The sequence below is a fragment of the Arachis ipaensis genome, chromosome B8, assembly GCF_059453495.1.
Source record: "Arachis ipaensis isolate K30076 ecotype BB chromosome B8, ASM5945349v1, whole genome shotgun sequence".
In the NCBI taxonomy this organism is placed as follows: domain Eukaryota; kingdom Viridiplantae; phylum Streptophyta; class Magnoliopsida; order Fabales; family Fabaceae; genus Arachis; species Arachis ipaensis.
Genome location: NC_142443.1, coordinates 15,576,111 through 15,637,058, shown reverse-complemented (window position 1 = coordinate 15,637,058; position 60,948 = coordinate 15,576,111). Strand labels below are relative to the sequence as shown.

At 34.9% G+C, this 60,948-nt stretch overlaps 3 protein-coding genes across 3 annotated transcripts; 1 reads left to right on the top strand and 2 right to left on the bottom strand.

The window, feature by feature from the left end:
- Positions 1 to 1,509: 1,509 nt before the first annotated feature.
- LOC148547301 (uncharacterized) lies at positions 1,510 to 12,365 on the top strand. Its single transcript, XM_088496159.1, has 2 exons — positions 1,510 to 1,580; positions 8,158 to 12,365. The coding sequence occupies exons 1-2, from the start codon at positions 1,514 to 1,516 to the stop codon at positions 9,093 to 9,095; spliced, it is 1,005 nt and encodes a 334-aa protein (XP_088352285.1). The 5' UTR covers positions 1,510 to 1,513; the 3' UTR covers positions 9,096 to 12,365.
- Positions 3,840 to 5,028, bottom strand: LOC107613353 (uncharacterized). Its single transcript, XM_088496425.1, has 4 exons — positions 4,952 to 5,028; positions 4,696 to 4,756; positions 4,455 to 4,535; positions 3,840 to 3,992 (listed from the first exon to the last, which is right to left on the bottom strand). Exons 1-4 carry the CDS (start codon positions 5,026 to 5,028, stop codon positions 3,840 to 3,842), a joined length of 372 nt encoding a protein of 123 aa, XP_088352551.1.
- A 27,623-nt stretch (positions 12,366 to 39,988) lies between the features above and the next one.
- On the bottom strand, positions 39,989 to 52,134 carry LOC107613352 (TMV resistance protein N). Its single transcript, XM_016315317.3, is given in 9 exon segments — positions 39,989 to 40,797; positions 41,207 to 41,485; positions 41,632 to 41,973; positions 41,975 to 42,749; positions 45,479 to 46,003; positions 46,131 to 46,259; positions 50,050 to 50,247; positions 50,373 to 50,642; positions 51,265 to 52,134. Coding segments are annotated over 9 exon segments (4,044 nt in total). The 5' UTR covers positions 52,008 to 52,134; the 3' UTR covers positions 39,989 to 40,014.
- Between the last annotated feature and the right edge of the window lie 8,814 nt (positions 52,135 to 60,948).

Sequence of the window (60,948 nt, the reverse complement as noted above, 5' to 3'; positions counted from 1 at the left end):
CTATAGAGCGGCGTTGACGACGATGGTGACGGACGCTCCTGCTGTTCATAAAATGACAGATAATCCAACAGGGCACACCAGAACCTCCCCTCCAGCGAGGATCTCAAATAAGTTAGCTTTCCCGATATGAATGAACCAAACAAGATACCGATTGTCAAAACGAATAGCGACCACCACCAAGCTGTTGCCGGTTCCGTCTCAGCTGATGATAAATATTTCGGGCTCATTTATTTGTTATATTGATTTTAATTATTTGAGAATTTTACACTATATATAATTCTCACTTGAAGAAGGAATATAATTAACGGGTTTTACAAATAACGCTCTCTTATTGAAACATTTGAGGATGTTCTTCAAACCCTGGGTCGAGCTATCCGACCTGGGATGATCGGTGATACGCCTAACAAGGAACCCAGCCAGCAAACTCAAAACAACAGCAGCCCAATTGAGGAACCAGAAGAGAATGTTGAAGTAGCAGATGGGCTAGCCACTGAAAAAGGCCCAACAAGTAAGAGAGAAAGAAGAGCTCCATCATGGATGAAGGATTACCATATGAACTAATAGAGGGAGAGCATGATAGTCAATCCATATAGGCAGTTAGTTAGGATCTCAGAGGAATAAAAGGTAAGGGGTAAGGAGAGAGAGAGCATAGAGAATTACCAAAGTGTGAAATGGAGTCATCCTCCCAGGACTCGAAGCTGGGGGTAGCGTCATTGTAACTACTGGTGGTTGTTGAATTTTGCTTAATTCCTCTAGTTCATTCACCTTTCATCCCGTTCATGTGCATTTTCATATTTTGCATTCATTGAGTCTAACAAATTGGTGCTTTCATTGAGAGGATTCGGAAATAGAATCAGGAACTCCACTGTCCCGCTTGGAGGATGCTTACCAACAACATCGGTCCGAGATCGCAGCGCTTCAAAGAGGACAGATCGAAACCATCGCTCAGGTCGTGGAAACCCAAAGCCGACTTGGATCTGTGGAAACGTCGGTTAAGAGCATTGAGAAGATGCTCAAGGAAAGCTTGAAGCTCAAGCAAGCGATACCGGAACATGGAGAGAGTTTCGATTCCGCAGGTTCTACGGGGAATCTCCATCTGTCACAATGGCCGAAGGGAGTTCGGGCCGAGCTACCAGTTTTTAACGGTGAGGGAGTGGAGGAATGGACCTTCCGAGCCAGGGAATATTTCGAGCTTTATGCGGTACCAGAGGCGTGGAGAGTGCGGCTCTTGTCCTTCCACCTCACCGGCCCAGCATATACATGGTATCGATGGTGCGTAAATAATGGCATCATGTATACTTGGGAGGGATTCTTGGAGGCGCTAATCACTAGATTCGGTCGCAATATTTTTCATGACCCAAAGGCAGCGTTGAAAGATCTTCAACAACATTCCACGGTCGCAGAGTACCAGTCCCAATTCGAAGATCTGTCCAACCAAGTCACGGGACTGACGGAGGATTGGCTAGTGTCACTCTTTACGGCTGGGTTGAACGATACACTCAAGTGCGAGCTCATGCTTGCGAAGCCTAAGACATATGTGGAAGCGGTCGCCCTTGCCAAATTGCATGAGCAGAAGCATAGTCACTACAAAAAAATAGGGTTAAAACGGCGGTTATTTTGGGGAATTACGGCGGTTAGAACCGCCATTATGACCAAAACTGGCGCCTCCAAGAAACGCCGTTATTCTGGGCGCCATTCTGGTTATTACGGCGGTTTTCTGAAAACCGCCGTAATAACCTGTGAATAATACGGCGGTTTTTTGGAGGTTAAAATGGCGGTTTGTAACCGCCATTATTTCCAGATAAAATGGCGGTTTTTTATTTGTTTAAAATGGCGGTTGTAACCGCCGTTTTTACCAGGATGTTGTGACATCACTTCTGTTTAAAATGGCGGTTGAAAACCGCCGTTTTTACCATTATAACCGCCATTTTTACCAGGTTATAATGGCATCTTTTATGTTAAAATGGCAATTTCTAGCCACCGTTTTTACTAGGTTATAATGGCATCTTTTGTGTTTAAAATTGCAGTTTTTAACCGCCGTTTCTTCCAGCGTACAATGGCATCGTTTTCATTTAAAATGGGGGGTAACCGCCGTTTATACCTAATTATGATGACAATTTTATGCTTTTTAAAATAAGATTAAAACTACCAATTTAAAGTGATATTTTCAAAACTCACTTAAAAATCTCGTAATAACCAGAAGGCATAATCATAAATCAAACATTATATAACTCCTAAACAAAATATTAATATAATATATAATTTTTTATATTGAAAATCAAAAGTAATAACTCCTATGCAAAACCTTGTCTTACTAAACTTACTAAAATACAAACATTGCAATAAAAAATCTACCATCCAATTCCCTAAACTATATTAATATCTAATAATGTATTTAAATCATCTAATAAGTGCTATTTTCACTAATTAAACTCATTTTCTTCTCCTTCATGTCCACAGATACTGATTCAACCCCTGCAAAAGTAAAATAAAAATAAACAAATAAATAATTACTACAAATTAATTAAATGTTATTTATTAATGTGCTGAATAAAATAAGAGATGCGATAGTAGAATTATTTTAAGTACCTGAAATGCCAGAGACAATTTTCATAGTTTTTTGCTTGGTTTTGTCATTGTGTAAATCCAACTTCAACACAGCTTTCTGTTAACACAAATCAATAAAAGATTTTATTAGGACTAATATTAACATATCATATATGAAATGAAATAATTAATAATAAACTAAATACTCATATATACTTTATTTAATGTAGGATAAACTTCTAACTAACCTTCATTGTTAATTGAGAATATTTGAGAGCTAAATAATATATATTATTTATGCGTCTTTCTCTTGTTTCTATTGTTTCTATTGATCCCAATATTTACTAATTTACTAACTAAACATGAAATATATGATTTTGTTTGGTTAGAATCTTAACACAAAAATACAGCAGGGCATGCATATATATATATTTGGTTATATCAAGACAAAATAATTTACAAAGAAAATAAAATTTTTTATTAAAGTGTGCAATAATTTTATTTTATTTAAAAAAACACTAATATCTATTTTTTAGTATCCTTTTCCATAACCCCCATCTTTTTCTTCTAGCTATGATCATCTAAAACATGATACTATTCTATTCCTTTTCCTTCATCAACCTTCACAAGTTCAAGTTCAAAAACGAGGTACATATATATATGAAGTAATTAGTGCTAAGAACCCTTCTTACCCGGAAGCTTCATGGCCAAAAATCCGAGGAAAAGCGCGCTGAGCTTCATTCTTTAATTTGGTACAGAACAGAGAAGAAAGGGGAAATAAAAAATAAAAACAATATGAGAAAATTACATGTAGATCATATAACTTTTATTAATTCATTAATTAATAATAAGAGATTATAACATATATTTATATGTACCTTAGCTTTCCAACATGCTAGATCGGTATGACATATTGAAGTGTAGAGGATCTTGATCCGAACCTCCATTTTCTGAGGAAGATGAACAATAATATTATGGCAGTTACCTAAAAAGTTTCTGTCATATGCCTACTAGTTCTCTGGAAAGTATTTTTCTTCATCACTGCAAGATTTTTCATCTCATGACTGTAAAAGAAGAAAAGACAAAGGGGTCAATGTTTATAAAATAAAATTATACAACAAAACAACCATAATTATATTACTAATTTATTTTGCCCAACTTATGATCATTGATATGACCAAAAGAAATTATTCTAAACCTTAAGGCCCCTGCTTCTATCTAGAAAAACCAAGCAAGTTAGTTAGTTAATTATCTAAATATTTTAAAACATATAGTCAAAGCAAGTTAGTTAGTTAATTATCTAAATATTTTCCTTTAATATTCACTATTCCATCTTGTGTGTACTCCTCACTCCCAACACTTCCTTTCAGCTCTTCTGCTCTCAGACTGTGGCTTGTTATCGTTGTCCAAGAAGGCCAAGGTGCTGTCTGGGATGACATCTCCAACTGTAATTGGAGCCATTTGAGGAACAGAGGATGATCACATTTTTGTTTTGTGAATTTTTAAACAGCTAAATACCCACTACAAATATAATATAATAATATAACACTATTAAATATACCGCAAACTAAAGCTATCCACTAATTCAACATCTTAATCTTATGAACATAAACAAGCACTAGACCCATGTTAACTCTAACACATGCATTTTGGTGCAACTTAACACAAGAAAGAAAAAGAATGCTAGAAAAAAATATTCAAAGTGAGATCCTGATATGGTTGAGAAATATTCAAGCATGCTGGAAAAAAATAACCTACTAAATGATAAAAACAATGCTCATCCATCAATATATAACTTCTTTTTAATCTTGAAAGGTTGATTCTGAACTAAACTACTTACATAACTAAGACATGGTGATTTACATATTATAATGCAGAAAATAATAGATCAAGTTTGAGAGTGTTACATTTTGAAGCCTTTCATACTCCTCTTGGCTAAACTTTGTAACTTGTGTCTGCTCACCCAGTGCAGCTTGTAGTCTAAAAATCTGAGTTATAAAGAACTGTTATTACCGAGACGTATGAAAAGGATTCAACAAAAATTGGTTTAACAAAAAAATATAGTGGTTTAACTCATTCTTAAATGAGGAATTGGCAAAAAGATAATGTTGTAACCCTGTAACTACATATCAGATAAAGGGCTTTCACCTCCTCAACGAGATCTGTTCTAGGCATCTTGTTCACCGTATCGGGGGAGAACGTATTGTACCTAAATAGTAAATTGAATCCCATATATACAGGACATACTTCAGCCACACAGGAAATTCTCTATATACAACTAAGAAGCTTATTCCTAGAACATACTTCAGCCACACAGGAAATCCTCTATATACAACTAAAAAATGATAAATTAAATTAAATTAAATTAAACATTATAAAAATAGTAGTGGAAAATGGAAGGTACTCGAAGTTCCATTCAGCACAGACATAAGGACCAATGCGAAGATGAGCATAGAGACCAGCTTTTTGTATTATCTTCATGAATCTCACTAGATCGTATCTTCCTTCAAAATTGCACTGAGTTGAGTAGCATGTAAAAAACACAATAGACAAAAATCAAATACCAAATAGATAAGCATGCATGTCTATTCTCTAGCTCAAAGAGGGTAGGTACAAAAAAGGAGCTTATAATCTTATTATTAAATATTAAAAATAAATAAATGATAATAACATCTATTGATGAAAAAGAAACTGAAATGAACAAGGACAGTGTTGATGTGATGACTAACCATCATTCGGATCTGATTATTGCAAGTTAATTACAATGAAAAATATTAATTAATAAATAAAAAATACTTAATGAAAATTCTGATGGTTTCCCCAAAATTGCACTTTGTATTGGCATTCCTACTCCACTTGTAAGAGAACCAGAATAGGCGCATCTGTTCCATTTTGGAGGAGATATTATTACTTTTTTTCTTTCATTCTTTTCTATACACATCAAGAAAAAAAAGGCACCATTCTAGATTATTAATTAAAATCAAGAAAGAATTAGTATTTTCATTAAATATTTTTACCATAATATCTAAATTAATAGATATCCGACCATAAAGTAATCCTATATATATAATAACCAATATTTCATCAAAATATAATTTGCACACAACCTAATTAAAGGCACACACTTGAAAATCCATTAACCTCTATAAATATTAAATCTTACTGCATTTGTCAAGTGCAGAAAAGGTATCACTAAATAAGTAAATATGTGTACTTCTCCTATAGTACTGCTTCTACTTAATTAATTAACTTGCATGTAATTGTAATTTTACAAGAAAAAATTATAATTCGGAATTAGACAATTAAATTTAGCACTAATCTGATTATTGCAAGAACACCTATACTGGAAAATTATTTCTACTTTCTGAATTCCAACTCATACTAATACTATGCAGCTACTTGACTAACTAAACTAAAATTCTGTCAATCAATTGCCAACAATTTATAAAAGGCTTATCAATTGATCCTAACTGTTTAATTTCACTTTTGGAATAGAAAACCAGAAACAATAACCAGTTAGAGTACCTGAAAATGTGATCAAAATCCTCCACTGCAATGTTGGCTATGGTCGAGTACTTGCTATCAAGAACACCGGCCAAGTTAACGAGAATGTTAACCGTCGAGTCGAATTCGAGCAATTTTCTTAACAACAACAGTATATGAACACAAAATAATATTAGAAATTCAAAGCATCTAGAATTTTGAACACAAAAATTAATATTAGAAATCAATATATGACAACAACAGTAACAACCATTAAATCTTATTCTATCTCAATAAGCAACGACTTAAAGAAAAAGACTAAATAAAGAAAATCTTCGATAATAAACAGTGAATAAATGGAGAAGACAATAAAAGGGAGTAAATAAAAATAACTGAACAAGAAAAACAGTTAATAATTGATAAAATAAAAAGATTCAATTGCAGATTTGATTAGAATATTCAATTACTTAAAGCTCCTTTATTTTTCTTCTAATTTTTAATTTATTGACCACATCGTATATCAATGGTTTCAAATTGTCTTAAGAAACTACTGTAAATTGCAATTACAAATGTCTACTTCAAACATATTAATACCGTGCTTGCCTACACTTAATTGCTTATTAAAATTAACTAAGAAAATATAAAATCTAAGCAGATCACCATTACGCATATTAAGTTTTTTTTTTTAAATAAAGTTCTATAATTTCCAGAAAAAGTTGATTTGATATTCCAAACATCATTATCGAATATGACAAATTATAATTATAGAAATATATCAAAATAAAGTTGCAGCTCACAAGATATACGCACTTGAAGTAAGCAGAATATTTATCAAATCTGATTTTAAAAAATAAATAAATCATGCATCTGTAAGCAGATTGATTATTCTTAACACTAAAACAAGAGAGACAGATTCTTCGTTTTCATTTTTTTCTCCAAATTTTTTTGGAATGTTAAAGTGAAGATAAATTACATAAAAAGTGAAGATAAATTACATAAAAAGTGCATATAATTAGATAACTAATTCAACACCTGTATGAGTATCTGATTAATTTGTTTGTTAAAAATGATTGTGATAAAATGTTTCTGCAATATTTTAAGTAGTATCACTAGAATAATAAACAGAGCAGTGTATCCCAAAGGATTCAGAATTTTCTTCTCTACAGATAAACAGAGCACAAATATAAACAATCTAGAATAATTTTAAGAAGATAACAACGCATAGAAAGTTAATCACACGAAAAATCTGAAACTTAATAAGTAATCACAAATAAAGATGTAAGCTTTGTGAAACTAAGCTATGACAGATTTTTTCTAAGATCTGAGATCGGAGAAACACCTTAATAGAAGTAAGCAATAGAAGATCTGTGAGAGAGAGAGAGAGAGAGAGAGAGAGAGAGAGAGAGAGAGGAGGGGGTAAAGTCACGAAAGAAGACCTGAGATCGTCGACTGGTTGAACAGTATCACCCCAACCGGCGTCAATCACCCCCGCACCAACGTCAATCCAATGCTTCAACGGAAGACCCGATCGTGGAGCTACAGAGAAACAAAAACCCCCAAAAATCAGCACCAAAAACAATTTTAAAACCCTAACCCAACCAAAAATGAAGAAATCGGTAATTTAATCACCAATGCGGGCATAGGTGCCTTCTGGAATTGAAATGCACTGAGGTTAGTAGCCACCAGATCCTTGCCTCTCGCCGGAATCTTCGTCTCTACAGCACTAACAGAGAAAAAAAATAAAACAGCGTTTCAGTTTCGGCTTCGGCTTCTCTAACAGGGTCATTGTTTCAGTTTAACTTGAGAGGGAGAGGTACTTGGAGAGATTGTAACCGGCGGAGAGAGGAGAAGCCCTAGAGGGAAGAACGGCGTTGTCGGAGACGAAGGAGAGATAGAAGGGAGATGAGAGCGTCGTATATGGTTTCTTTGAATGAGCTAGGATTGTGTTTTTTTTTTATATTTTATATACGTTGAAAACGGCGGTTCAAAACCGCCGTAATCACCAGAACCGCCAAAATAAACAAAGTCAATTACGGCAGCAATAAAAATTGCCATAATGTATGGATATTATGGCGGTTTTTTAAAATTGCCTTAATATCAATGCCATTTTAATCTCTTTTTTTATAGTGAGTGCGAATTCTCTTAATCTGCGGCCACACAGCCACCGCACTGCCGGAGGTACCCCCACCACTCTCAGCCCTGTTCGGCCACCATTGCTACGACCACCCTCATCATCCGCATCATTGAAGTCCCCAGTACTTGAAAAGGGACCCCCTGGCTCACAAAGCGGGAGTAATACTCCTCATCGTCGACTCACAGCTGCCGAGATTAAACAACGGCGCGAGAAGGGACTTTGTTATTATTGTGATGAAAAGTATTCGGTGGGACATAAGTGCAAATCATCCTTTCTACTACTGGTGGGAGGTGAAGAAATGGATGAGTTACTTCATGGGTGGCAGACCGAAATGACTAATCCAGAGGGAGACTCGGTCAGCTTGGGAACACCCATTCCGGAGGAAGGCGTGGTGGAGATAAGCTTCAATGCCATGGTGGGGGTGTACCACCCAGAAACTATTAGAATTGCTGGAACCTGTGAAGGGAACCCAGTAATGGTATTAGTGGATGGGGGGAGCACCCATAATTTCATGAAATCAGCGACAGCAAGGAAAGTGGGCTTACCAATCACTCAAGTACCGCAGTTGAATGTATATGTTGGTAATGGCGAGTGTATTGGCTGTGTTTCCAAATGCAATCAGGTGCCGCTGCATATGCAAGGATTTGGATTCCGGTTAGAAACCTTCATTCTTGATATCAAGGGAGCCGATATTGTTTTGGGGGCACAATGGTTAATGCAATTAGGTGATGTAACAATGAATTATTTGAATTTAACAATGGAATTCGTGGTAGGGGGACAGACTGTAAAGCTGCAAGGTGAGCGGTTGTTCCAGCCAGGGGCAATCGGAGGTAGAACTCTTAACAAGATGGTCACTGCCGATGTCATCGCTTCCTTCCTTCATTTAAGAGTGCTGGAACCGAATGAACTGGAAGCCACACCAGAACAGTAAGATCAACAAGTGCAGCAAGTATTGGAAGAGTACCAAGAGGTGTTCCAAGAACACACCGAATTACCTCCACCCAGAGAAATTGAACACCAAATTCACCTCCAACAAGGAGCAGACCCGATAAATGTACGCCCCTATCGTTACCCACACTATCAGAAGGAAGAGATTGAGAAATTGGTGGAGGAAATGCTACAGGCAGGGGTTATTAGAGAGAGTCACAGTACTTTCTCCAGCCCAGTATTACTCGTACGCAAGAAGGATGGGAGCTGGCGTTTTTGCGTGGACTACCGCGCATTGAATGCAATTACCATTAAGGATAAGTTTCCGATCCCAAATATTGATGAGATCCTTGATGAATTAGGTGGTGCCGAGTACTTTTCCAAGATTGACCTCCGTTTTGGCTACCATCAAATTAGAATGCGTGAAAGTGACATTCCGAAAACAGCCTTTCGAACACACTTGGGACATTATGAGTTCATCATTATGCCCTTTGGATTAACCAATGCCCCCTCCACATTCCAGGCTACTATGAACAAATTGTTTCGTCCTTATATTCGGAAATTTGTAGCGGTTTTCTTCGACGACATTCTCGTTTATAGCCGGTCCAAGGAAGAACACCTTGGCCACTTGCACACTGCCCTATCAGTGCTGCAACAGAACCAATTTGTTGCCAAACTTTCGAAATGTGTCTTCTGTCAAACCCAAGTAGAATATCTTGGTCATGTGGTTAGCGGTGCCGGGGTGCAAGTAGATGCTTTCAAGATAGCCGCCATAATTGAATGGCCAAAACCAACCAGCTTGAAACAACTACGGGGTTTTCTCGGTCTCACTGGGTACTATCGACGCTTTGTAGCTCAGTATGTGCATATTGCTGCCCCATTGACGGACCTGCTCAAGCAAAACAGCTTTCACTGGAATCATCTAGTTGACTTAGCCTTTGAGAGGCTTAAGGCTGCTCTTACTCACACCCCAGTACTTGCCCTCCCTGATTTTTCTCAACCCTTTATAGTGGAGACAGATGCTTCGAGTCATGGAATCGGAGCTGTTTTATCCCAAAAGGGACACCCCATTGCTTATTTCAGCAAGAAACTCAGCGGGAGGTTGTCGATGGCATCGGTGTATGTTAGAGAACTTTATGCTATCACACAAGCTGTTGCAAAGTGGAGGCATTGCCTTCTTGGTCGCCATTTTGTCATTAAAACTGATCACCAAGGCCTTCGCGAGCTTATGAATCAAGTGGTGTTAACCCCTGATCAACAATATTACCTCACTAAACTGCTGGGATATGATTTTGAGGTGGTGTATCGGTCTGGCTCCCTGAACAAAGCTGCTGATGCTTTGTCTCGGCAAGGGGAGGAAACTGCACCCCCAATTTGCTTCCAAGCTTTCTCATCAGTTCAATCAGCTTTAATTCCTACATTGCTGCGTGCCACTAGAGAAGATCCAGAGACAAAATTGCTAATTGAACAATATAAGCAAGGAGAATTGCCCTTTGATTTTCTCTTTCAAGATGGGTTGTTGGTTTATCGTGGCAAAATTTGGGTCCCAGATTTCGAAGGTATCCGCACACAACTGCTTCAGGAGTTTCATAACACCCCAATGGCTGGACACCACGGCGAGCTCAAGACGTATAAGGCTATTGGGGAGCTTTTCTTTTGGCCGGGCCTGCGTAAAAATATTCATAAGTTTATTCAGGAGTGTGATATTTGCCAATCAACCAAATATATGACTTCTAAGCAACAAGGGTTATTGCAACCGTTACCTGTGCCAAGTGGGCCGTGGATGGAACTCTCAATGGACTTCATTGTTCAACTGCCGAAGTCTGCTGGATACTCTGCAATCTTGGTGGTTGTGGATCGCTTTAGCAAAACGGCACACTTTGAACCATTGCGAGCTGGGTTCACTGCTAGTACGGTGGCAAGAATTTTCATTGGGTCAGTAGTGAAGCTTCATGGGTTCCCTTCCTCCATTGCATCCGATAGAGATCCCCTGTTCCTCAGTCATTTTTGGCGCAACCTTTTTGAATTCAGTGGCACTCACCTCCACTATAGTACGGCGTATCACCCTCAAACTGACGGCTAAACGGAAGTCACTAATCGCTCCCTTGAACAATATCTGCGTGCCTTTTCCCATTCTCAACCACAACAATGGGCAACCTTCCTACCATGGGCAGAGTTTTGTTATACCAGTTCCTACCATTCAGCGATCCAAATGACACCACACGAAGCTTTACATGGGTTTCCAATGAATCTACCACCAGGATATACACCGGGGTCCTCTCCAGTCATAGAAGTTGACTTGTTTTTACGCACCCGTGAGATTTTGAATGATGAACTCGCGTATTACCTGCACCAAGCCAGAAAGCGTATGAAGAAGCAAGCAGATCAGAATCGAAAAGATAAGGAATTTCAGGTGGGAGACTGGGTATTGCTCAAGCTCAAACCTTACCGGTAATTGTCACTGTCTCACCGGGAACACCCTAAACTTGGCCGAAGATATTTCGGGCCCTACCGTGTGAAGAGTAAAGTGGGAAAGATTGCGTATCGCTTGGAGCTGCCAGAGGGGAGTACGATCCACCCCGTCTTCCATGTATCCATGCTGAAAGAGTTCCACGGTGCACAAACTGATGACGCACCCATCCTCGCTGTGGCTCCTGCATCGTTCCAGCCAGTGCCGATGGCAATTGTGGGACAACGCTCAGTCGAGAGGGATGGGAGGCAAGTGATGCAAGTCTTGGTGGACTGGGAAGGCTTGCCAAGAGATGAGACATCATGGGTGGATTGGGATGAGTTACTGAAGTTGTTTCCGGAACTCAACCTTGAGAACAAGGTTGTTCTCACGGAGGGTGTAGTTGATACGCCTAACAAGGAACCCAGCCAGCAAACTCAAAACAACAGCAGCCCAATTGAGGAACCAGAAGAGAATGTTAAAGCAGCAGATGGGCTAGCCACTGAGAAAGGCCCAACAAGTAAGAGAGAAAGAAGAGCCCCATCATGGATAAAGGATTACCATATGAACTAATAGAGGGAGAGCATGATAGTCAATCCATATAGGCAGTTAGTTAGGATCTCAGAGGAATAAAAGGTAAGGGGTAAGGAGAGAGAGAGAGAGCATAGAGAATTACCAAAGTGTGAAATAGAGTCATTCTCCCAGGACTCGAAGCTGGGGGTAGCGTCATTGTAACTACTGGTGGTTTTTGAATTTTGCTTAATTCCTCTAGTTCATTCACCTTTCATCCCGTTCATGTGCATTTTCATATTTTGCATTCATTGAGGCATCTTATTTTCATATTCTGGCAAACGCTAATCTACATCGCACATTAATAGACCAAGGGAGCTCCGCCGACATCTTATTTAAAACTGCCTTCGACAAGTTTGGCTTGGAAGAAAGGGAGCTTAAGGCATACCCAAACAGCTTGTTCGGACTGGGAGATACCCCAGTACAACCACTGGGATACGTATCACTGCACACAACCTTCGGAAAAGGGAACCAATCCAAGACACTCAAGATAGACTACATTGTGGTCGACGTGAGTTTAGCCTACAATGCCCTAATAGGTCGGACCACACTAAATCAACTTGGCGCAATAGTCTCGACCCCGCATCTATGCATGAAATTCCCAACTACAGAAGGAATAGCTACAATAAAAGCAGATCAAAAGATGGCACGCCGCTGTTATAACGAAAGTATAAACCTCAGAGGAAGAGGAGAAGAGTTTCATACAATTGAGCTTGGCAGAGTTTAGCGACGAGAAGAACTCCGTCCGCAGCCAGAAGGCAAGATAGAGAAGGTTCAGATCGGAGACACCTCGGACAAAACAACTAATATCGGAACGATCCTAAGAGGAGACTCAAAAGAATTTCTGATACAATTCTTACGCGATAATGTCGACCTCTTCGCATGGAAAGCCGCAGACATGCCAGGCATAGACCCCAAGCTAATGTGCCACAAGTTGGCGGTCTATCCAGGATCTCGGCCGGTGCAGCAGAGACGAAGAAAACTTGGGTCAAAGCGATCCCAAGCTGTGGAAGAGCAGGTACAGGCACTACTGGAGGCAGGATTCATAAGAGAAGTCAACTATCCACTATGGCTAGCCAACGTCGTCTTGGTGAAAAAATCAAATGGGAAGTGGCGAATGTGTACCGATTACACCGATCTCAACAAAGCCTGCCCAAAAGATCCTTACCCACTCCCAAGTATCGATGCTCTGGTAGATGCTTCCTCCGGATATAGATACCTCTCGTTTATGGACGCATACTCGGGATACAACCAAATCCCCATGTATCCACCAGATCAAGAAAAGACCTCGTTTTTAACGCCGAAAGCAAATTACTGCTACATCGTGATGCCCTTCGGTAACAAGAACGCGGGAGCTACTTATCAAAGGCTGATGAATAAAGTCTTCTCAGACCACATCGGAAAAATCATGGAAGTCTATGTGGACGACATGTTGATAAAGACACAAAGAGAAGACACATTATTGTCTGACCTGGCTCAAGTGTTCGACACTATAAGAAAGCACGACATGCGACTCAATCCTGCAAAATGCACCTTTGCGGTAGAAGCAGGAAAATTCCTAGGTTTCATGCTCACACAAAGAAGAATTGAAGCAAACCCGGATAAATGCCAAGCCATACTCAACATGAAGAGCCCCACCTGTGTCAAAGAAGTGCAGCAACTCAACGGGAGATTGGCCGCCCTATCCAGATTCTTAGCAGGGGCAGCGATAAGATCTCTCCCCTTCTATGCTACTTTAAGGAAGGAAAAGCAGTTCGAATGGACGACAGAATGTGAACAAGCCTTCCAAGACTTCAAGGAGTTCTTAGGACGGCCGCCTATCTTATCTCGACCACGAGAAGGAGAACCGCTCATATTATATCTCGCAGTAGAAAGCCGGGCAATAGCCTCAGCACTAGTCAGAGAAGACGAAAGTGGGCAACAATCCGTCTACTTCATTAGCAAAGCGCTACAGGGATCCGAGCTGAACTACCAGAAAATAGAAAAGTTTGCCTATACTCTCATTCTAACATCTCGACGACTTCGCCTGTACTTCCTGGCTCACACCATTAAGGTTCGAACCAACCAGCCCATAAAAGGAATATTGCAGAAAACAGATTTAGCAGGCAGAATTTTACAATGGGCAGTCGACTTATCAGAATTCGACCTCCAATATGAAGTTTGGACGGCCATTAAATCACAGTATCTGGCCGATTTTATCGCAGAATTCACAGATGCCTTGGAAACCCCCACAGAATGGAATCTCTACGTGGACGGTACTTTAAATAAGACTAGAAGCGGTGCAGGCGTGATAATAGAAAGCAACCAAGGAACCCAAGTTGATCTCTCCCTCAAGTTCGGGTTCCTGACCTCAAACAACCAGGCAGAATATGAAGCGTTATTAGCCGGTTTGAAGCTGGCTACAGAGGTTGGAGCTCAAAAACTCAACATTTACAGCGATTCACAAGTAGTCACCTCACAGATAACAGGGAGCTATCAAGCCAAAGATCCCACTATGAAAAAGTATTTGGATAAAACCAAGGAACAGCTCGAACAACTCGGGGAATATAAGATCTGCCACATACCCCACGAACAAAACGCCCGAGATGACGCACTCTCAAAACTAGCCAGCACCAAACCAGGGGACAACAATAGAAGCCTCATCCAGGAAATGCTACAGAATCCGTGAATCTCGGAAGAGGAAAAAGTCCTAGCCATAACAAGTCAGGACCAAGGATGGATGACCCCCATAATTAACTACCTCAAAGCAGAAACACTCCCCACAGAAGAAAAGGAGGCAAAGAGATTAAAAAGGGAGGCACAGTACTACACTATCATAAACAACATCCTGTACAAAAGAGGGATCTCAATACCATTACTAAAATGTGTGCTGACCAACAACACAAAGGAAGTGCTAGAAGAAGTACACGGCGGCATTTGCGACAACCATCTCGGAGCACGAGCTCTTGCCAAAAAAGTACTCCGAGCGGGATTTTATTGGCCAACTCTACAGAAAGAAGCTACAGAATTTGTAAAGACATGTCCACCATGTCAGAAACATGCCAACTTTCACATCGCCCCACCAGAAGAGCTCATCAGCGTAACTTCGCCTTGGCCATTTGCAAAATGGGGACTTGATCTTCTCGGACCCTTCCCCTAGGGATCATGACAAGTTAAATTCCTCATAGTAGGGGTAGACTATTTCACAAAATGGATCGAGGCAGAGCCTCTAGCCAACGCCACTGCTCAAAGAAGCCGAAAATTCCTATATAGAAACATTGTCACAAGGTTCGGGGTTCCACACTCCATCACCACAGACAATGGCACTCAATTCACAGATGCAGGCTTCAGAAAATTAGTAGCTGACTTGAACATAAAGCACCAGTACACCTCCGTGGAACATCTGCAAGCCAATGGATAGGCTGAAGCTGCCAACAAAGTCATATTGGCCGGGTTAAAACGGAGATTACAAGACGCAAAGGGAGCTTGGGCAAAAGAGCTTCCACAAGTTCTATAGGCATATCGAACGACGCCACACTCCACCACAAAAGAATCCCCCTTCCGGTTAGCATACGGAATAGAGGCGATGATTCCAGTAGAGATTGAGGAAGGATCGCCTAGAGTGGTTCATTATAATAAGGGAGCAAACTCCCAACTTCAGAGGGAAGAGCTCGACCTACTACCTGAAATCCAAGAAAGAGCTCGGATCAGGGAAGAAGCACTAAAATATCGAATAGCTTCCAGATATAATCAAAGGGTAGTGCCGAGAAGTTTCGCGGAGAACGATCTCATCCTAATCCGAAATGATATTGGAACAACTCGACCAGGAGAAGAAAAGTTGGCAGCAAACTGGAAAGAACCCTACCGAGTTGTAAAAGTACTTGGGAAGGGCTACTACAGACTGTCCGAACTCGATGGACGAGAGCTTCCCAGATCATGGCACGCTTACAACCTAAGAAGGTACTACAGCTAGAAAAAGTAAAAGATCTCACTATTCGATGCACTCTTTTTCCTGAAAAGGTTTTTTAATGAGGCACCAAGTTGAGACTCAAACACTATCCGACATAAAGGGATGAAAAATTCCCACATGTATATATTTGCACTTTCCTTTGAATAAAATATATATTTTAGATATTCTACAAGTTTTCAAGACGCATTAATCTGAAGCATTCATCGTCTGATTATAAAGCAACAGATCGGCAGAAAGTGAATAACAATTTCACTGCACGATCACAATAAAGACAATCGTCCGATAAAGGTGAAAACGCGATTCACCCAAAAGACGATCTAAAGATAGCAACCACCTTCTACAAATAGGCAAAGATGAACACAGAATAATGTAAGAAGTTATCGAAAGTGATCCGAAAAAGAACCTGACGAGGTCTTATGGATTGTTAAATAATAACTTAAAGACTGGCCGACGTTAAGAAGTCGGACCAAGTCAACCCAAGTTATAAGTAAACCCTGGAAAGAGGTCTGGCCAACCCTATTAAAGAGGATTACTTTAACTTAGAAGGGCCCGACATGACAAATTCAGCCCAAAATGAAAAGTTATAAAAGTAGTCCCTGAAAGAGACCTGACAAAGGTCCAAAAAAGAAGACTACAAAAATAACTTAGAAAGAGGACGACGCAAAGAAGTAGACCTCCTACAAACAAGTTATAAAAGTAATCCCTGAAAGAGATCTAACAAAGATCCAAGAAAGAGGATTACAAAAATAACTTAGAAGAGATCGATATGACGAAGTCGGTCTCCTACAGCAAAAAGTTATAGAAGTAATCCCTGAAAGAGATCTAACAAAGGTCCAAGAAAGAGGATTACAAAAATAACTTAGAAGAGATTGACCTAACGAAGTCGGTCTCCTACAACAAAGGTCCAAGAAAGAGGATTACAAAAAATAACTTAGAAAAGATCGACCTAACGAAGTCGGTCTCCTACAAAAACAAAAGTTATAGTAGTAATCCCTGAAAGAGACCTGACAAAGGTCCAAGAAAGAGGATTACAAAAAATAACTTAGAAAAGATCGACCTAACGAAGACGGCCTCCTACAAAAACCAAGTTATAAAAGTAATCCCTGAAAGAGACCAGACAAAGGTCCAAGAAAGAGGATTACAGAAATAACTGGAAAGAGGACCAACGTAAAGAAATCGGTTATGAAATGCTAAAAATACAAGCAAGAGCGAGAAAACCGAAAAAGCAAGTTGGACCCACAACCTCAAAGGATCCAAGCTACAAATAATAAAGTACAAAGCAATCCAAAGAGATCAAGCCGCAAGATTCCAACACTTTCAGAAAATAGAAGAGATACCAAGTCAAGCGCAAAAAAGCATGATATAATCTACAAAGTTATAAAGCTTCAGAGGCCACCAAAATTTACCTAAAAATGCTAGCAAGCTACTTTTGTTTTTCAAAGTAAAAGTTGCTAGGCAAGCAACTAGAAAATGTCAACAATTAACAAAACAAAGTTTAAAGAGCCCACAAGCCGGGCCAGCTGCATAAATATCTAGAGAGAGATCAGCAAATATCAGGAGCCTTCTTGGTAGCATCAGGACAAGGAGAAGGAGGGCGAGTTTGAATAGGCACAGCATCTACAGTTCCATCCTCCCGGTTCAGAATCTGGCAATCTGGATCAGACACAACCGGAGGAGCAGAGGAGGTCGACACATTGGCAGAGGACACAGGGGGATCAACATCATCATCACCCTCGTCATCAGGGACAATCTTGCCATCCCTGACAACATTATCCAGGCTGAAGAGGGCAAGGTCGGCCTCGGGAGCAATGACCCGAACTTGCTCCTTCAGGTTCTCGTAAGCAGCAGTCACGCTGCCAATGAGATGACCTTGAAGCTCAGAATAATCTTCCCGGGCACTCTCCAGCTCCCCCCTCAGGCGCATCACCTCCCGATAAGACGTAACGTAACTATCCTTATGCATCATTGCCGTGTCCTCGGCCAGCCTCACAGAAGCTGCCAGAGACAGGGAACTCGCCTTTTCGTTCTCTAGATCCTTCTCCAACTTGGCCACCTTTAACTCGAGCTCCTCCTTCAGCCCCTTCATCCGGTCAAACTCTCGCTTTGCCTCCTCCATAAATTCTTTGGTGGCATGGAGAGGAAGATTCTGAGCAGTTCGGTACATAGCAGTCCCCATATACGCCATCTTAACGCTGTTTCAGGTCATAAATTCCAAGTGATGAAGGATGGACACATCGTCCATGGAAAGGACACTATAGGGACCGATTTGCTGATCCACAAATTCAATTGCATTAAAGTCGGGAGCATCAATGTTGAAAGGCTCAGCTGTTTTTTATTTCTTATTGGGAGGAGCGCCAGAAGGAGCGGCAGAAATTGGGTGAGGATCAGCCAGACGAACTCGGGGAGTGGGGATCACCTTCCTCGCCCCAGGAGAACTCGGCATGGACGGCCTCACACGCACTTGGGAAGATCCCTCCCCAGCCACTTTGGCCGAGATATTTTTGGCAGCAGTCGCCTTCTGTGCTCTTTTAAAAGCCTTCATGGACTCATTATTCTTCATTGCCTCTGCAAATAAAACACAACAGTAAGAAATTAAGCTGCAAGTCGAAAAGGCATTTACAAGCAATATAAATAGATAATAAAGGGAACGCAAAATACCCAGCTCAGTTTGAAGAAGAGAGGGATTGGTTAAAAATTTCTTTGTATCAAGATGGGGAGGTTGACCCCAGTGTTCTTCCAAGACAGTCACAAAAGCCCGCTCAGCCTCATCCAACATTTTCCACGTGTATCTGGACACTCTCACATCTTTTTGCCATTTTAAGGGAAAGGCGGGCTCATCATTTTCATCCAGAAAAAAGGGCCGAGCTCCTTCAACAGCTCGGACCTTGAAAAAGTAGTTTTTAAAATCACGAAATGATTCGTCAAACATGGAAAAGACCTTCTTTCCCTGGGAAGATCGAAAGGAGACCCAAGCTGCCTTCTTTTTTACCACTCCAGGCTTCGTCAAGACAAATAGATAGAAAAAGAGAGATTGCGAGGCAGGAATACCAAAACCATGACACAACAATTGAAAAATTTTTATGAAACCCCAGGAATTAGGGTGAAGTTGAGAGGGAGCAATATTACAGGACCATAACAGGTCGGTCTCAAATTCAGTAAAAGGAAGGGTGATACCCAGCTGACCAAAGAAGAAGTCATATTACATAGAAAAAAAGGGCGATCTCTAACAACCCGAGTAGAGAAACAAACTCTCTCTTCAGAAGAGGGAGGGACAAGTTCATAATTCTTCTCATCACCAGGATTACTACAGACCCTATGAAACTGCCTAAGCTGCGCGCAAAACTCGGAATCAACCAAAGAGACACACATAAGAACCATTGAGTCCACCCAATCGGCCATGCCCTCGGGAACCTGGGAAAACATCTCTACAACGTTTTTGCGAGAAGACATGAGGCCAACTAAATCCTACAATAAGAAAAGAAGATTGGATTACTAAAAAACATCTCGGACGAGGAGCAAAACAACTCGACAGACGAACAAACAGAAAAGGAAAATCCCAAGACTCAAACCAAAGTCCTGAGGCATCCTTTGGAGGCAGAGCAAGGTTTCAGGAAAAAGCTACAGCTTACGTCCCGACATTTCTCAAACAAGAAAAGAAGATCTCAAATAGCAAACATTTCGAAGAAGAAAAACACAAAGTCATCGAAGCCACTATCTTCCTACAGTCTATCAGCAAGGAGCATCACCAACATCAAACATGCCAAAGCAGAAATCGTCAAAGACATAACCTTTTCTCAGAAATCAAACAAAATCATCACTACAAAGCTTCAAATCAAAAGCACAAACAAAAACGGTGATAAACGTGCAAGCATCAAACAAAGAGGAAAGGCGAAAAGGTTCATGCAAAAGACAAAGAAACTCCCAGAACACACATTACAATAGCAATCTGGCACAACAAAAGCATAAAGATCCAAACTTTCTCCAAGCAAAATTAAAACCTTCTCAAAATCAGACAAGAAAACGACGCGAAAAAGAGAAAGGAAGAAAAACAAACCTGGAAAATGGGAGAAAAGCAGAAAGACGGAAAGCGAAATCCAGAATCACCCCTCTTCCACGAAAACAGCAACAAAGCAAGCGTCATAGGAAGGAGCTATGGACCCAAAGCCAGAAACAGAAAGCGAGAGAGTAGAGGGAGAAGTTACGAAGAAAGAGGGAAGAAGAGAAACCGTTTCCTAAGTGTAAAGTTCAAAAATAAAGAAGTTAAGGGAATCAGGGCAATTAATGCCAAATTAATTGGGGCATTAAACCCTCGCACGTTCCCCATAACAAGGCGCCAATACAAAAGCGCACGCTTTTAGAGGAAAACGTTCTACATTCAAAAAGGTTCTACAAAAGAAGAAGTCGACAAAATGCTCGAGTTCGGCTTCACCCGAGAAGGATCGAAGTCCTAAAACTAAGACTCGACCTCCAAAAGAAAGACCGAGCTCGAGCAGGGGCACTGTTCATACCCTGGGTCGAGCTATCCGACCCGAGATGATCAGCAACAAAGCAACCGACCTCTTCAGGTCAGACTATCCGACCTCTTCTCAAAAGAGCTCGGCCTAATCGACAGGAAAGTCCAAAAAAAGGGCCCAACTCAAGGAATACGACCCAGATCCAAAGGCAGTCCAAGCCTATAGAGCTAAGGGCGGTTCCATTGAAGATAAGCTGACCTCGCCAAAAGATAAGATAAGATAAGATAACGAACTTATCTTATCTATAAAGGTCACTCTACAAACACTATAAATACACTGGAGCACCCATGTATAACTCATACTCTGATTCTATATAAAACCTGTTTAATACCCGTGCTAACTTAAGCATCGGAGTCTCTTGCAGGTACCCCCACCCTTCGGTGACCAAGGATCAGCAGTGCTGTAAGTCCAACAAGTCGGACACAACAGCTCCGGCCGCCATCAGCCAGCCGGACATGCTATCTCCGACCAGTACAGAAGATCTCGTCCGAGATCGACCTCCAGTTTCAGGTAACCCTCGGAACAGATGTACATATGATAGATGCTAAGTCAGCTGTTTCCACTTAAATAAAACATGAAAGCTAGCCTTAGTGAGCATAGTTAGCAGAATCGGACCGGACCGGCCGGTTTGATCGGAAAACCGGTGAACCGGATCTAGTACCGGTTCGGTTTGATGTTTGGACCGTACAAGGTATAAAACCAAAACGAACCGATCAAACCCAGAGTGAACCGGTCAAACTCGGTAAGACCGGTCTGACCGAACCGTTTGAAAGGCAAATTATCCAAAATGTATGATATGGGGTTCGAACCCCTATCTGCTGGAAAATCAAAACCTCTCCTTGCCACTGAGCTGTGTTGATTTTCATTAATAAATATGCAAATTATAATATATATAGATATCTTTCATCAAATAGTTTACTTTTATTTATTTTATTTTAATTTTAGTTATAAACTCACTCATTCTTAAATTAATTATATTTTTATTTAACAATAATTATAAACTCACTTATTTTTTCTTTTCATAATTATATAATATATTAATATTATTTTTAATAAATACATATAGCAATTTTTTATTTTACTTATATTCAATTAATTTTAATTTTAAAGTCACTCATTTTTAAATCAATTATATTTTATTTAACTATAAATTTTATTAATATATATATATATATATATTAAAAAGATAAAAAAATTATTAACCATAATTTATTTTTTCTTTTTATGATTATATGATATCTATTAATATTATTTTTTCAATAAATACTTGTAGCATATAATAATAGGTAAATACTCACATGCAGTTATCTTCATATGAAGTTAATAATTGAAAATCGTTAGATGATATTTAGTTAAACTTGTCAAATCATCTAACTGTTTTTAAATATCAACTTCACATGAAAATTAACTGTATGTAAGTTTTTATTTATAATAATATAATAATACAATAAATATAAATTAATTAATAAAGTATTAAAATTTGAAAATAATTATTATTTTTATAAAAACAAAATAAAAGTACTTATAATAAAAAAATAATTAAATTTTATATAATTACTTAATTATACCGGGTTAACCGGTTCGACCAGTAACCTACCGGTTAAACCAGTAATCCAGTGATCCAGTAACCTCACCGGTTCGATCACCGGTTCGATTCTGACAATTATGTTAGTGAGATCTGATTAATGATGAGAGGGGCACGCGGAGTGGTTGGCTGAGTAATAAGTCAATGGATTTGGCGGGACGCGGTTACTAATTAAAAATGGTGTGGTTGGTTCCTCTCGTATTTTGACTATTTATTTTGTCTTATTTTTTATGGAGACTATTTCCACAAATACACTAAAAAGGTCTTTTATTAAAAACGTTTACATGAATGATAATACATTTTTATTAAATTAATTAATAATTTATTTTTTAATAAACCAAAATAAAATCGATTTATTATAGCAACAATAATAAATTCAATTGTCCGTACTATAATTATTAGATCCGATTTAATCCGATCGATTTATACAATTTAAACCGAATTATGCTTAAATATTTTTATAAAAAGATAAATATATCTTTGATTTTTATTTAAAAAATAAAAAAAAATCATGATCTAATAGATTATGTAAATTAGTTGGTTTGACCAAATTTAATAACAATTAGGTTTATTATTATTGTTATAAAAAAATCAATTTTATTTTAGTTTGTTAAAAAATTTAAAAAATAATCGATTTATTAATACGTCCAATAATAATACGACACATAAATCTCTTTACAAAAAGATGTTCTACGCGTCTTTATAGAACATTCTCTATTGAAAATCGTTAGATGATATTTAGTTAAACTTGTCAAATCATCTAACTGTTTTTAAATATCAACTTCACATGAAAATTAACTGTATGTAAGTTTTTATTTATAATAATATAATAATACAATAAATATAAATTAATTAATAAAGTATTAAAATTTGAAAATAATTATTATTTTTATAAAAACAAAATAAAAGTACTTATAATAAAAAAAATAATTAAATTTTATATAATTACTTAATTATACCGGGTTAACCGGTTCGACCAGTGACCTACCGGTTAAATCAGTAATCCAGTGATCCAGTAACCTCACCGGTTCGATCACCGGTTCGATTCTGACAACTATGTTAGTGAGATCTGACTAATGATGAGAGGGGCACGCGGAGTGGTTGGCTGAGTAATAAGTCAATGGATTTGGCGGGACGCGGTTACTAATTAAAAATGGTGTGGTTGGTTCCTCTCGTATTTTGACTATTTATTTTGTCTTATTTTTTATGGAGACTATTTCCACAAATACACTAAAAAGGTCTTTTATTAAAAACGTTTACATGAATGATAATACATTTTTATTAAATTAATTAATAATTTATTTTTTAATAAACCAAAATAAAATCGATTTATTATAACAATAATAATAAATTCAATTGTCCGTACTATAATTATTAGATCCGATTTAATCCGATCGATTTATACAATTTAAACCGAATTATGCTTAAACTTTTTTATAAAAAGATAAATATATCTCTGATTTTTATTTAAAAAAACAAAAAAAAAATCATGATCTAATAGATTATGTAAATTAGTTGGTTTGACCAAATTTAATAACAATTAGGTTTATTATTATTGTTATAAAAAAATCAATTTTATTTTAGTTTGTTAAAAAATTTAAAAAATAATCGATTTATTAATACGTCCAATAATAATATGACACATAAATCTCTTTACAAAAAGATGTTCTACGCGTCTTTATAGAATATTCTCTATTTTTTATTCGTCTCTTGCAGATTTAAGCGGCCTTTGAGCATTTTTAATTTTTATTTTCTATAAAAATAAAAATAAAATATAAAAATATGATTGATTGAAATTTTAAAAATATTTTTAAAAAATAGAAAAAGGTTAGAAACACAAATTTCTTGTTTTTAAAATTTTCAGTAATGACTTTAAAAACACAAATTTTTCAGTTTTGGAATTAACGTTCGAATTTCTTCGACTCTTCTTTTTATACATTGATCTTTTTTTATTTGGTCTTCTTCCTCTTCTACCATCAATTTCTCCTCCCTCTTATAGATGTGCTGATTTTTTATTTTTTTCTCCTTTCTCTTCTATCATTAATTTTTAGGTGTTTCATTTTAATTTACATAAATATCTTTTTAAAAAGATAAAGATAAAATTTTTAATATGATCAATTTTCTAAATAAAATTCTATTAATTAATTTCAATATAAAATAACATAATTTTTTAATAAGAAGATAGAGTCATCTAAGTTCGACACAAACAAAAAAAAAGTCAAATATAGTAAATAGGGCTAGAAGCAGTAAAAAAAGAACCAATAAAAATAAGATCATCAATTTAATTAGGATTAAATAAGTGTGTTTATTAAATTCTTTTGTTTAGTACTAAACACATGTATGTTAACGAGTTACAATGAATAATAAATTAACTATTAATATTTTCTAGTCTTATTTTTTAACAGTGTAAATCCATATAAATGTAATTAATTATTTTAGGATACTAATTTATTTCATGTTTGATATTGTATAAAATAAATTGTTAATATAATAAAAAAATTATATACACAAAATCATATTTTTAATAAAAATATAATTTTATATTCTAAAATATTGAAAAACAATTTTAAAAATAGACCAACTAAACATATTTTTATTATTTTCAATGTTTAAAAATGAATAATCTTTTTACAAACCAATTACAATTCTTTAGATATAAGAAGTTAAAAATAAAAATAAAAAATATTTTCACAAGTTAATCAGCCCTTTAATTTTTTAATTCTATCTTGAAAATATCACGTTATTACTCGAATATTTTATAAATATCATAAATAAATTAATGATACACATTTTAACATACTTTATTCCATTGAGTTATTGTGATGCAACAAGCAAATTTAAATACTAACGTCAATTTGCAAAATTTATTAATATAATTCAATTTAATATAATTTGAATTTATCGAACTATATAAGGTTACTTTGATATATTCAATATCTATAACATACGCATACTGCAACACGGCAATTATTTTATTGATTGCTTTGTTGTATTGACATATATCCTACTAACATCCACCTTACCTACTCACTAAATATTAAGAAATCATTCCTATTTTGTTTTTAAACAATTTATAGTATAATATAATATTAAATTAGATGCATAGCAAATATAATAGCTTAACTAAATTATCGATCTATCTTAATTAAATTAAACTTACTATCCTTAATTGATGACCAATTCAATTCGATCTTAGGCAACCAATTCATAGATTTGATGATAAACAGAAAAATTATCTAACAATTGATGAATCTAATATGAATTATAGTTTAAAGTGGATAGATCCCATATAATCAAACCAACTTTATTTTTTTATTGAATAGTGATGTATTGTTTTTAATTTTGAATAAAAAAATAAAAATATACGACATATTCAATAAAATTTCAATTTTCAATTTATAAAATAAATATATTATAATTACAAAAGAAAACTATTTTTTAAATAAGAAAAATATTAATTATATAAATGTATAATTTGAATAATATAGTTTAATTTCAATTTAATTTTTAAACTTCTAAACCAAACTTAAGCTGTTGATTTTGAAAACCTTAAAACATTCAGACACAATCTTTTCAGTCTATATATACTAATTAATGTGCTTATTTAGTAATTATCCGTATTTATTATTTAAATTATCAAATAAATATTTGTTTAGTATAAGTTTTAAATTATGAAAAGGTGTGTCACTTTCCAAGTTCCAAGAGCATAAATGAATGCTTAGAGCAATTGCCAAATTAGACTGCATATTCATACAAGCTAAGTAGAAGATGCTAATTTGCTAAGTGATCATATGATGGAAATAGCAGGAACTCAGAATTACTGCATAATGTAGTTTTCAAAAGGATTGATTGGAAATATACTATATTATTGCTCCTTTGATGGTTATGCCGAAGTAGGAGGAATAACGTATATAATAACAAGTGTCTTAAGTCTTAACGGTTGCGTGAGAATAACATGAAGGGCTGGTATCATGGTTCTGAAAACCGAATCGAACCGGCCGGTTCAACTGGAATAACCGGGAACCGGTCACCTAGCCGGTTCGGATAAGGTCATAAACTGTTTGGCAAAAAATCGGTTAAAAAACCGATCGAATCGACAGTTAACCGGTGAATTAGAAGAACCGTTCGGTTTTTTAGCGGTTTTTGGTTTGAAAGTAAAAATGTTAAACGGCGTCGTTTTGTCTCTTAATAAAAAAAAAAAAAAACAAAACCATACGGGCAGTACAGAAGGCTCCCTCTCCCTTCACTTTCACAATTCACACAACCTAAACCCTATCAGAGAACTCAGACAAGAGCAACCCCCCACCAACAGCTGCTTCTCACCCTCTTCTCCTCATCGTGGAACATCGCCGTCGCTCGCGCCGCCTACTTTACTGTCGCACGTCGCTCATCTTGTCGTCTCGCCTCTTCAGTCTCCGGCCTCTGCTCATCTTGTCGACTCACCTCTACGGTAAGCACTCCTCGGCTCCTTCTCTCCTCGTTGACGCAACCAGCGTTGATCACCCCACCCACATCCCTCTATCTCCGATTTGTTTACTTCGTCTCTGTCGCTGGCTCGCCGCCCAAATCGCCTCTCTACTCGCCTCTCCGTTCTCCGCGGCGAGTGTCGCTGCATGCTTCTTCAATGTCGTCGGCGGTAAACTCTTCGACTCTAACCTGGTCGTTCTTCCCTGATTTGAGTTTCTAATTACTAGCAGTAGCCAGCAAGTTTGCAGCTCCCCCGATCTGAGATCCAGCGTTATCACGGCGGCCAGATCTGAGATCTACCTCTCCTTCCCGTTCACCCACTACTCCATCGATCTGAGATCAGATTTGTTTATTTTTTCTTAATGCAGAGTTCAATTTTTGAATTCCTGCTGTTGTCAGTATGAGAAATTTTTTCTTTCTTGCTGTTGTGAAAATTGGAATCCCTAGGACTTAATTTGTTTGCACTTATTCTTTGGTTATCAATTGTGTCCTGAATGTATTGTTGTTAATTTTTATGACCTATGGGTATGTGATTTTGACGTGGGCTTCTCTCACTTTCTTATTTGTTACTGATTAGTCACAATTAATTAGTTTCTAATTTTTTTCAAGTACTCTCAAGTACTCTTCTTTTTTTTTGTTTTCTGAAACTCTAGAAACTTTTTTCTGCATAATTAGTTTGGTGGGTTTGGATTCTGAGTATTTGTTTTGAGAATTGTTGCTCATTATCTCAGTAAGAACTTGTTAGAAGTTAATTAAAAAAAATTTATTTTAAATTTTATTTAGAAATAATTAAATTTTTAAAGATTTTTTTGAATATTTAATTAAATCGGTTCAACCACGGTTCAACCAAGATTGAACCATTAAACAGTTAAACCGGTCACTTGACTGGTTCAATAACCGGTTCGGTTTTCAGAACCTTGGCTGGTATTGAAAGGCGTTGAGTTTAAAATAGAATATAAACACGAAAAATGTGAGTTTTTAATTTTGATATGGAGTGATTGTTGCTGTAAAGCATAGTTATGGAGATATATAGTGTTTTATCGGGCTGTGATGGCTGCGCCGAGCAAATCGGACAGACCGAGAAAAGGATTGTAATCAAACGGTCTAATTTCATTAATCAGAGGGTACATAAATCGGACCGTCCGATTTGCGTACTAGTTTCACGTGGCGCGTATACAACGGCTTCCTAGTTGGCTTCGTTGCACCCTATACCCCCATTTGAGTGTCACCTCCTCCCAGCAGCCATTACTTTCACTCTCATACTCTATCCCTCTCTGCTTGCTCTCCAACCCCACAACCATCTCCATTTTTAACTATTGTTGGACTATAAAGCAGCTGAAAAAAAAAATTGAAACATAATGCCAAGAAGACTAAAAATTAAAGAAGTGAATCAGCTAAAATTTTATATTGTTAATTATTTTGGACATCCAAATTATGTAAGTTTTTATTTTCTAATAGTTTAATTTAATAAAAATAATAGTGATAATATTAGATTTTAGTAGCAATATTATAATAGCACTAAGTAGAAATTAGACATGTATGTATGATGTTGTTACTGTTAGGTGTTAGAAATAGAGATTAAAGTAGAATTTGTTAATTTTTAAAGTCTGTGAATAATTTTGATTAATAATATGTTATGTTTTGATTTGGAATGAAATTTATGATTATTGATTAATATGTTTTATAATGAATGAGACTAACTAATTTATAAAATTTGTAGATAGGCTAATTTTTTTATATGATTCACATATGTGAGTTACACTGGGTTATGTATGGAGTTTTGGGGTGATATACACTGTTGTGTCGGCGTTATTTTTTGGAACTAAAGGGGGAAAAAATCAGACGGTCCAATTTCTTTGCAGAGAGAGAAATGAACATAAATTGGACAGTCCGATTTGTGTGAAGCAGAAGTTGGGGTGGACTGAAATCGGATCCACCAATTTCTTGGCTTGGAAATTTTTTTTAATGCGAGAGAACACTAATCGAACGGTTCAATTTGTGTTTTGTAAAAATTCTAAAATGGCAGCACGCGGTCGGACTGTCCGATTTATTTGTTTATGTATACATAAACCAAAATTTCACAGAACTCCCCACTTCTTCTTCTTCTTCTTCTTCTTTATCGTGAGTTTCAAATCTTAGCTCATGTTCTTTCTCTCCTCTCATTCTTCTCCTACATTCTTTTAGAAAAAATAATAGTGAGATTGAGAGTGTTTAATATACGTATATTGTTATGGATGATAGAGTTATCTTGAAAAATATTGTTATGGACATTTTTTATTACAAACATATGAGGGAGTTCAATTTGTATGTGAAAATTTATTAGATGTTGTTATTCCGTTCACATTGTCATTTGAGGAATTAAAAGGTGTGATTTGTGAGAAGATAGATTCTCAAATATCTAGGAGAGTATCGTGTATTTTGTATAGGTATTCTTTATCTGTGTTTGGTGGGTTCGTTCAATTTCAAACCAAATACGTGATGGATGAAGCGAGCATGCATGAAATATTTTCAATGTATATTGAAAATTGCCACCGAATGTTGTGCATCGAGCTGTATATTGAGTTCGAGCAATCTGAAGCGAACCGAAATATTGAATTGGAAGATTATAATAGTGATAGTGAGGAGGAATTTGAAAGTAACTATGAGATCGTTGGTCCAGGTGAAGACGAAGCTGACGGCACTATGAACGCAGATGTGGCGGAAGTTGCAAATGCACTAGCAAACCCACATCTGTTTCAAGAGCCTTCTTTCATGCGGTCGTTCGATTTGGAGGCTATGCATGCACCAGAGTTTTTCCATTATATGAATGCAGGTATGTAAAGAAAGATAGCCGTGTGATAGTTTGAAGTAGTAGATGAATAAGGTCAGATGAGTAATATATGTGATCTGTGGATTATAATTTGTGGTCATAGCATTTGATTACTTTATTAGTTAATAGTTCTTTATTATGAATTAGATTTACTAGTTCTTTATGTAAATAAAATAGCTAAAATATAGACTATTATAATTATATCTATTAAAGTGTATTTATCAATTGTTTAAATAATAAATAATTTATTACTTTATACATAATAAATGATTTATTACTTATAATGTATAGAGAGATTTTAATTGTTAAGATATATATTTAATGATTATTTATGAAAATATATATCCTGCGGTGTGATTGTAGCAGAGCTTCCTGCTGTGGTGGATGGTGAATTCACGATGGAAATGGATTCGAGAGAGGCAGTAATCAAGGCAATGAAATATTATATCATCCGTAGAGGTGTAGACTATCGGGTGTATGAATCGGAACCGACGACATTCTATGCTAAATGTACACAATATAGCATAGGTTGTGATTGGCTGATTATGGTTACCAAAATGTAGAAGAAGTACTGTTGGGAGATAAAGAAGTACAATGGTAGTCACACTTGTACCAAATCTACTATTTCTCAAGACCATTCGAAACTGGATTTCAAGACAGTTGCAGAAGCAATTAAGCCGTTCGTAGAGGTTGACCCATTTATAAAGGTGAAATCAGTCATTGCAGAAGTACAGTTGAAGTTTAACTACACCATCAATTATAGCAAGCATGGTTAGCAAAACAGAAGGCGCTGGAGTTAATTTTCGGAGGTTGGGAAGTATCATATGAAGATTTACCCATATGATTTGAGGCCATGTGTCACAAGGAGGCGTCAGTATTGGTTCACTTTGAAACAATGTCTGTGTACCAGGGGGATGATTTGGTTCTTGATATCTGTGTACTACATCGAGTTTTCTAGAGTTATTACCCTTGTATTAGGGCCTTCAAACACTGCAAGCCAGTAGTGCATGTGGACGGGACTCATTTGTATGGAAAATGCAAGGGTTATTTGTTGGTTGCAGTCTCACAAGATGGCAATAACAATATCGTGCCTATTGCATTTGCCATAGTGGAGGGAGAGACTTCTGATGCATGGTACTTTTTTCTAAGTAACTTGCATCAACATGTGGTGACACGTGATGGTGTAAAACTTATCTTTGATCGACACGATTCTATCAGGTCAGCTATTACTCGTAGTAATAGGGCTTGGTCTCCTCCTAGAGCTTTCCATATATTTTTTATCCGGCATATTGAGTCACTTCTTGAGGAAGTTCAAGGCACCTTACCTGCAGAAGCTTATCGTCAATATCGGTAAGTTTGAATAAAAGGAACTCTATTGTTATTGAAAATACGATTGAATAGAATGTTGTTCATAGTTGAATGTTTTTTATCATAGGATATTCGAGGACGATTTGGGAGTACCAGATGCGCTATCAACGATTACGCAAACAGGGTGAGGCTTACACCAACTGGCTTGACTGGATCCCACGTGAGCAGTATGCTTTGGCATTTGATGGTGGATACCGATGGGGTCATATGACCACCAATCTTGTGGAGTGCATCAACTCTGTCTTGAAGTGGGCGTGCAATCTCCCAGTCACTGCGCTTATTAAGGCTATATTTTACAGACTGAATGAGTTGTTCACTAGGAAAAGAGCCGAGGATGAGGTTCGAATTAATGATGGACACGTGTTCTCTGAGCTGATGACCTCCAAGTTGCATGCAAATCAACGAGCATTGGAAAACATATAGGTTATCTGCTTGGATAGAGAAAATGAACTCTTTGAAATACGTGAGATGCTTAGTGGAGTTGAGTATGTAGTTGACCTACGCCGACAACGGTGCGACTGTGGTGAATTTCAGGTTGACCGAATTTCATGTCAACATGTATTTGCTTGTTGTGCAAATCAGCGGTTGGATTGGCAAGTGTACGTTCATGACGTATACAAGATAGACCAAGTTCAAAGAGTATACAAGGCTAGGTTTAGACTATTAAAAAATCCTACAACATGGTCTACTTATCATGGACCTCGATTCGTTGGCAATTTGTTCCTCAGACGGGTAGCCAAAGATTGGCCTAAGATGACCCGCTTCTTGAATGAGATGGACACTCGTATGTTGTGTGGTCCTAGCCAATACAAGCAATGCGGTGCCGAGGGCCACAATCGTAGTAGATATCGTCGAAGTAGTAGTACAAGTGCGGGTTTAGTCGGCGAGTAATAGTTACTATTGTTGCATTTCATTTGAATTTATATTACTGTATGACATTATTGGCATTTCGATATATTGTATCCAAAAGTTCTTATTTAATTAATAATTCTTTGATGCACATGATAGTTAAAAACAACATAATTAACATAGTCGATCTGTACATTCAAACCAAAATAGGTCACAACTCCTTAATTAACATAGTCGATTCATAAAGTCAAACCAAAATAGTAACAACAACCTAATTAACACAATCGATCCGTGCAATTTAATTAACATCAAACACATTATTTTCCCATCGCCTACTTCACATTTTTGTATAATTTTTTGCACTTCTTTGCAATCCTGTTAAAAGCAGATGGGATAAACCGATTAGCACTCCGATGTGGAGGATTAACTCTAAAGTTGTAGCCTTTTCCTTTTTCACTGTGGTCGTACCTATCAAAATACAACACATGCAGAGTGCAACTAATCAAATAGAAATTCATTATCAAATAGAAATTCATTATCAAAATACAACACATGCAGAGTGCAACTAATCAAATAGAATTTCATTATTAAATAGAAATTCATCATCAATATAAAATACATGCAGAGTGCAACTAATCAAATAGAAATTCATTATCAATAAAATCCAACACATTCAATGTAATGAAGTTTATTTTATTTGCACTAGGCGCTGGATCATCATCGCGGTCTTCATCATCTTAACCGGCCAGCTCATCAACGACATCATCGTCATCCTCCTCATCCTTATCCTCATCCTCATCCTCATGGTCGCCATCACTATCCAGATGGTCTACTAGGTAGTCATCAGTCTCATCATCAACTGCCTTGTTACTCTCCTGAATTAGACTCATTGGAATACGCCTAGGGTTTTCACTCTGTATAATCCCTCTCGTGGTATCAGCACTCCTACTCGAGTTAACAGATATTCTACCTTCAGAATTAACAGAGGAAGTGCGAACCCGAGGTCTCGAATCCAATGACCTTCTAACTAGAGTAATACCACTCAGATGTGCCATAATTACCTGAATGTGAGTGGCCTGGCCTCGGAGTCATGAAACCAAGCAGCTGGCTGAATGAAGCTTGCTCCCCTGCCTCAAACTGTGGACCACTCCAATACTGTTGATGTAATGGGACTGATGGTGAAAAAGAATCCATTTAATGCGTGTGAGGAATATATGGTGTAAAATACTCAACCTCCTATTGTGGCAGTGGCAATGCCGCTGGTTGTTGCTATTGATTCTCCTGATTATGAACTGGAGGACCTTTTGGATTCTCTTGAAATACGAGGTCCAAAAATTGCAAGTGGGCACCGAATGCTCCTCGGTACCAATGCATGTAAATTTCTAAAGGATAATGTAAAGGCACCAAGTCATCAGAAAGAACGTGACTATACTGATTGGTCCACTACATCACCCAAAAAGAGTAGGTGTCGCCCCAATCTTGATTCTTAGGTCCAATTAGAACTTCGTCGTGTGATGCACCTAGATCTCGCTCTTGATTAGGAACTCTACGGATCAAGCCAAATTGCCTCCTGAATCTATCGGATGCATGCTACTCAACACATTCGAAAGATAAAAGTAGCACCGTGGCACTCCAAATAACTGAATGGTGACGGATGTCTAAAAAAATCATGTCTGGATCAATGCGTTTAGTACCATAAGCCTGCCAAACAAATTGGACACATCGAAACTATCAGATGATTACACAACAATTAATTTATTGACCAAACAAAAGCAGGCACTAGTTTTGTACAACATACATGTCTTTCTTGCAGATCATCCAACAACCTCCTGTAGTGCGCAAGCGAATGATATCGGTGAGCATAGTTTTCACGATCCCAGTTACGCCACCTGCCGTTAGACGATCTCTTAGTTAACTTATTTTGTAAAAAATAAAATACAATTTCTAGTACTTCTTTAAACGTGTACATTAATTCATTTGACCTATTTGCAATCGAAAACACCTGGGAATTGCCGAGAATCGGTACAAGAATGGTAGACGGATATAAGCCCAAGTAAGCAAAAGTATCAGTGGACCATCCATCTCCTTGCAGTCGACACGAGTTGCCCTACACAATGATTTATACAAGTGTGCGTGGCATGCCGATCCCCAACTAAACTATATGATCCCAGCAAAGTTACGGAGCAAAGGTAGAAATTTTCAGTGCACTGTTGCACCCGACTTGTCTCCAAACAGAATTGTCACAAATAACAACATTATGTGACACTTTACGTACCTCTGAATGTGAATATCATCAGCCAAGACTATGTGATCTTTCAAACCTCTAAACCACGTCAATTTTATAAAACTTCCTCTACAGTCCATCTTCCTCCGTGCAACCCCAAACTAGTGCAAGCACTCGGCCTCCAAGTTCTCAAAACTACTCATGGTCGGTCTTGTAACCGGAAGACCATTTGTCGACAGACCAAAAATTATCGCCACATCCTCCAACGTCACAGCATACTCACCAACTGGAAAATGAAATGTGTGAGTCTCAAGCCGCTATCTCTCGATTAGAGCATTAATAATTGATGACTTACATTGGATGACTCCAATCTGAAAAACATGAGAAAAACAAATCTCCCATAAATGCCCCTCAACAATTTAGTCGTACGGACCGACGGCTTTAAATGGCCACATATCGACATCCGTAAATCCTACAATATCACATTTTCTTTATAACTACCAGTATAATATAATTATATTAACGATAACATAATTATCCTTATATGTCCATTATAACTACCAATATAATTGTATTTCAAATATACATACTAAATTTGTTATACAAAAATTCTACATTCATATTTATTAGCTTATAACAAAAATTAATTAACTTTAACTAAATAACCAGAATAATTTTAGTAATGATAAATTATATAAAAAACTAATATATATTTTTTCTTCTTTTAACCTGGCCTCTATCATCATCATCATCATCATCATCATCATCATCATCATCATCATCATCATCATCATCATCATCATCATCAAATAATATATTAATTTTTATATTTTAATTTTAGTGTTTACTAATTTATTATCTAAATTACACTAAATTATGTTAAATTCAATTATTAATCATTATAAATAATTTATTAAATTAATATTTTTTTTATTTAACTTAAACTACTCTAAATTCATATATACTTCTATTTATGCTGGTACAATATAATTAAAACAAAAATATATTAATTAAAATTTTATTCCAAATAATAATAATAATAATAATAATAATATCTACGTGACTGTGGGTGAAATGAACTGCACAATCTTATGTCTTTGGCCAGTGTTATTCGTTTTTTACTCGTTCAAATATTTTATTTGTCATAATAATAATAATATTAAATAAAAATTTAAGTGTAACTAATTTTATATAAAGTTAATAATTAAAAATTATTAAATAATTTTATTTAATAATTTTTATTTATCAACTCTATATAAAATTAACTGTATTTAAATTTTCATTGTAATATTATCAATGTTTTCTGCTTTTGCTTTTAGTTTTGTTCCGTAAAGAGACACGCATGAAAAAGAGGTGTCATCTGGTGAAGACATTTAGAAGAGCGATACAGTGTAAAGGTATATAAATGTGATGGTAGAATATTGGTGAAGACATTTAGAAGAGCGATACAGTGTAAAGGTATATAAATGTGATGGTAGAATATTGGTGAAAATTCACTTATAGTTATGTGTAGTTAAGATGTAAAAAATTATTAGATAATTTAATAAATTTAATTAAATTATTATTTAATAATTTTTTATTATTAACTTTAGATAAATATTAGTTATATGTGAGTCTCTACTATATTAAAATTAATAATTATATATATTTATATATAAATAAATATATTATTTAATTTATTTTTAATATATATTTTATATTTTAATATATATTATATGTTAATAGTTGATTTTAATTATTAATGTTAGTATATTTCAATATTTCTATCATAGTTGAAATATATAATATAATTAATATAATATACAAAAATTATATTTACACGCTAAAATTAATCATTAAAATTAATTATTATATATTTGTATATAAATATATATTTAATTTATTTTTAATGTATATTTTGTATTTTAAAATATATTCTACTGCCTCTTATTCCCAGTTAATAAAACGTCTTCTATTTTGTTCCACTCCATTTCTTTTACGGATTTTCATTTATTGTTCACGTAGGAGAGACAAATATATGTAGATATTTATGAATATTAAATTTAAAAAAATTAATACAACCATAATAAAATTTAATATAATTCAATTAAATATATTAAATTAAAATATAATTTAAACACAAATTTAACATAATCAATATATAAACAAAATTTGTAACATATAAATTAAAATAAAATAAAATAATTTTCAACAAAACAAGCAAATATGACAATTCATATAACAATTGTTATGGGTAAAAAACGTAAACAAGCCAAGAACAGAATAATTTGACACAAATAAGTCAAAGCAAAATCTGATTTATCAATTAATTAAAGCACATTTAAATATAGTTCGAACCTACCTGTTTCGAACTCACTTTTCATGTAATTTGAACCATGCTGATTCAAATTACACCTTGATAACCAAAACCATATAATTCGAATTACATAGAAACATGTAATACGAATCAAGCTGATTTGAACTCCTCTCATGCACGCCATGCAACGTAATTCGAAGTGGCTTAATTCGAATTACTCCAAGTGTATTTTGAACCAGGCTGGTTCGAATTATAAAGGAGCAGAGTTGTATATATATGGTGTGGACGTGAGTTGCTCTCATTAGAGGGGTAGAATGGCTAGTGAAGAGAGTTTTGTGGTGTTGGTTCACCACAGAGGATCGATTAAGAGGAAGACACATTCCGGTGTGAAGTTCACTGATAAGGATCCTCTCTATATTATCGTGAGGCCTACGACTAGGTATGATGACCTTGTTAGCTCTGTTCTGATGAAACTTGGTCTGGATGGTGTGAAACGGGTTAAGAAGTTTTTCTATCGCATTCCGATCACGGTACTCCAAGAAACCATGAAGTATGATTGTTTCACGATCGGGAGTGATGAGGACTTGCAGGTCATGTTTCATTGTCGCCGGCAGTTTCCGGAAGTGAGGACACCAGAGCTGTTGGCAAAGTTGGTTCATGTGGTATCCAACTCGGGGGTTCGAACCGGAATACCACCACTTTAGCTACGGTAGCCAGTTCTAGCTCCAGACCTGCCGTTGCTTCTACCTCCGTCCCTGCGTACGAGCCACCCGTCCAGCCTGTCGCCTCCCCTTCCTTCGCTGCTGATCTCAATGACAGTGTAGGCGACGAGGTTGGAACAGGGGAATTTCGGCTGACCTCTTTACAGTGTGCTGCACCGGCTGGGGTTGGAGAGCAATTTTTGGATGATTCAGAGGACGATGATGTCGAGCCGGATATGATTGCTGATGACAGTGGCGATGATATTGGAGCGAGTGAGCCTGCTGGGGCGGGAGGTAGTTCTAACTCTGGCACACAGCAGTACCCTCCACATTTTTCATCCTTGGACTTGGATGCCATGAGGCAGGAGGGGGTTCCTGGGCAGCCTGCTGGGTTTGGCACTAGAGATGCGGAAGGGTCTGTAAGTCTGACAGAGTTCCAGGTTGGTCAGCAATTTCAGGATAAAGATGAGGCCCTGTTAAGTATGAAGACTTACAGCATCCGCCGAGGGGTACAGTACAAGGTAGTGGAGTTTGACTATCGCCGGTATGTGGGCAAGTGTTCTGAGTTCGGGAATGGGTGCACATGGTTGGTTCGGCTGAGTCTCCGGCAGCGCAAGGGCATTTGGGAGGTCAAACGATACAATGGACCTCATACGTGTTTGGCCACCTCCATCTCCAGCGACCACAGGAGTTTGGATTATCATGTGATATCGGCATTCATTATGCCAATGGTTAGGGCTGATGCATCCGTCAGCATCAAGGTGCTCCTAAATGCCATGGCCGCACATTTTGGGTTTAGGCCGACGTACAGGAGGGTCTGGTTGGCGAAACAGAAGTCTGTTGCCCTCATCTATGGTGACTGGGATGAGTCGTACAACGAGCTCCCTAGGTGGGTGTTAGGAGTCCAGTTGACGATGCTTGATACTGTTGCAGTCCTTAGGACGAGCCCTATTCGAATTGGTGGACAGCTGGACGAGTCCCGAGCTTATTTTCACAGACTGTTATGGATGTTTCCACCGTGTATCGAGGCATTCCGTCATTGCAAGCCGCTGGTTAGTATTGACGGCACCCATCTGTATGACAAGTATGGGGGAACGTTACTTGTCAACATGTAGCGGCAAATTTTGCCCTAACCTTCAAGGGCAAAGACGCAAGGAGGCTTCTTGTCAACGCGGCGTACGCGAAGACCGAGGTAGAGTTCGATTACTGGTTTGATATTCTGCGGTCTGAAGACCCGGCGATGTGTGACTGGGTGAACCGCATTGAGTATTCCTTGTGGACACAGCATTGTGATGAGGGGCGGAGATTCGGGCACATGACGACGAATATCTCTGCATTTGTGAACTCAATCCTGAAGGGTGTCAGAAACCTCCCTGTGTGCTCGCTGGTGAAGGCAACATACGGAAGGCTGGCCGAACTATTTGTTCGCAAGGGGAGAGAGGCTGAAGCCCAGCTGGGAACCGGACAACAATTCAGTCAGCACTTGGTGAAGTGTATCGAGGCCAACTTGAAGACGGCGAGGTGCTTCACGGTGACTTTGTACGACAGGGATAACTCGGAGTTCACCATCGCAGAGACGACTCCGACTGGTTTGTTCTCACTGGGTAGCTACAGAGTCTCGCTTGCATCTCAGACATGTGACTGCGGATACTTCCAGGCACTTCATTTCCCGTGTCCGCACGCACTGGCATGCTGTGCCTACTCACGGCTTACATGGCAGCCTTACGTCCAGCAGGTGTATCGTCTTTGTTCGATGTTCAGTGTGTATCGGATGGGATTCACACCTCCCATTTTGGAGGGTTTCTGGCCACCATATGATGGGCCGACTGTGATCCCGGACCCTAACAAGAGGCGTGCGAGAGAGGGTCGTCCGAGTTCCACTAGGATATGGACCAACATGGACGAGGCAGATCCAAACCGACCAAAGAGATGTGGCCTCTGTCGACAACCCGGACACACACGTCGGAGTTGCCCACAGGTCGGAGGGCCAGAGCATACAGGGGGACATAAGTATGTGTATTGTTAGCTTTGGTACTTTGTTTATTTCAATTTAGCGTTTACATTCCACTGTTATAGGTTTTCTTACTTGTTGTTGATAAGTGATAGAGTTTGTTAATCTTAATGCGATGTACTGTGCATCGGATCTTACTTAATGAATATGTTCCGTTTCCCGAGTTTTGTACGAAATGTCTGTTGAATTCACAAGACAATAAATAAATCTACAAATTAAACTAATACATGATGCGGAAAATATGCTAGTAACTGAAATAAACCCTGAACAACCATTTTCAAAGTACAATATCATGATTTGGAACAACATATATATACAACTCTGCTCCTTTATAGTTCAAACCAGCCTGGTTCGAAATACACTTGGAGTAATTCGAATTAAGCCACTTCGAATTACGTTGCATGGCGTGCATTAGAGGAGTTCGAATTAGCTTAATTCGAATTACATGTTTCTGCGTAATTCGAATTAGCTCAATTCGAATTATGTGGTTTTGGTTATCAAGGTATAATTCAAATCAGCATGGTTCGAATTACATGAAAAGTAAGTTCAAAACAGGTAGATTCGAACTACATTTAAATGTGCTTTGGTTGATTGATGAATCAAATTTTGCTTTGGCTTATTTGTGTCAAATTGTTTTGCCCTTGGCTTGTTTACGTTTTTTACCCCAATTGTTATATGCATATAAGGTTATTTAAAGTTTTGGATGAATTATTTAAAAATATAAATTTTATCTTTAAAATTATTTTTTATAAGTCATTTTATAATACTTGACCAACCGTTATCCTTTTAATAAGTTTGTAAATATCTCAATTGATTAGACAATTTGTCTAGAATTTTAAAATTTTATATCCATCTCCATTTCTTGTCGGCTCTTTATACTTTATAGTCCCTACTAAGTTAATATCAAATTCAAAAGTTAAAACCCTAATATGAAATTTCTTGTCCATTAAGAGGAACTAGAATACTAAAAATAGAATATCAAAACCAAAACATTAGGATTGTTTATTACCAGAGAAAATCAGACACAATAAACATATTTTAACTAAAGATATTTAAGTTTGCATCTCAGCTTGTCTTGATAACAATGCATGTGCAAATAGCTAACTAACATCAAGAAAGTACATATACTTCCTAACTTATAATTACAAGATGCGAATACTGTTTTGAAATAGGACCCCATTGTTCACGTGATCTTTTAGATTCAGAGTCACGCATCAAGTTTAAATATTCTAACTGAGGAAGCCTTTCAGTTCTACGTATATTATGTACATAACTAAAATAGCTTCTATGTAGATTTAGTCCTTCCAGGCACTTTAACTCTCCAATAGCACCAGGAATTCCTCTTACCACCCTATGTATATTTCGAAGGCCCAGAAACATCATACGTTCTAGAATGGAGGAGGAAATAACTTTTTGCCCCAGGGGAACGTTCTTCAGATTTACACAACTGTTTAAATCTAGGGTTTGAAGAGATGTCATATCATTGATGCTGCTAGGTATCTCAACAATAGACTTGCAACCTCTCAAACTCAAGAACTCGAGTGATGTAAGAGCACTAATAGATTCATGAACGCTTGACAAATGTATACTTTCTTCAAGATCAAGGTACTTGAGACTTGAAAGCCCAGTAAAATCTGGTGTACTTGCAAGTTTTGTGCAGCCAGAGAGGCGTAGAACTCTCAAAGAACTCAACTTACAATCACCGTTGCCAAAATCGAGCCTGGTCAGATTGATACAACCACTCAAACTCAAGAAAACAAGTTTTGTAAGAAGTGCAATTGATGGGTCCACTAGGCTTAGTTTTTCGCATCCTGTAAGATCTAGACTTTTGAGATTAAGGCTCCCTTCAAAATTTGGCGTCTCCTCAAGATCTGTTGAGTTGCTCAGATTCATCCTTTCCAAATATGGGAAATTCTGTGAACAAAGAAAGAGCTTTGAGTGCATTTTAAAATAGAGTTTAAGTTTGATACTCATTAACAAACATTTTATACCATTATTTAATAATATTTTTGAATAATTATTCACGGAATCATCGAACAAATAATTAATTTAATTAATTTTATGATGTAACATCACTCAAATAATTATTCTTATTCACGCCATCAACAAAAAAAAATTATTTTTATAATGTAACATCACTCAATTGAATGTGTGTAAAATTACTTTATATTTACAGTGCATCAAAAGTTCAAAATTAATATTTTTTTAAATATTTAGATAACAAATTTTAAATAATGTAAAAATGTTGTTGTATTAAAGAAAATAGTTTTATTTCCTTTCTTTTGGAGGTGAATTGAAGCAAGATGCATGTGTAATGGACTACCTTGTGGCCTTCCCATAGTTGTTTGACTCTGCTATTTGGCAAATTCAATTCAACAAGACGACTATAAGGTTCAAATAAAGGCAAAGAAGAGAAAGGATAACCATGCCATAAAAGATACCGCAAGTCGTTGGAAAGAAAATTGAGTTCTCCAGAAATATTTTCATGATATAATATGAGTAATTTCAGTTCCTTCATGTTTGACAGTCTGTTAATTCTCAACTGATTAGAGATGCCATCTTTATTACTCAAAACTATGGCTTTAACATTATTGTTTGTTCCCTGAAAAACAAGAATAAATATATATTACCAAATAAAATAAGAATGTAAGTGCTCAAATTAATTAAAATAAAATGTTAAAACTTTCTATATTAGAAAAATTATGGAATCTAAATTCTGCAAGGTGATGACTAGTTATTAGTGGTTACCGTTTCTGAAGTTAAGGCATTTTCAAAATCCTTGTAAAGCCACAATCTATTCCAAGATTCTGGGTTTTCTGGATAATTGTTTCTAACCATTTTCCTCCCAAATTCTTGTAACATTTTATGCATATGAATTTCCTTGTTTTGAATGGTAATGAGTGATTTCTTCAAGATGGCAGGAATTCCAATGCTAGAGAATAATTCACAACTATCTAGAATCTGCTTTACATGCTCCTCCCTCTCCCCATGGAAGAAACAAGCAATATGCAAAAATATTTCTTTCTCATTTGGACGTAGTTCTTCAAAACTTATTTGAAAAATGTCCAAAATTGCTTTGTTTGGATTTTTTTCTCAAGCTCTCAAAGGCATGTTCCCATTCAAAAATAGTAGCATCTCGTGTCCTGAAGAAAGATCCTAGAGATTTGATGGCTAATGGAAGACCTTGAGCATATTCTAGTATCTCAGGAACTAGCTCCATACAACCACTGTTCCTTGATTTGTCTTTGAAGGCTTGTCTTAAGAAAAGTTCATAAGCATCATTGTAATCCAGTAGTGAAACCTTGTGAATTTCATCTGCTCCATAAACTTTTAGAATATGTTCATCTCTGGTGGTTATGATGATTCTACTTCCTATTCCAAGCAATTTAGGACTTATACCCAATTTTTGTAATAACTGCTCCAGTTTGTCAACATTGTCAAGCACTATAAGGACCTTATGATTTGGAGATAGTCTTTTCCTTATGAAACCAGATAGTTCGAAAAGACTATGTATCTCTAAATTTGCTTCATTTGAAATTTGGTGAAGAATTTTTTGCTGTAAACCTATGGCGTCGCCATCTCTGTAAATTTGGCTTACGTTCTCAATGAAACAACAAACATCAAAGTGATCAAAGATTGTGTCATACAAGACTGAAGCATAAGTTGTCTTTCCGATTCCATCCATGCCACAAATTCCAAGAACTCGAAAATCATCTTCATCATCTGATGAATGCAATTTTAGTAGATTTTCTAAACATTCTATACGAGGTTGTATCCCAACTAGGCCATCACTAGACTTTGAGAATTTATGACCTAATCTATTCATCACCATCTTAATGATATTTTCAATCTCTTGAAATTTTGGCCTGAGAGGAAACAGAAAAACCGAACAATGATTACATAAAAACTTTTTAATTTTAATATATTGATAACCAGAGTAAAAAAATTTTATACAATTAGATTTAGGAGTGGAAACACCATAATTTCAAAAATAATAGCAGGTAGGGATAAAGCAGGTATTCGCAAGAGAGAGTTAATGTTTAACATTTTACTACGTAAGAGCGAAAAGGGTTTGATGTAAATTATTGTTGGGCAAGACAAGATTGGATAGGGCAAAAAGTCACTTCTACCCGTCCCATTCTCACCCCTAATTAGATTGGATAATGCTAGGTAGAAAAAAAAAAGTCAGAACTTGCTATATTTAGCATTAATTAATTGTCGCAACAACTAATAAATGTTAAATAAGACAAGTTATGACTTTTTTTGATTGATTTTCTTTGGTTACCAAATATTTTCGATTAGATTTATATACTTAGATAATATTTTAAGTAATTAATTTAATTATTAATATGATAATACATGATTGATTATTTTATATACATTTTTTATATGCATAAAATTTAAATTCTAAAAAGAAAAAGAAAAATTTCTATTTAAAAAACGATGATTAAATAAGAGAATTTTGGTCTTTATGATTTTAGTCTCAGAATTGTCTTCTAAGTAATTTTTGTATTTAAAATTATCTATAATATTAATTTTTTTTAAAAATATATATTCCTTAGGTCACAAATTTTTGTTAAAAGGGAAAATTGTTTTTTTGGTGTCATAAATGTTGTCATCGGAGATGAGAGCCATCGCCGATCAAGAAGCAAAGAGAAAGAAAGAGCGAGATGCAGAAGGGGAAAGAAGGAGAGGATGAAGAAGAGATAGAGAGAGATCAACCAATGAAAGAGAAAAAAAAGAGGAAGGAGGCGGCTGCGATAATTGAAGAATCGTTGGAGAATACGTCGCCGCAAACATCCAATGACAATATTCCCTTTCTTTTTCCACCTTGCTCTGCGGAAGATGCCACATGATTGCTCTCGGCACGCAGCTAGCAGCCCCCTTGATCCCATGGTCGTCAGCTTCTCTCTCTCTCTCTGTGCTTTGTTTGAATTTTTTAAAGGCTGTTGGTGTTGTTATTGTTATTGTTATTGTGGGTAAGGAGGAGTGCTAATGACGGTATCAATGGTGGGAGGGAAAGAGGTGACGGTGGAAGTAGAAGGAAGGGATAAAGGATGTTGGGGAGGAAAGCGGAGCAAGAATGTTTTGAAATTGGAGAATTGAGGAGGATGGTGAGTGAGTAGAAGAAGAAGATATTTTTGTCTAAAATTAAAAAAAATATATTTTTAAAATTAAAATTAGGTTTATTTATTCTATATTCTAAAAATATATGTTAAGTTTATAAATTAAAATTTTTTTATTAAAAATATAAAAAATTTGAATTTTTAGTATATTTTTTATTTATTAAATAAAAATATTTAAATTTTTTATTAATAATAAGTTTTTTCTATGTCTTAAAGACACGGGTTAGCTAAATTTTTAAAATTAACATTAAGAATAATTTTTATTTTTGATCGAAATCATAAAGATCAAAATAATTCTTAACCTATTAAATATAAGGAAAAAAAAATCTAAGTGTACAAATAAATTTTAATTAATCTTTAATTAAATGATAATATAAGAAGATAAAGTGTTTGTTTGGGTGTTATTATTTTGATAATTTTTTTTTCATTTTTTAGTATGTTTGGCAAATTTTTAGTAGTAAAAGTAAAAATACTAGAAAAAAAAATCTTTTTTGAGAGGATGTAATTTACATCTTCTTTTTGTTAAATTTGTTTTTCATATAATAAATAAACAAGAAAATACTTTTATATTGTTATACTTAAATATAATTGATAAATAAAAAGATCTTTTTGTATGAGATACTCAAATATAAAATTACTTTTACTTTTCTACAAAATCTTTTAAAAACAATTACTCAAAAAAAAAAATCTTTTTTTAAAAGTTTACCAAACAACTCAAAGACATCATTTTTTTCTTATTCTTCTCCCTCTTTTGATACGTAGATTTTTTTTCTTAAGAAACAACACAAAATAAAAGATAAAAGAGAAAGAAAAAAGGAAAAAATGTTGAAGAAGAATAAAGAAAAAAAGAAAACAGCAATGTGACCCTAATATATATAATCAGAGTGGCAACAAGCTGCAGCAAATTTAATTTTTTATAGAGAACACAAACAATCAGGCTGCAAAAAATGTAATCACGAATTCACCACATCCACAATCACAATTTTAAAAACAAAAAATTATATTTATATTATTTTTAATATATTTTTTATAGTATAAAATATTTTTTTTTTTTCATTTTTTATCCATTACTTGTAATACCAAAATGAAAAAATATACACAAAATTAATGTATATACCATTTCTTCAATTTAAATTCCGGATAACAAAACTTATATGAGAAAATATGTAGTTTGGCTAGTTAAGCATGGCAAGATGAATAGTGTTTTGCAAAGCATGACCACCATGAAGCATTCAATAATAGAACCACATATTTTGCAAACAAGCAAGAGAAGACAAATGATTTTTTTAAGATTAACGTTTTATGTTTTAAGTATTAAATTTTAAATTTAAAATACTAAATATTAATTCTTAAAAATATAAAAAATATTAATTAAAAGTATTAGCTAATTAATATTAATGAAAAGTGTTTGTCCTAATATTTCTCAACAATTAAATTAAGAGATAGCTGATATGTATATATATACTTACTTATTTCTTACAGATTGACCTTGCAAATTGGCCAAAGACATCAATGCATTCTTCCATCGATGAACCCTAGCATCCCTGTGCAGTCGCTTGTCCATTCTAACACTAAAATGCTCCAAATCATAGAAAATTGGGATGATACCTTTGTTTAATCCTCGAAGGTGGCTATTATTATCAACTATAGCTGACATTTCCTCCAAACACCAGATTGAGTCAGCATAATCTTTTGTCAAGATAACTATAGATATCTGTGAATCTTGAATTGCTTGCAAGACCTGTGATGGAAGAATAATGCAATCTCCTTCTTTCTCGCCCCTCTTATCATAACTGAAGGTGGAAATACCAAGCCTGATGAGACAATTGCATAGATGATTAGCAAAGTTGTTGCGAGTACTTTTGCCTCTGAAGCTTAGAAACACATCATATTTGTAGAGCCGTTGTTGTGATGATGATTTTCCACTTTGGTTACTAATGGAAGCTGATGCAATATTTGAACTTGAGAATTTATTATCCAATAATGGGCCAAACCTACTTGATGAAAAAAAAAAAAAAAAACACACACAAACACACAAAAGAAAAACAGAATAATTATTCGAACTATATCCGATTAAAACCTAATAGAAACTGGTTTATACATCACTACTGGTATATATACCTAGGTGCTACCAAAAATGTACTTGGAAGAGCTGCAACTGATGAAGCTCGGGGACTACTTGTGGCAAACGAAAAGTGTGAATCTGATTTGCTCATTCTTGATGTTGATGCCGGTGTTGTTCTCTCATTTCTGACAATGTATATAATTCAAAACAAATTATTTTCAGTCAAATATTTAAGGAGGTAAATTATTTATATATTTTTAAAACAAAATGTATAGTGTTTATATTAGTTCTAGGTAAGCTCTAGGGTGCTTATAAATGGTGTCTAATTTTTTAAAATAAATAATTAGTTAATATCTAATACATTTTAAATATTTAATTTTTTATTATAAAAAATAATTTAGATACCAAAACAAAAATCACTATAGCATTAAATGCTTTGTATCTGTAAACAAATTTTTGGATATAAAATGACTTCTCTTATATTTTTATTGTCAGAATAAATGTTTTCTTTTTTTAAAATTCAGTATAAAATAATGTTTTAATTCATAAACTTTTTCAAGAACGGTTCAAAAGCATAAATACCTTATTTTATACTTCATAAATAAAAAATATATATTTATATTTATAATTTTAAAAAATGAGGGATATTTTTTAATACTTAAGAGAAAGTTTTTTAAAATTATTTTATACTTATTAAAATTAAAAAAATCTAATATAATCTTATATATTAATAAATATCTAAATTTACTTTTATATTTATGTTTATTATGATATTTTAAAATTTTAAAATGATTTTACGAATTTAATTGTTGCTACTTGTTTTTGTTGAAAGCAACTTTTAATTTGATTTATTATTAAGATACTATCATTTTTAAAAAAATAATCTTTCAAAAGTCAGATTTGATAAATTATTTTCAAAAAATAAAAACTTTAAAAAATCAAATCTTAGTATATCTAAATAAATATTTGTCTTAATAGAAATTTATTTTAGAAAAAATATTAGGAGTCCTAAAATATTATCTTAATTATGTTGCTAATTTTTTAATAAAATACATTTAAATTTTTTTATCCTTTTTATATTTTAAAACTCAACATGTATATTTAAATTTTTTACTCATTTAAATATTAAAAAATTATTAAAATAAATTAACACTCTCAATTATTAGTTATTTAGAAATAACCAAAAAGATATGAAGTACATACATTTTATTGAGTTTTCGTGTTATGTATATTAGACATATTTTAGACATAATATTTATTTTACACTTATTTACACTTATTTAGCACGCATATTATCCAAATATATTAATAAAAAATAAAAAATATTTTTTTACACATTTTTAAACAAACCTAAATATCACCACATACATAATTAACGTATTAAACATTATTCTTGACATGTATTTTTTAAATAAATTTTAAAATAACATATATTATTATTTATTAAAACAAAACCTATCTTAAAATCTTTTAAATAATCAAAAAGACGTTAACAACAACTAAAAACAGTAGTATGTACCTTAATATTAATAAAATATTAAAAATATTATTATAATTAATTTAAAATATATATATATATATATATATATATATATATATATATATATATATATATATATATATATATATATATGCCACGTTGTCTTATTTTATAAAAAATTAAAATAATTATATCTATGAATTTTTATTGTATGGTGCCTCTGTAAATAAAATCGTTAAAATGGAATAAATTTATTGGGCCAATCCATTTATCCACTTAAATTGATTGATTTTTACCTTTAAAATTATACGTATTTAAAATTTCATATTAAATGGACTAAATTTGATTAATCTAAAAAAATAACTGGTTAAACATGATAATCTACTAAAAGAATGGGTGATATATTTAATTTTTTGTATTAAGAAAATATTTTTTTTTAATATAACCCAAATATTCAATTCAAATATTCAATCCTCTCGCTAAAAAAATTTTATTTATTTAAAATCTTTTATTTATAATTTTAATTTTTTTAGAATAATTATCCAAATCAGTCGTCAAGGATTTTAGAATTAGACATTTTAGTTTCCAAGAAAAATTAATACACAGATCAATCCCCAAAGTTTTATTCCGGCAGACAAATCAGTCCCCAGTTCATTTTCCGGCAGAGTAATTATCCAGATCAGTTCCCAAAGATTTTAAAAATGGACATTTTAGTCTCCAAAAAAACTAATGTACAAATCAATCTCCAACATTTCTCTCTGTTAAACATAATAGTCATCCGTCTAAAAATAAAATAAAATAAAATAATTATTAATTCCACAATAATATTGTACTATATTTTTTGTATTTTTTAACAAAAATAATGATAAATTTATTCATTAAATTCTTATATAATAATAATAATAATAATAATAATAATAATAATAATAATAATAATAATATTATTATTATTATTATTATTATTATTATTATTATTATTATTATTATTAGAGATTATTTTACAAAAAATTTAAGGCTAAAACCATTTGATATTTTGTATTTAATATAATGAAAAGATGTCTTATGTAAAAAAAATATATGTTTGTATTAAAAAATATGTATTAAAAATATTTTAATTTGGATTTATATTAAATACAAAAATATCAAATGGTTTTAATCTTGAATTTTTTGTAAAATAATCTCTAATAATTTAATTAATTAATTATTATTATTATTATTATTAATTACATAATAATATTGTACCATAATTTTTTGTATTTTTTGGACAAAAATAATGATAAATTTATTCATTAGATTTATATATATATATATATATATATATATATATATATATATATATATTCACTCAATACTAATAATAATAATAATAGAGATTATTTACATGAAATTTAAGGTTAAAATCATTTGATATTTTTGTATTTAATATAATCAAAATATGTACTATTTTAAAAAATATGTTTGTATTAAAAAAATATATTTAATATAAATCCAAATTAAAATATTTTCTTTTAATACATATTTTTTAATACAAACATATTTTTTTTTACATAGCATATCTTTTAATTATATTAAATACAAAAATATTAAATGATTTTAATTTTAAATATTTTATAGAATAATCTCTAATAATTTTATTATTATTATTATTGTTGTTGTTGTTGTTGAGTGACTATATATATATAAGAAACTAATGAATAAATTTATCATTATTTTTTTCTAAAAAATACAAAAAAATATAGTACAATATTATTTTACAATTAATAATAATAATAATAATAATAATTATTATTATTATTATTATTATTATTATTATTATTTTATTTTATTTTTGGACGGAGAACTGTTATGTCTAACAGAGAGAAACGTTAGGGATTAATTTGTATATTAATTTTTTTTGGGGACTAAAATGTTCATTTTTAAAATCTTTGGGGACTGACTTGGGTAATTATTTTGTCGAAAAATGAACTGGAGACTAATTTGTCTGCCGGAATAAAATGTATTAATTTTTCTTGAGAACTAAAATATCCAATTTTAAAATTTTTAGGAATTGATTTGGATAATTATTCATTTTTTTAACTTATAATTAGATTTTTTATCCAATCGTTTTTTTTTAAAAAATAAACGGATCCATCCATATAGTTATAGTCTATTAGATGAACCATAACTAGTTTGGACATAAAAATTGAAACTCCTAACTTTATGAGTAATACGTTTAAATCTTTTTATAAATTAAGTATAACTAAATTAAATAATAAAACTTAAAATAATATTAGTTATAAATGATTTTTGTTATATTAGATCCATTTAATTAGATTTAAATAATAAAAAATATTTAAATATATAATATTATTTTAAATTTATATATAAAAAAAATCCCGTATAGTCTCTCATTTATATTAGTCGTGTTTAAATGGGTTAGAGTGGCGTGTAGGTGTCGTAAGCCGAATAGCAAGAGATAATTAACTCTGTGATATGGTTAGAGAGAGAATGCATACACGTGAGAGGAAAGGAAATTATTAGCCCGGAGAGGTGGATTTTGCTGGCCCGACTGGTTACTGTTAATGACCTTGGAGCCCATGGAGGGTCGTAACCGAACCGAATCATCAGCAGAGCTTGACCGCGATGGATATGATATATTCCACGTTGGCGCATAACTTGGTGTATAGGTACTATAGGAAGAAGAATAATGAGACCTGGAACAGAAAGGAAAACTAGATCATTTTTTCTTATTAAGATGAAAGTATATACCGGACTACATCAATTCAGGCAAATAAATAATTAATAAACTGAAGATTTTCATTATATATATACAATATACCGGTATTTAGAGAGTGATGGTGCAGTGGGAGATGAGATTTTGGGAAGCGTGGAACTGGAAATCAGAGAGCAATCAGTGCCAATGGACACTGGAGATTCATACATATTAGCGTTGGAAATCAGAGTGATCATGCTTAAGTGGCTATCTTTATTCGTCACCTTCGGGGGGAGTTGATTTCCAACCAAATCATCAGAATCACACCTTGACAATTTAGAAACTAATTTGTTTAACACCTGCTGAACGAGACTCTCACTATCCTTAATTTCTGAACTGTATCAAAAAAGATGTAAAAATAAAGTGACTAATACTATCATGAAGAAAACAACAACGACAAACCTTTATCCCATCTTATTAGCGTTGCAAACCATTTGAAAAGTTTTAAAAATTATTCTTTTTAATTTTTAATTTATAAAAAATAATAATATTAATATTTGGTGTAAATTTTAAAATTAAATTATAATTTTTTTAAAAAATTATTTAAATATTTTTAGAATAATTAAAAAAAATAACTTCTCTTATAATAATTTTTTTATTATATTTTTTAAAAATAAATATTTTTAAAATTAAAAATTAAATATAAAATAATTTATTTATAAATTATTTTTTAATATAAATATTTATTATTTAAATTTTTTTTGTAAAAATAGCTTAATTAAGTTATTTAGATGAGAACTAAATCCTAGGTGAGTTGGCTATATGGATTAAGAGACTGTATTGCGCCTTATAACGTGATAAAAACGTAGGAAAATAATAGTTTATTCTACTTAAGATGATCAAAGCTTTCTTACTTAAGCTTTGATTTATTGATAGTCTTTTGCACAAAGCATTACAATGATGACTCATGAATAGAATACACGATCAAAAAACAGAAGAACGGTTTTAATAAGTATACCTTTTTTTTATGATCCAATATCTCCAATTGGTCAAGTCATCCATAGCTTTCCTCCATCGGTCAACCTCTTGCCGTTTGAATTTCTTTGAATGCAAAAGAAAGGCATCTTCGTATGCCCCAGTCTGACGTTGCACATGAATCCGCTCCATATCATAGTAAACCGGAAAAACAACTTGATTCAACCGGTCTTTACTGCAATCCATGATGGTAGCCAATTCCTCCAAACACCAGGTTGATCGAGCATAATCTCTTGAGAAGACAACTATAGAAATCCGTGAAGCTCTAATTGCTTGCAAGATATGTTGTGGTGGTATTGGATCTATTGCTTCTTCATCTAGCCTCTTGTTAACCTTAAAGGTGGAAATACCTTTGCCGATCATAGATTGGTTAAGAAAACGAGTAAAATTTTTGCTGGAGTCAGTACCTATAAAACTTAGAAACACATCATATTTGTAGTCGTCGTTCTGCTGCAGTAATGATTTCCTTTCAATAATGCTCTTGGATGTTGAAGGTTCCTCATTAGTGACAGCTATCTCTTCCATGGGAAGAGGAGGACACGCTGGCGCGAAAGATGATGACCGATAACCAAATAAGCCCCGCAGGATCTTCCTCTCCAGGGATGATTTCCAAGAGAGGAACATGCTTGGCATGAATGTACCAAGAAACACACCTAAGGTGAAAAGGCAAATCGTCCATGACCAACCGGCGGAAGTTGATGATGCGCTCTCGACTGATGACTCCATTTTCTTTCGTACTTCCAACAGAATGTGCGCACAACTATCCTCATCAGATCCGATATTCACACGGCAACAACTCAAAGAAATAAGCGGCCAGCTGTTTCTGTTAAGAGGCGAACTGGTGAAAAAAATAATGAAGAAAGATTTCGTGGAGAAGGTGATGAAGCTTATTAATCGGACAATGATTGGCCCAGTAAGTCAACGGTGTAACACGATGCTACTACGCATTAAAAATAACTAATCATTCTTTAAAAAAATGTAGTGTAAGGATCATACACATATATATTTTAAAGTTCGTTTTCTTTGCTTGTCAACGGGGTTTTTTTTCCTTTGTTATTAGATCTATTGAGTTTAATTTCTCACTAATTATTTCTTGGAAATCTTAAGTGAAGATTGTTAAAATAACGCCACTAGACTAGAAAAGAGAATTTGACAACCGCAACATAAACAGGAAGCAGCGGAGAAATTCAAGGGACTGCGAATGAACCCCGGAATATCACTAAAAAAAACTGGCAGATAGCGGCGGACATATAATAGCGGTTGTTGCGACAGATTAGGGAGGGACTACCAAAAACTTCTCATTTTGCAGCAGTTTTGTTTTAACCGCCGCAAAATGTTGATTTCGTAGCGGTTAATACGATGCTCAATACTAGGTACTCTTTTAGAAGCAGTTTTCTCCCAATCGCTGCAATATATTTTTAACTCGAATTTTTTTATTTTAACATTGCTTTGTAAAATTTACTTAAGTTTTGACTATTTTTTTTTGAAAAATGTGTTTCAAACGCTGTTACTTAATGCATTACATACATTTTCGGATTTGTATTAAGTAAACAAAATTAATAAATTAAAAAAACATATAGTGATTTGTTGAGTTAAGAAATTAACTAACATAATTGATGATGACAAACATTAGATTATTGGGCTAATTAATCACCCAATTAGTTTTGATTATTTTGGTTGAGTATTGCAGGCCAAAAATCATTGTTGTAGCAACCCAATATAAAGCAAATGAAATCTGCTGGTTGGTTACAAAACAATAAACAGCCCAAAAGGAGTCAAAGCAAATGAAATTAAACGGGCTACATGAATGATATTCGATCCAAGCCCGTTAGCAAGCAACTTCCTCCTATTTGCTTTCACCAAAAGCAACGTTCACCTTTTTCCCTCTTGGTCAGAAATCAGAGAAGTGAGAGAGAGCTTAGTTCCTAAGTTGTTCACTAAAGAAGAAAGAAAGAGAAAGGTTAAGCTTGAAAGGCAGCGGTCTAATCAACCATTTCAAACCACATCAAGCTAAGGCAGAGGTCAAAGGTAACTCATTTCCTCTTGCATGCATCGTGATTTCTTCTCCTCTTCTCCAACTCTCTGTCACTCCAAATTAGGTTACATGGGAAAGATGATCTCTGTTCAACACTGCTGTAAATCTATGGTAAAAAATATGTCTTGGGGACCAAGTAGTGTTTCAATGGCCAAGATCTGAGTTTACCATTAAAAATATTTATTTCTACTGTCCTGTGGCTTTCGGTCAACATAGGAGGTCAGAACCAAAGTTCCTAATTTGAGGATTAACTAAAAAAAGGTGATATGGTGAGTTGGTGAAGCACACAGCTCGAGAATTGACCTAGGAGAGAGTAACTCAGCAACATGCAAGGAGATACAAAAGAAGATTTTTCATCATTTTGAAGCTAAGAAGAGATAACCAGTGTTTTGAGGTTCATGTTCTGATAAGAGTTCTCTGAAGAAGTTCATCTACTTGGACAATGCTTCCTAGTCAAAGGAGCATTCCGCCAGAATGAGGAACTAAATCAGAGGCAACCAAATCTGGTTTATCACATAGCAAAGAGGCTGTTGAAGCATCAATCTCCTTCATGTTTTATAGATTGTATTTTTCTTTTCAATATTTATCTTTCTGTAATTTCTTGAGGTAAAAGGCTGAATGAGAGAGTTCATTGAAAAAGCCTAAGAGTGAAAAAGGCAGAGGGAAACACTTGAGTGAAAAAGCCTAGAGTGATTTCAGATTTCTTTAGGTTGATTCTGTGTCTTGTATCTTGTACTAGTGAGGTATCCTTTTCTTAGTTGGGTTAGCACTAAGAGTGAAGAGTTAGGTATTAGTATAGCCAAGTCAAGTTAGGTTAGAACTTGAGTGTGAAAGGATTGTGTTAATCTTGTGAAATTGGTGTATGCAATACCTTAACTATAGTGGAAATTCTACCACTGTTGTGGTGGAGACTGGATGTAAGTTGCATAGCACAAGGCAATCGAACCAGGATACATGATGGTGTCAGTTTCTCTCTTCCCTGCTCTGTTCTATTTTTCTGATAGTCATGAGACAAAATGAAATTGTCTCATAAATTTTTCGCTGCTGAGTTCAAACATATTCAGATTGAATATTTGTTTTAAAGGGGTAATTTCATTAAAGTAAAAGAAGGCCATAGATTCAACCCCCTTTTCTCTAAGTCTTCTACAACCTTCAATTGGTATCAAGAGCTTTGGTCTCAAGAATCAAGCTTCACCACTTGGAGTAAAGGTCCAATGGCGAACAACTTGGGCACAACCACAGTTGCATACACTCTAACTGAAGGCCAGTCAAACAATAGGCCTCCCTTCTTCAACGGGAAGAACTATGCCTACTGGAAAGAGAGGATGAGGATCTTCATCCAATTCATTGACTATAACATATGGAAAATTATTGTAAGCGGTCCCAAGATTCCAACAAAAATAAGTGCTGATGGAGTGATGACTCCAAAAGAAGAAGCTAAATGGAATGATGACGACAAGAAGAAGATGGAGCTGAATGCTAAAGCCATCAACCTTCTTCACTGTGCTAAAGCCCAGTTTCAAGTCCGAATGTACTTAGCTTTCTCTCTAAGAAACTTGATTATTTTGTCCCTCATAGAGGTTAAAGGAGAGTTAGGGCCTTATTTCTGTATTTTGGGTATTTTGGGATACTTGTATACATATGTAAATATTCTCCGGCCAGCCTTGGCTTCGCAGGTTGAGTCAAGGGCTAATTATGCTGTATTCTTGGCTCTCTATTCACTCTTTCGCTTATTCATATCTATAACCTTTAGGTTTTTTTGGCACGGAAGTAATTCTGTTTCCTGAGCGTTGCGCTTTTTATTTTGTGATTTTTGTTTTACCCATTTTTCAAGGCTCCTAGTATATTATATTTTTCCACTATTATACGTAAGTATTTTATGATTAGAGGTCCGTAACACCACACTACCTCTGTTCTACAACTTACGCGTAAAGCTCTGTGTAGTAGGGTGTTACATTTTATGTTGAAGGGTGTATAGAATTTAAACTTTATTTTTTAGTTACGATATTGTAGTCTAACCACAATTTATAATTGATTTACTTCGTGCAGGTGAGGTAGGGAGCAATCATGATGAGCTAATGTCAAATTTCTTTGCACAACCAGACGCCCTTGCCTATGAAAAGGTACATTCATAATCTCTCTCTTATAATATCTTAGTCCACCCCTCTATAAAACAGAATTCAGCAGTAGAGATTTAGTGTCAATCATGTCACTGACATACTCTATGTTTGCATGAATTTGTTTGGGTTAATTTGAGGCTTATAATTAATCATCTTCTTGCAAACTGTAACACCCTCACTATCAGAATGTCACGCTTCCGACTGCGCCACTCTGATAGCAAGAAGTATCACGACTACTTTATATACTTAATATCAAAATAGGAGCCTGTGACTCGACACCGTATCGCTGATTTCTTTGAAAACCGGAAATAAATACTTTATCTTAAGAAGAAAAAAAAAAAAACAACAGGCATAGATTCATATACAAGACTCCTTGCATAATATCTTATATATATATATATATATATAACATACAACTCCTATCCCTCTTACAAAATTGTAATAATAAAGACAAGGGAAGAAAATAATCTAATTAATACAGCAACATATAAACCAAACGCAGTATAACTCTTCATAATGATTCTTCATCCGATTCCTGAAAAGGTAAAGCTGTAGGGGGTGAGAACCTAACCACACGATCTCACCACGGAGTTTCAAAGTTTTCATAAGAAGATATTTAATAAGAAAACTGTTTTCAAGCTCAGTGATTATCATTACCTTATGAATCTTTTAAAAACCAACAGGTAATCATTCAAAACCTTTTCAAAGAAACAATGTTTAATCTTTCAGAAATACGAAACATTTCCTTTCTTATAAGAAAATCTCAATCAGAAACCAACCACACAATCAAACAACACAATCATTAATTCAACACCAAAGTTCATTCTCAAATGTAGCATGCCAGGACAAACACAGGCAAGATAGACAAGGAAAGCACAGGTTTAGGTAGCAGTTACAGCAAGTAGTTCAAGTAGCAGTTAAGAACAGTTTAACAATTAGGCAAACCAAAACAAGTTCAAACTCAAGCAAAGCATACAGATGCATATGATGCATGCCTGTCCTATGGCTGATGAGGTTCATCTGTCGGTTATCCAGCCAACTCGGCAAGTCTGAATTGAACCTAGACTGTCCTCCAACGTGCATCCCCAAGAGTCTATGCATAATTTTTTTTCTCAAATAATCAATATTGCTCAATGGGGGTAACATTCCTGGGAATTTATATAGTGTCCGGTCACACTTACGTCGTAGGGTCAACAGAGTATCGAGTTTTCAACCTGGTACACGTGGTGGCAAGCCACGGCACTTAATCCAGGGAACATCGTATCTCAGATATTTCAAATTCATAAGCCATATGAATAATTCAAAGATCATATCTCAACATTCTCAACATCATAATCATTCATCAATCCAAATCTCATTTCCAAATTCATTCAAAAACCATATTTCAAAGAAAATTCTCATTATCCTTCTTTCTTTTCCGTCCATTAACAATTCCAATTCAAAACATAATTCTTTCTTTGATAAATAAATCAATTTAAAACATATAATGTTTAAAAAGAAACCTTTCTAATTACTTACTTCAAATAAAATTTCCAATTTTATAAAATTTCGGCAGCATCTCCTTTAAAATTCGGACACTGCCACCCTTTTTGGGTCCCATCCAGAACAAACCAAACACCTATTTATCATTCAAATCATTTCCAATAACCATTATCACAACAACAACACTCAACCCAAAAGAATTACAAAATCCAAAATTCAATCAACGAATCCTATAAATCACAATTTAAACCAAATTCAATCAACAGCATCAATCAATAATTAAGAATTCTCGGTCTTCTCAAATAGTTTCAAACTAAATCATTCCTCAAACTTCTTTCGAATCATTTCCAAAATAGCAAACCATTCTCAATAAACAAACCATTTACCAATATCAAGTCCTTTCCAAATTTGTTTCAAAATCAAATTTCGATATCAAACCGGGTTCAATACCAAATCAAGTTTCAATATTAAATCTTTTCTAAAACCAAATTGTTTCCAAAATTAAACCAAATACCAATAATAAATCTCTTCTAATAATTCAAGGAAAACCACTTTAACAACATCAATCAACTAATCTGATTATTCAACTTTCTCAAACGATCAATCAATCAATCGAACTAATAATCTCTTTCATCCAAAGCAACTCAATTCAATTCATAAGACTTACGAAATCACAAAAATATATCTTACACATTAATATCGATTTATAACAACTTTGGAAGGTAAAACAAGTTTAAGAAAAGCACCCCTACCTCGTTCGCGACTTAATTACGCGACAAAACCCTTAAAACTCTGATTTCACAGTGGCGGCATCAAATCCGACCATTCCCCAGCAATCACAATCTCTAAGCACAGCACACAAGAGCATAGTTCAACCCTAAAATATTAACGTCGCGTAAAACTTGATAATCTATAACAGAACAGTAACAAAGGAGTTTTCGAGGCAAAAGCAACTTACCGCATAGCAAGGAACCAAGAGCAGCACAGTCGCAGCTCCGGCGGTTCTCACCGCCGGTAAGAACAGAATCGGCGTGAACCACTTAGGATAGATCTGGCGCAATGGATTTCCACTGAATCAGAACCAAACGGCAGGAGAAAATCACAGCAACGGCGCAGGTCTTGAGAAGGCAGAGGCTTCAGTTGCGGTGATGGACCTTCGGCGACGGTGGAGGAACGGCGGCGATGATGGCTGGGCACGCGGCGACTCAACACGTGACGGTGACAACGACGACTTCACCTCCTCTGCATGCGCGCTCTCTTCTCCGTCCATGGCTATCGGTCGCGCTCCCTTCTCCCTTACTAGCAACACGACGGTGAGGCGCAGGGTCGAGCTCGACGATGGCGGAAGAAACAACAGCGGTGACGGACCCAGAGGCGGCGACTCTGCTCAACGGTGACGGACCCAGAGACAGCGGCAATCACGCGCAGCAGCAGCAGCCCGCGATAAGGACGATGGCATGATAAACCCCATTTGGAGGGTTTATCTTGTATTGAATTTAGAGGGTTTTGTCAACCTTTCTCCCATTTATCCAATGAAATAGCATGGTTTTGTAAATTCTCCTTTAATTGTGCTTAAGAGTGAAAACATGCTTTTTAGGTCCTTAATTGTTTAATCTTGATTTACCTTTGATTTCATTAGATACCTTGATGTGTTTGCCAAGTGATTTCAGATTTAGGAGGCAAAGATTGGATCAAGGGAATGAAGAAAAAGCATGTATAAATAGAGAACTCATGAAGAAATGAAGGAATCGCAAAAGCTGTTAAGCCGACCTCTTTGCACTTAAATGACCATAACTTGAGCTAAAGAAGTCTAAATGATGTGGTTCCAGTTGCGTTGGAAAGCTAACATCCGGGGCTTCAAAACGATATAAGATTTGCCATAGTTGCTACATGTATGGTGACGCGTATGTGCACTGTACGTGCACGCGTTGTTGCTGCCATATGACCCACTTAAAGCAATACGTGGCTAGCGATTTTAGAAGCCTTGTGGGCCCATTCCAACTCATTTATGATGCTATTTAAGCCAAGGATTGAATAGGAATCAACACACTTACTTCATATTTTAGTTTTAGATTAGTTTTTTGAGGGAAAGTTAGTTTTAGAGAGAGAAGCTCTCACTTCTCTCTAGGATTAGGAGTAGGTTAGATCTAGATTAGAATTTCTTAGATTTATATTTAATTCATGCTTTGATTTACTTTTTCTTTATCAATTCTTGTTCCTCTTCTTCTCCTCTCTCTAATTTTATATTTCATTCTTGTGATTCTCTACTTTTATGTTCATGCACTTTTGTTTCTTCTATTTTCATTTCAATGTAATTTATGTTTTTATATTCCTTTATTGTTCATTTGATTTGTTGTTGTTTAATTTCTTGCAATTGAGTAGTGTAGATTTACTTTCCTTGCACTTTTTACTATGCTTTCCTTTTATGCCTTCTAAGTGTTTGATAAAATGCTTGGTTGGATTTTAGAGTAGATTTTAGTGCTCTTGGCTTGGGAAGGTAACTTAGGAACTCTTGAGTTACTAATGTCCAAGTGATTGACAATTGGGAGCCATTAACTCTAGATCTCACTAATTGATTTGGTGTAGAACTAGGACTTATGGTCTTGGATTGACATAGCTCACTTGACTTTCCTTTACTATTAGTTAGAGGATGACTTAGTGGGGTTGGTCCTTGCCAATTCTCATGTTGTGGTTAGTGATTAGGATAGAGATCCTTGACCACCAAACCTTGCTAAGACCTTTGTAGTTGTTAGTTTATTTTCATTGTCATTTACATTTCATGTCTCTTATCTCAAAAACCCCAAACATAGCTCTATAACCAATAACAAGACACTTCATTGTAATTCCTAGGGAGAACGACCCGAGGTTGAATACTTCGGTTTATAAATTTAGGGGTTTGTTACTTGTGACAAACAATCTTTTGTATGAAAGAATTATTGTTGGTTTAGAAACTATACTTGCAACGAGATTTCATTTGTGAATTTCTAAACCGTCAAATGTCCTCTCATCATGGCGGCGGCTTTGCACAGTGACGATAGAAGCTTCGAAGACAGTGACCCTCGGCCTCCCTCTTCTCCCCTGCGGCGCAACTCACTTCTCCTTCAGAACTCTCTTCCTCTCCTTTTCTTCCCCGACGCAACCCTCTCTTCCTCTTTGCTTTCTCGGATCTCACTCTCCCTTCCCTGCTTCCCCTGTTTCCATTTTCCTTCTCTTTTTCTTTCTTAGTTTATTCTAAAGCTATGCTTCTTTTGGGAAAAAGGGGGAGTGGTGTGGCGGTGGTGGCTAGGGGTTAGGGTAGAATTAGGGTTTAATTTGGGACAAAAGTGAAATTAAGAATTTTGGGTAAATTGGGGTTTGGTCAATTTTAATAAAATTAAAGTATATTATATAAATTTGAAATCTAATTTGATATCTTAAAATTACTTAAAAATATTACTTAATTATCAATTTACTAATCAACTTTTAATCAAGTATTCTAATTTAAAATTAGAAACAATATAATTTATTTTCTATTTATAGTAATTAAAATATTAAATTCTAAAATTTCTATTATTTAACTAAATTGTATAAAATTTTTATTCTTTTGTAACTGTTAAGCTGTATAATTTACATATAAAAAATTATTCAATAACTATAAAATTAAGTAGAATTTCTAATTTAATTATCAAAATTTGATTTAATTACTTTTAATAAAATAATTTCTAAAAATAAAGTCTTTAATGAATAAATAAATTATTATAATGATATTTTTCGAAAATTATGAATCTTACACAAACCCTAGAATAATTGCAAAAGGAGAATGTTCCACCATATCTTGTGGCACACAAGGTAATTTTTCAAATGCTTCTATATTACATTTTGAACTTACAAAATAACTAGTTCCATTTATATTGCATTAATGCACAAATATATTACTTGTTTTTCTATGAAGATGACTTGCTGAAAAATCTTATTTGTGAAAGCTCCTGACCTTAAAAAGATTATTGTTGTTATTTTGGGCATGGACAACTATTTCTCTGGCAATCGGTTC

What these genes read in the sequence shown, in the direction of transcription:
- LOC148547301 (XM_088496159.1), top strand. Translation starts at nt 1,514, where the DNA reads ATGCTTGCGAAGCCTAAGACATATGTGGAAGCGGTCGCCCTTGCCAAA. An exon ending in ATTGCATGAGCAGAAGCATA is followed by an intron (nt 1,581 to 8,157) that starts GTCACTACAAAA and finishes CTTTTTTTATAG; the next exon opens with TGAGTGCGAATTCTCTTAAT.
- LOC107613353 (XM_088496425.1), bottom strand. Translation starts at nt 5,028, where the DNA reads ATGAAGATAATACAAAAAGCTGGTCTCTATGCTCATCTTCGCATTGGT. An exon ending in TGTGCTGAATGGAACTTCGA is followed by an intron (nt 4,757 to 4,951) that starts GTACCTTCCATT and finishes TTTACTATTTAG; the next exon opens with GTACAATACGTTCTCCCCCG. An exon ending in GAACAGATCTCGTTGAGGAG is followed by an intron (nt 4,536 to 4,695) that starts GTGAAAGCCCTT and finishes TTTATAACTCAG; the next exon opens with ATTTTTAGACTACAAGCTGC.